At 38.1% G+C, this 63,677-nt stretch overlaps 2 non-coding genes across 2 annotated transcripts; one reads left to right on the top strand and one right to left on the bottom strand.

The window, feature by feature from the left end:
- Positions 1 to 7,731: 7,731 nt before the first annotated feature.
- On the bottom strand, positions 7,732 to 7,838 carry LOC121231688 (small nucleolar RNA R71). Its single transcript, XR_005929744.1, has one exon. It is a non-coding gene; the product is annotated as a small nucleolar RNA R71 (small nucleolar RNA).
- Positions 7,839 to 20,309: 12,471 nt separating this feature from the next.
- On the top strand, positions 20,310 to 20,416 carry LOC121231378 (small nucleolar RNA R71). The gene has a single exon (XR_005929438.1). It is a non-coding gene; the product is annotated as a small nucleolar RNA R71 (small nucleolar RNA).
- The last annotated feature ends 43,261 nt before the right edge of the window (positions 20,417 to 63,677 follow it).

The raw sequence follows: 63,677 nt of genomic DNA, 5'->3' as shown, positions 1-63,677 counted from the left end.
CATTTTGGTCATTTAGGGCTTAAATGAATTAAAAGACAAAATTTAAACTTCAAATGTGTCCCTTTCTTCTTGCTACAGCAGAATGTACCAAGAGCAGCCATGGTTAGGGTTTGGCCAAGCTTCCAAGCTTAATAGTCAAGGAAATCGAGATTTGGGCTTAAATCGGGAAAATACAAGATTATGGACTAGAATGGTAAATTGTCATTTCTGGATCCGAGGTAAGTTTGTACATAAATAATTTATCAATTCTTTTTATTTTATTATATCTTGTTATCATGTGAAATGTGGCTGCCTATAGAATGATTACTTGTTGTAAATTGCAAATTAAAAAAGGACTATGAATAAACCGGATGATTGATCGCATGTGTAGTACTAAGTGCAGGCTACTATGCATACCCGATAACTTCGATCACGTGTGTAGTACTAAGTGCAGGCTACTACGTGTATCAGATGGTTAGGTCACATGTGTAGTACTAAGAGCAGGCTACTACATGTACCGGATAGTTGGTCGCATGTGTAGTACTAAGTACAGGCTACTATGCATACCAGATAGCTTTGGCTACAAGTGTGAAAATATGTGTAGGCAACCGAGTATCAGTTATTATGCTGAAGAGTTCAACTGGAAAATCGATTAAGTAAAAATACATGTGAACATGACTATATGATGAATAAGTGCAGGTATATGTTTAAGAAAATTTTGAGCAATATGCTTGATATTTGAGTGAACTTCGATAAGACAAAATGGATTAAGTGAAATTATGTAAGAGTGAATTTTAGTAGTAAAATAGTGTTGGACAATAGCAGTTGTGTGACTTTAAAAATTCACCAAAAATTTTTTAAGCTGAATTAAATTCCAAATAAATTATAGAATTAAAGCTTGATGAGTCTAGTTTCATATAAAGGAAACATGGGCAACAAAAGAGTTGTATATTATGTGATATTCTAATTTTTGTAAGACAGTGTCAGAATGAATTCGATATCCCCTGTTCTGACTTGTAAAAATCATTAAAAATTTTAGAAAAATAATTATGGGTTATAATATATATTTTTCTAATATTTTATGAGTCTAATTTTAATAAAAACAAATGGAAATATTATCCAATTTTCGTACTATGAGATAAATAAATTTTAGTGAAGAAAGGTCGAAACTATTAAATAGCAAAACATGGGAGACTTTGAATAATAAACTGTACTTATTGGCTGGAAAACAAATTCTGAAAATTTTATGGTTAAAATATATATGAGTCTAGTTTCTGGAAAAAATTACAGATCTTAATTTGGAGTTCTGTAACTCCATATATAAATGATTTAGTGACTGTGACTCAAGAAAGCAGCTTAACCAGAACATGTGTAAATGTACAATTGGGTTGTTTTACTATGGAAAGCATGTTAGTAAATTGCTTATTATTATTTCATGCGAGTTTACTAAGCGTAAAGCTTACCCCCTCCTTTCCATTTCTTTTAGTGTTGTCAGGTTAGCTCAGGGTTGGAGATCGTCAGAGGAGCATCACACTATCAAGCCAACACCTTGACAGTATAAACACATATGCTAGAATTATCAAGTGAGTGGCATGTATAGGGACCTAATTTTATAACATGTGTTATTATAATTTGGCCAAATATATTGGTCTTTAGTGAGCTAATGATTCTAACTTATATATCTAGCTATTTATGTTATGTTTGATATTGGTGATGTGCATATGCTTGTTTGTCATGCATGGTTGGTAATATGTTATGTGTTGTTGTGAATGTTTAAGTCCGTTAACGCCTCGAACTCTATCCTGATGTTGGATACGGGTGAGGGGTGTTACACAGTCTCCACAATCTAACGCCTAAATTTAGTCATATGGACTACATCACGAGTGAACGTACGTTCATGTAGCGTCACCATTCACTTATTCCAACTTTTACTGATTTACGATTAGGGCAGTGTTTTTACACAGACCTTGCTTTTATCTGCCGAGAGAAGAAACTGTCCGCACCTTTGAACCCTACACTTAAACAATAATCCTTAATTACTCACTTAGTCCAATACTCAATTGAATATACATAACTACCCTAATCGTTAACCTCACAACAACATACCTTCGATCAAGCCACAATGGGAGTTCCGTCCACCCTAACGCCAACTAAAGATCTTTCCCCCTCCTTCAAAGAGCCCCTATGCACCAACCAAAAATAGGTAAACACTTAATCAACCAACATCAAGATAACACTATACTATTACACTTAGATCAGCCAATCAACAACCACTTACCTTGATTGAATGACCGAGGCCCTTTCCACCTTATCAGTCGATAGAGAATGATAACCTAAGCCTCGGTTACAACCTGGAATACAACCAACCTCCTGTTAACGACTGTTCGAAAGAACAGTTTGGACAAAAAATGAAAGCTAATCTTACCGAAATGCATTGAGCACTTGTAATTAACACCAAAATCGACAGAGAGCAATGAGGGAAGAGTCAGCACAGTGTAGTAAAAGAAAGGGTAGTATTTGGCCTAGCACAACCGATTAAGGGAGCAAAAGAAGAAACAATCCGTCAAAGAGAAATCAATTAAGAGAAAGGGAGAGGAAAAAGGGAAAGAATCAACAACAACAAAGAGATAAAAGCCGAAAGAGCTTGAGAAAGGGGAAGGGGAGTATTCAGTCAAAAATACAAGGGAACAAGGAAAAAACAATTGCTATAGGAGTAAGGGAGAAGAGAAATCGATCAGTAGGGCACTAAACTGACGAGCAAAACCAAAATAAACCTAAAATGAAAGGTACCCGAGTGATCCCTTAGCAAAATTTGGCCACCAAGAAGTGAAGTGAACAAAAACTGTCCCAAAAACCGAAAAAGAATGAAAAATACTAACTAAAGCTGAACCTGAGAAGCAGGAGTTCTAATTCGTCACACACTCTTCCACTTCCTTCAAATTATCCTAATGTTTCTCCCCAAATCACTCCTAAGATAACTCACCCAGACCCCTACTTATCTACATCCCTCAACAACCGAAATTCCCTCCAGCAACCTCTTAAAATTTGGCCACAACTCCCCACACTCCCCAAACACTTAAGTTTCGGTCAAACCAAAACAGTTCCACAACATCAGCAGCAAAATAAAACACTCCTTGCATCACCAAGACTCAAACTCCAGACTTCAGACATAGGTAACACACCACTTATCCCCTTGACCAGTAGGCCTTTCTCTGTCATATTATACTCACATTTATTTAAGAACCTACTAACTAGAGACAGAGCTTATTCAAATTTAAAAAAAAAACAAAACTTTTTCACAAGCCAAGGCTTGAACTTGGGACCTCTCAGACACTCCTAGAACACTTAACCACTGAAGCAGATACACAGTTGTGTGTATCACAACCATACAAAAATAAATACTTAGGATTTTGGGACGTTAAAACTCTACCCCCTAAAAGAAAATTTCGGCCTCGAAACTTACCTGATCAGAACAGATGAGGGTATTGTTGTCGCATTGCCTCATCAGGTTCCTATGTGGCCTCTTCAGAGTTGTGGTTACGCCAAAGTACCATAACCAGTGGAATAGACTTCTTCCTTAAAACCTTTGCATCGAGATCCAATATTTGACCCAGCTCCTCCTTAAAAGTCAGATCTAGCTTAACCTCAACCTCCTCAACAATAACATGTGTGGGATCAGAGTGATAGAGCCTCAGCATAGAGATGTGAAATACATTGTGAATTTGGTCTAACTCTGAAGGTAACTCCAACTGATATGCAACCGGCCCCACACATTTCAGTATGTGTTAAGGCCCAATAAACCTAGGGTTCAACTTGCCCTTCCATCCAAACCTTAGTACCTTTTTCCATGGCAAGACTTTGAGAAAAATGAAGCCTCTCACAGAATACTCGATCTTCTTACGCTTCAGATCCGCATATGACTTCTGTCTATCTGATGCCGCCTTCAGTCGATCCTGAATTAGCCAAACTTTCTCCTCGGTATCAGAAACTAGCTCAGGGCCCAGAACATGCCGCTCTCCCAACTCAATCTAGCAGGAGGGTGTGCAACACCTATGACCATACAATGCCTCGTAAGGTGCCATCTGTATGCTAGACTGATAACTATTATTCTATGCAAATTCTGCTAGCGGCAAGTAATCCTCCCAACTGCCTTGGAAATCAATCATACAACTCTTCAACATATCCTCCAGTATCTGAATCACCTTCTCTGACTGACCATCTGTCTAAGGATGGAATGCAGTATTGAAGTCCAACCTTGTACCCATAGCTTCGTACAACTTCTTCAAAAATTGAAATATGAAGCGAGGATCCCTATCAGATTTATGGAAACCAATATCCCATGTAGTCTTACTATCTCAGATACATACAGTTTAGCCAGCTTTTGCAATGAGTAATCAGTACGAACAGGTATGAAATAGGCAGATTTGGTCAATCGATCCACGATGATCCATACTGAATCCTTTTTAGCAGGCATTAAGGGAAGCCCACCAACGAAGTCCATAGTCACTCTCTCCCACTTCCAAAACGGAATCTTAACTGGCTGAAGCAACCCTGAAGGTAACTAATGTTTAACCTTAACTTGCTGGCTAGTTAGACATTTACCTACAAAGTTGGTAACTTCATGCTTAAGACCCGGCCACCAATACAACTCACGAAGTCACGGTACATCTTACTTCCACCAGGATGCATAGCATAAGGGCTACTATGCGCCTTTCACAGTATAGACTACCTCAAATCAGTATCCTTCAGTACGCAGGCTCTCAAAAAGAAACAGAGAACCCCTTCACTGTTCAGCCCCAAATCCACAGTATCGCCACACTCAACCTGACAAAAACGATGACCCAGTGACTCATCTTCCAACTTTTTACCTTAATCTGCTCAATCCATGATGGTTTAACTTGAAGCTCAGCTAACAAACTACCATCATCAAATAAATTGAGGCACGCAAACATCGCTCTCAGATCAGTCATAGCTCTACGACTCAGTGCATCAGCCACTACATTAGCTTTCCCAGGATGGTATTCGATCGTATAGTTATAATCTTTTAGTAGCTCAATCCATCTACGCTGCCTAAGATTTAGCTCCTTCTGAGTGAAGAGATATTTGAGTCTCTTTTGATTAGTGTAATGATACACTTCTCACTATACAGGTAATGCCTCCAAATCTTCAATGCGAATACCACCGTAGCCAACTCTAAATCATGCGTCAGATAATTTGCTTCATGAGTCTTAAGCTGATGTGACGCATATGCAACTACTTTACCCTCTTGCATCAACACACATCCCAACCCCACATGTGATGCATCACTATAGACAGTGAACTTTTTCCCAGACTCCGGCTAAATCAAGACAGGGCCTCAGTCAGAACTTTCTTGAGCTTCACGAAGATCTCTTGATGTGCATCAGTCCAATTAAACAACACCTCCTTACGCAATAACTTAGTCAGATGTGCTTTAATCAACGAAAAACCCTCAACAAATCGTCGATAATACCCTGCCAGTCCTAGAAAATTGCAGATCGCAAATACAATCTTAGGCGGTATCCAATCCAGAACAGCTTCAATTTTTCGGGGATCAACCCTAATCCCTTCAGCAGATACCACATGGCCTAGAAATGTTACCTCTCGTAACCAGAACTCACACTTACTGAACTTGGCATATGATAGACCGTAATTTATACATATTTCTATCCCATGCTTAGCACATTTTATGGATGATTTTTCCTTAAAATTGGTGAATTCGATGCCCCTAAAGCCTTAATTTCATGTTTTATACTTAGGTGAGCATAGGAGAGTGAAAGGAACGAGAAACGGGCCAAAAACGGAGAAAATGGGCCAATGTATGAAATCAACACGGCCTGGACTTCCTCACAGAGGCAGACCACACGGTCGTGTCCCTTTAGCAAGGTCAAAGCACAATTTACACGGGTAGATCACACACCCGTGAACATTTAACAGCCTTGACCATGGCCTTAAGCAATCACACACGGGTGTGTCCTTGCCGAGCCCAAGTTTAGTACAATTCAGGAAAGGCCAATTTTGAGGGCTCTTAGGCATTCCAAAGCCTATTTAAACACCTGGGGAGGCACTTAGACGGGGGGATGCACAGGAGGAAGCAAGGAATTGCTCAAGGAAAGTTGATAGATCCATCTCAGAAGCAGGATTCACCAACAAGACTGAAGATCTCCCCTCAGATTACCTCAGGAGTTTTGGGTTTTCTTATGTTTTGTTATTTTTATTCTTTTGAGATGTGTTCTTTCATTAGTATGAACTAAAACACCTAATACCTAAGGGGAATGAAACCTAAGACGGATCTTGTTATTATTATCTGAATTGTATGATAAATTTTGACTTGTTCTTAATTATGTGTTCTTAATTCTTCTTTTGATATTCCAGGATATTGATTCAAGTTAAACTCTTATTCAGAGGAGGAATCGACCCTGTCTAAGAGTAAATTTGTCATAATTAAGTGGAGTTGGTTGCGCGCCTAGGGATAAGGTGACAAGATTTTGCCAGATTAGGGTGAAACCTAATAAGCGGATCCATAGATCGAGTTAATGCAACACTAGGGCATTAATTTGAAAGAGATTTCAATTATTCAATATAGGGTTAGACGTTGTTACTCTCTCGAGAGATAATAATATAACTTAGGGATTTCTACGGAACAAGTTGAATAAATAAATCTTCTGATTTAGAGTCAAATAACAAGTGAAGTCTAGGTGGATTTTTCCTTAGGTATTGTCTTAATCAATCGAGTTTTCCAAAAAGTATTTTCCCAAATTTATTTCTGTGATTTCTTAGTTTAATTAATTAGTTAGATAAACAAAACCCTTTTACTTTTTAGGCTACATAATAAAAAGAAAGTTGATACTATTACTTTTAACTCGTTTGGGTTCGATAATTCGGTCTTGCTAAAGCTATACTACTGTTCGATAGGTACACTTGCCTTCATCGTGATAATAGTTAGTTTCAAGAATGATTCTTTATAAATATTTAAAACCTGTCACGAATATCATGTATCAAGTTTTTGGTGTCATTTCCGTGGAGCTAAGATATTAGAAACACTCGATTTTTCTTACTTTAGCCATTTACTTTTACTGCAATTTAAATTTTATTCTAATTTTATTACTAATTCTTTTTTTTTCCCTTTTTCTGGCAGGTTTTTATAGTTTATGACTAGAAGAAACCCATCAAGACCATTACTTTTTTATAGTGAGATTGATCGCACAGTTCGTAGAAACCAAAGAGAAATAAGGTGAAGCTTAAGATACATAGAGAACAAGCAAGAGGGCGATATTCAAACCACAACCAAGGAGATGGCTGAAAATCAGGAAAACCTGATACCTCTTGCGATTGCTGTTAATCCAGTAGATCAGAATTCTGCTCCACGTACTATGTATGATTATGCTAAACCTAATTTGACAGGAACTGAGTCAAGTATAGTTAGACTTGCTATTGCAGCAAATAATTTTGAACTGAAACCTAACACAATTCAAATGATACAACAGTTTGTTCAGTTTGATGATTTGCAGGACGAAGATCCCAATGGTCACTCGGTAAATTTTCTAGAATTTTTGTGATACCTTTAAAATTAATGGCGTTTCTAATAACGTCATCTGCCTTCGGTTGTTTCCTTTTTCGTTAAGGAAAAAGGCTAAGCAATGGTTGAACTCGTTACCACGAGGGTTAATCACTACTTGGGAACAAATGACCGAAAAGTTTTTATTAAAATATTTTCCGCTGGTTAAAATAGCTAAATTACGTAATGATATCTCTTCTTTTATGCAGATGAATTTAGAAACACTCTACGATGCATGGGAGAGATACAGGGACCTTTTGAGAAGGTGCCCTCACCATGGGTTACCGCTTTGGCTACACATTCAAATGTTTCATAATGGCCTGAATCCTTCGACTCGGTAGATGATTGATGCAGCCGCTGGAGGAACCATTAATAATAAGACACCTGAAGATGCCTATGAATTTATAGAGGAGATGTCACTAAATAACTATCAGTGGCAAGTTATGAGGACAAAGCCAATGAAAACAGTCAGCGTTTATAACGTCGATTCAGTCACCATGCTCTCTAATTAGGTAGAACTCTTGAATAAGAAAATTGATGGTTTTCTTAGTTCTTCACATGTTCACCCAGTAATGCAGTGCGAAGCAAATGGAAGTGGATCGAGCAATTCAGAATACCCACCTTATGGCCACAACATGGAGAATGAGCAGTTAAATTACATAGGTAATAATCCTCGATCTCAAAACAATCCTTATAGCAATACTTACAATGCAGGTTGGAGGAATCACCCAAATTTTTCATGGGGAGACCAAGGATATTAGAAACCACCACCCCCTCTAGGCTTTCAACAACCACCATACCAGCAGGACAAAAAGCTGAACCCTGAGGAGATACTAACCAAATTCATCTCAATGTCAGAGACTCATTTTTAGAATACCAAGACGGCACTCAAAAATCAATAAGCATCAATCTAGGGGCTCGAAACTCAGATTGGACAGCTCGCCAAGTTGATTTCCGAATGACCACAAGGTAGCCTGCCAAGCAACACTGAATTTAACCCAAGGGAGCAACTCAAGCAATTGCCACTCAAGATGAGGAAGGGTTAGTGGCAAAACCAGGGCCAGAACCGAAGGTAAGTAAAGGAAAGAATGAGGTAGGCCAAAATGAACAAAAATTAGTAAGTACAGAATATAAACCTCGTGTGCCATACCCCAATGCGATAAGGAAAGATCGTTCATACGAACAATTTGGTAAATTCCTTAAACTTTTAAAGAAACTACATATTAACCTACCGTTTATTGAAGCACTTTCACAGATGCCGGACACAGTCAAATTTTTAAAGGAGCTTCTACCAAATAAATGAAAGTTACATGAAAGGTCGCATGTGGAGCTGAATGCGGTTTGCTCAGCCATTCTTCAGTATAAGCTACCCAACAAACTAAAAGATCCAGGGAGTTTTACGATTCCTTGTTTAATTGGTAGTTTAAGTGTTAATAATGCATTGGCCGATCTAGGGGCTAGTATCAATGTTATACCTTAGAAATTGTTTAAGCAACTAGGTCTAGGGAAACTCAAACAAACTAGGATGAGCATACAATTAGTAGATAAAAATGTCAGATTTCCTAGGGGTATCATTGAAGACATACTCGTTAAAATTGAGAAATTTATATTCCCAGTTGATTTTGTTGTTTTAGACATAGAAGAGGACAGTAATGTTCCTTTAATTTTAGGAAGGCCTTTTTTAGCAACTGCTAAAACCATTATTGACGTTGGCACAGGTGAACTTACACTTCGTGTAGGAGATGAAACAATCAACCTTCAAGCTCGCAACCCGAACAACACATCGAAAATTGAAGCTGATTGTACAAATTGTTCTACTAAGTCTGATCATACAATGCAACCTATTTTGCAGGAAATAAGTTCGAAGGACACACATCAGCCATGTTCAATCAACAACAAAGAATCTACCCATGAAGAACGAAGGTTACGAATCGAGGAGTTAGATGAATGACTGACATTTAAACCGAGAAAACATGATAAACCAAAACTACGCTAGAACGAGCTCAATGTCTCACCAAATCAACTTCAAGTTGGAGACAAAGTACTACTAGATGCAGTAGATCCTCTAATCACCACTTCTGAACCGAATGAAGAAACCCCTCTTACAGTAACTAGCATTTTTCCATACGATACGGTCGAGGTAAATCACCCCAAATTCAGCACGTTCAAGGTAAATAGTACTCGTCTTAAACTTATGTTGATAAAATTTATAGCACGGATGAGGATTGTAAACACCTCGATCCACCATGATCACACACCAGAGAGATAAGTCAAGCTTAGACTATAAATAAGCACTTCTTGGGAGGCAACCCGAGCACTAACAATATTAATTTCTTTAAATTTTAATTTTAACATCTAACATACTAACCGACTCATTAAACGCAGGTTTCTAAAGCACACACGGCTAGACACACGGGCGTGCGATACAGCCATGTGAAAACAGGGCAAAATTTTCTTCCCCAACACGGGATGCGATAAGTAGCCACGGCCGTGCGACATGGCCGTGCACGAAATAGCCAAAGCACGCCCGTGTTTTGAAACCATGGGTAAACCTGTCAATTTAACACGGGCGTGTGCCTGCATACACGGGCATGTGAGAAGCAAACAGAGATCGACACCGCCGTGCAACATGGCCGTGTACATTAATGCGCCTAATTTCGAAAATTACGAAACGCACGGGCTTAGCTTAGAGCACACGGGCGTGCCTCACGGCCGTGTGCCCTAATTTCTCTATAAACACCTATTATTTATTTTATTTTATTTTTATCTCTATATTTTGAAATTATTTTTTAATACTATTTTATCCTGAGTTTTTACAAATTTTATTCTTCGGCTATTTCATTACGAGTAAGTATGCTTCAGTAAACCTCTTAAAGAGTTCCTAATTTTATCATAGTCAGAAAGAGCTCCAAAACTCATCCTCGCCTAGGAACTAAAAACTCCACTGAGAAAGGTTCTCCAGGACAGCCATATCCTGCTCGACCACGACCATAGCTACCACCAAATATAATATTCTTTTGGCGCAGAACTTATGGACTAATGAACCTCCACCACCACCAGAGTATCCTCCTCCACTCTCATGCCGGTTATCCTCCAAAACTCCAGTTCAAGGAATTCATTCATCATTCAGGAAGTTTCACTTCTCTCCCTATCTTAAAAATAATCCTCCGTTACTCTTATTGGCCAGATGTCCCCACAAGGCATATCGAGCATGGTTAGTATGATGATGATTGATAAGCGCCGAGGAACCCACCCTCCTCAGTATCGGCTCACCCAATCAATCGAGGAGGGAGATCCCGAGGACATTACTGATAATTTCCCTCCACGTCATGAGGACCCACCGGCTCAGCCACCACCTCCTTCTCATCCAGTTCATGCGGCGGCTTCATACGCTGACATCTCTGAGCGCCTAACTTGATTCGAGCAACAGTGTTTTTAGTGCTTCGATCAAATTGATGCTACACTACACCAGATTTATCAGCACTTCCACATATCATCGCCACCCCCACTTCGCGAACCATCTAGCGATGAAGATGTTTAAAAACTTTTATTTATTATTTTATGTTTGTACTTTTATTCTACTTTAAGACTACTTTTTATTTTACTTTAAGCTTATTTCTATCAGGTTTTATAATTTTTATTTAACAATTTTGAATTTCGGCTATATCATATCAAGTAATTATTCTTCCTTATATATTCCCTAAAAAGTTTCTGATTCTATCACAGTTATAAAGAGCTCCTAAGCTCATCATCAGGTAGGAACTAAAAACTCCACCGGGAAAGGTTCTCCACGACTGCCATGTCCTGCTCGACCACGACCATAGCTACCACCAGATATAATATTCTTTTGGTGCAGGACTTATGGACTAATGAACCTCTAACACAACCGGAGTATCCTCCTCCACTCTCACGTCGATTATTCTCCAAAACTCCAGTTCAAGGAATTCATTCATCATTCAGGAAGTTTCACTTCTCTCCCTATATTATGATAATAAATCTATCTTTTTCAATATATCTACCTTTGTACATTAAGGGCAATGTACATCTTAAGTGTGGGGGGTCTTTTATATCAGAAAAATCCCTGCTTTTTGTTTTATTCTCATGCGATCTTCTCATATCATTATTAGAATGAATTCCAATTAGTCTATAATGTTTATTGATATATCTTGAATTAAAACATAGGCATTTATGTATTGATTTTTGAAACTTTAAGACATTAGGGAATCAAGCATGATAAGTTGATTTTTGAAGAATTAAAAACTTTTAGGTTGTTTCCCCAATTTTAGGTATTACTTTGAGTTGGAATTCACAAGTTTAAAAATCAAAACGCCATAATTTTTGTGAGATCTTGAGCCTTTAGAGCATCTATTATTTCTTTCATGCTCACTTTCATTATGAGTGCGTCAGTATTGAATTGTTATTATAGAACTTGCTTGATTATGCATGTCAAGACCACACGATTTGATTTGATATGTCAAAATGATAAAGGCACTTAGGTTTAACCCACTCACTCCATAAAAGCCTACCTCCACAATTAACCCTTAGTTAACCCTCTTGAACCTAACAACCCATTCATTGATTTACCATCAATATTAACCCATAACTCATTATTGTTGAAACCCCCTAAATTAATTTGATCCCTTTTTTTATCGAGATCTGAGTTGGAATAGTTGCTTAGCTATGTTTTATTCTATTTTGTAATTTGACTTGTTCTTAAAAAAAATACATGTGTACATATTAGTAGTAGTGATCTTCCGAGCTAAAGAAATTAAATTCTATATTCTAAGAAAAAGCTCTATTGTACGCAATTGATGACTAGTCATTTTTCTAGTTAGGCAATTTTTCAATTCACTCTCGATTCTAACCCTTTCTTTCAATTTGTGACCACACCCTCTAACCAAAGTCACGTTACAACCCTCTAAAGACCTTTTGATTGATGTTTCATATCAATTTATAGTAGTGGAGATTTAATTTTCATGCAAGCCTATGGTAATGACTTTTCATTATTGACTATTGAGTGCTTCATTTATTGTACTTAAACACCTCGAGTGATTTGAGTGAATCTTTAGTGAGGATGTGAAACTCTGTGATATTTTAAATCAAAGGTAATTACTTAGATGAGGGAAGACACCTATGTTTTCATAATAAAATGCTTAACTTGGAATGTTTGAAACTTTGATGTTCTTTCATTGAATTCTCAATGTATGATTACCTATGGATTATTTTGAGATATTATCGATAGAAATTATAAGTTCAGAATAATTTATTTTGATTACGAGTTGAGGATTTTGCTTGAGGATAAGCAAATGCTTAAGTGTGGGAGTATTTGATAACCCGCAATTTATACATATTTCTATCCCATTCTTAGCACATTTTATGGATGATTTTTCCTTAAAATTGGTGAATTTGATGCTTCTAATGCCATAATTTCATATTTTATACTTAGGTGAGCATAGGAGAGTGAAAGGAACGAGAAAAGGGCCAAAAATAGAGAAAATGGGCCAACGTACGAAATCAATACGGGCTGGACTACCTCACATGGCAGACCACACGGTCGTGTCCCTTTGGCAAGGTCAAAGCACGATTTACACAGGTAGATCACACGCCTGTGCCCATTTAACAGCCTTGACCACGGCCTTAAGCAATCGCACACGGGCGGGTCCCTACGGAGCCCAACTTTAGTCCAATTCGGAAAAGGTCAATTTTGAGGGCTCTTAGGCATTCCAAAGCCTATTTAAACACCTGAGGAGGCACTTAGACGGGGGAGGCATAGGAGAAGTAAGGAATTGCTCAAGGAAAGTCGATCGATCCATCTCAGAAGCTGGATTCACCACCAAGACTGAAGATCTCCCTCCAAATTCCCTCAAGAGTTTTGGGTTTTCTTATGTTTTGTTATTTTTATTCTTTTGAGATGTTTTCTTTCATTAGTATGAACTAAAACCCCTAAATACCTAAGGAGAATGAAACCTAAGATAGATCTTCTTATTATTATCTAAATTGTATGATAAATATTTGACTTGTTCTTAATTATGCGTTCTTAATTCTTATTTTGATATTCTAGGATATTGATTCAAGTTAAGCTCTTATTCAAAGGAGAAATAGACCCTGTCTAAGAGAAAATTTATTATCATTAAGTGGAGTCGATTGCGCGCCTAGAGATAGAGTGACAAGATTTTGCTGGATTAAGGTGAAACCTAATAAGGGGATCTATAGATCGAGTTAATGCAACCCTAGGGCGTTAATTAGAAAGAGATTTCAATTATTCAATCTAGGGTTAGATGTTGTTAGTCTCGAGAGAGATAATAATATAACTTAGGTATTTCTACGGAACAAGTTGAATGAATAAATCGCCCGATTTAGAGTCGAATAACAAGTGAAGTCTAGGTGGATTTTCCTTATGTATTGTCTCCATCAATCGAGTTTTCCAAAAAGTATTTTCCCCAAAATTCTTATCTGTGATTTCTTAGTTTAATTAATTAATCGGCTTTCCTTGAGCAATTCTTTGCTTCCTCCTGTGTGTCCCCTTGTCTAAGTGCCTCCTCAGGTGTTTAAATAGGCTTTGGAATGCCTAAGAGCCCTCAAAATTGTCCTTTCCTGAATTGGACTAAACTTGGGCTCGGAAGGGACAAGCCCGTGTGACACGCCCGTGTATGATTGCTTAAGGCCGTGGTCAAGGCTGTTAAATGGGCACGGGCATATGATCTACCCGTGTAAATCGTGTTTTGACCTTGCCAAAAGGACACGGCTGTGTGGTCTGCCCGTGTGAGGAAGTCCATGCCGTGTTGATTTTGTACGTTGGGCCATTTTCTCCATTTTCTCGTTCCTTTAACTCTCTTATGCTCACCTAAGTATAAAACATGAAATTAAGGCATTAGGAGCATCGAATTCACCAATTTTAAGGAAAAATCATCCATAAAATGTGCTAAGCATAGGATAGAAATATGTATGAATTACGGTTTATCAAATACCCCCACACTTAAGCATTTTCTTATCCTCAAGCACAATCCTTAACTCAAAATCAAAATAAATTCTTCTCAACTTATAATTTCTATCGATAATATCTCAAAATAATCCATAGGTAATCATACATTAAAAATTCAACTGAAAGACCATCAAAGTTTCAAACATTCCAAGTTAAGCATTTTATTATGAAAACATAGGTGCCTTCCCTCGTCTAAGTAATTACCTTTGATTCAAAATATCACAGAGTTTCACATCCTCACTAAAGATTCACTCAAATCACTCAAGGTGTTTAAGTATAATAAATGAAGCACTCAATAGTCAATAATGAAAAGTCATTACCATAGGCTTGCATGAAAATCAAATCTCTACCACTATAAATTGAGATGAAAAAACAATCAAAAGGTCTTTAGAGGGTTGTAACGTGGCTTTGGTTAGAGGGTGTGGTCACAAGTTGAAAAAAAGGGTTAGAATCGAGATTAAATTGAAAAATTGCCTAACTAGAAAAATGACTAGCCATCAATTGCGTAAAACGGAGCTTTTTCTCAGAATATGGAATTTAACTTTTTTAGTTCAGAAGATCACTACTACTAATATGTATTTTTATGTATATATATTTAAGAACAAGTCAAATTACAAAATAGAATAAAACATAGCTAAGCAACTATTCCAACTCAAATCTCGACAAAAATAGGGATCAATTTAATTTAGGGGATTTCAACAATAATGAGTTACGGGTTAATATTGAGGGTAAATCAATGAATGGGTTGTTAGGCTCAAGGGAGTTCACTAAAGGTTAATTGTGAAGGTAGGCTTTTACGGAGTTAGTGGGTTAAACCTAAGTGCCTTTATCATTTTGACATATCAAATCAAATGGTGTGGTCTTGACATACATAATCAAGCAAATTCTAGAATAACAATTCAATACTGACGCACTCATAATGAAAGTGACCATGAAAGGAATAATAGATGCTCTAAAGGCTCAAAATCTCACAAAAATTATGACTTTTTGATGTTTAAACTTGTGAATTCCAACTCAAAATAATACCTAAAATTGGGGAAACAACTTAAAAGTTTTTAATTCTTCAAAAATCAACTTATCATGCTTGATTCCCTAATGTCTTAAAGTTTAAACAATCAATGCATAAATGCCTATGTTTTAATTCAAGATATATCAATAAACATTATAGACTAATTGGAATTCATCCTAATAATGATATGAGAATATCCATTAGAATAAAACAAAATTCAAGGATTTTTCTGATATAAACCACACTTAAGATGTACATTGCCCTCAATGTACAAAGTTAGATATATTGAAAAAAATAGATTTATAATCGTAAGATAGGGAGAGAAGTGAAACTTCCTGAATGATGAATGAATTCCTTGAACTGGAGATTTGGAGAATAATAGGCGTGAGAGTGGAGGAGGATACTCCGGTGGTGTTAAAGGTTCATTAGTCCATAAGTCCTACGCCAAAAGAATATTATATCTGGTGGTAGCTATGGTCGTGGTAGAGCAGGACATGGCAGTCATAGAGAACCTTTCCCGGTGGAGTTTTTAGTTCCTATGTGATGATGAGCTTGAGGAGCTCTTTATAACTGTGACAAAATCAAGAACATTTTAGGAAGTATAAGGAAGAATAATTACTCGTAATGGAATAGCCGAAATTGATAATTGTAAAATAAAAATTATAAAATCTATTAGAAATAAGCTTAAAGAAAAATAAAAAGTAGTCTTAAAATAGAAAAAAAACATAAAATAATAAATAAAAGTTTTTAAACATCTTCATTGCTAGGTGGTTCGCGAGGTGGGGGTGGTAATGAGATGTGGAAGTGCTGACAAATCTGCTGTAAAGTAGCATCAATGTTATCGAAGTGCTGAAAACACTATTGCTCGAATCCCGTAAGGCGCTCAGATATGTCAGCATATGAGGCCGCCGTATGAACTGGACGAAAGGGTGGTGGTGGCTGAGATGGTGGGTCCTCATGACATGGAGGGACATCATCAGTAATGTCCTCAGGGTCTCCCTCCTCGGCTGATTGGCCAATGCGATACTAAAGAGAGTGGGTTCCTCGGCACTTCTCTATCATCCTCATACTAAGCATTCTCGAGATGCCTTGTGGGGACATCTGGCCAATAAGAGTAAGGGAGGATGATTGGGCTGTTGTGTTGAAAAGCCCGAAGTGTCGTGCCAGTCAATTCACGTAGGGGCCAATGGAGATGACCCCCCTCCAATGCCGCTCCGTCTGGTGGCGAATGGCGAGGGTAATAAAGTAGGCGAGGTCGAGTACATGCCCATTCACCATGCTCCATAGAAAGTAGGCGTCGTGAGTGTTGACGATGCCGGTGCTCTCTCGACGTCCTGTTAAAGTGTGTGACAAGATGGCATGTAGGTACCTCAAGGAGGGAGAGAGAGTCGATGTCTTGGAGTGGCTCGGGTCATAGGTGGCTGAATCGAGGACCAAAGCGTACCAGCACTTCGAGGGAGAGTAGTGGATGTGGCGACGGAGAGTGTCGAGGTCGTTCTCATCTATGAATTCCTCTGTGTACAGGCCTAAAGCTATACCGAACTCGGGCACACTCAACTGGCAGACTAAACCGCTAAGATGGAACTGGACTGTTCAAGGATCATCAAAGTTGGTCATGATGTCTTGAACATGGAATGTCGAGCAAAGTTCAAGTGTGAGCTCAAGGTACGTCAGCTCGATGATCGCAAAGAAGAGGTCCCATAGATCGGTTTTTAGGAGTGCTCGTACATTGTTAGCCAACTGGACTTGTTCAAGCGTTGTCCAGTCAATGCAGCGGCCCACCCCTAAAGGTCGGGCCCGTAGGATTTGGAATAGTTCCTCCTGATTACCGGGTAGAAATTGGAGGTATGGGTGGAAAATTTCCGTGGTAGGGCCCGAGGAAGACTACTCTTTTTCACTTTTTCGAAGCGGGAATGAAAGTTTTTTTGCCACGTGAGCTTGACATGGTATACCTGGAAGAAGAACAAAGAATATAACATAACTAACTAACTCAAAAAGTAATCATGAAAATAGTTAAGCTAACGAGTCCAACCAACAATACTTAGTAGTTATATCTAAATGATAGAAGTTTATATAGCAATCGACATAATAAAACCATGATTATTTTCAACATAAAATGACTGAACTAGACTCTTATGGGAACACACAAAAAGGATGAATGTTTCAGAAAGTATTGACTAAAATGGCAAAGAATAAACGTATAAGCATGATATAGTGAGAACTATGAATATAAATAAAATATCTACCAAATAAAACCATAAGAATCATAAAATCAGTAAAAGTGATGAAAATAATAAACAGAAAATAGTAAACAAACGCTAAAAAGATGAGAATGGGTGTCGAAAATGGAGTTGGAGGCGGGCACGGGCGTGGCAGGGAGACCGTGTGGACTTGCAGCGGCTACGGTTAGGGATTTTGGGTGAAGAGGATGATGAATAGTGAAGGGTATTTATAGATTTTGGGACACATGGATAGGGACACGCTCGTGTTCCCCAATTTTTTCCCGTGTGATTACATTTGGCCCACCCCGTGTTCCTTGGGCATGTGGGTGCACACAGTCGTGTTGCACGGCCGCGTCTGTCTTCGTTCGCTTCTCCCACGCCCGTATATGTTGGCCCACACTCGTGTTAATCTGACAAGGTTGACCATGGGTTCTAGACATGGGTGTGACGAATGCCAGTGCTATTTTCTCAGGTTCAACCACGGTTCTAAGACACGGGCATGTCACACACCCGCGTTGTTTTGGCAGGTACGCCCACGGTCCTAACGTACGACCATGGCGACTTATTGCATCCCATGTTGGGGAAAATTTCGCCCTATTTTTACATAGCCTAAGGCACGCCCGTGTGCCTGGCCCTGTGTGCTTTAAAAAGCCTGCGTTCCATAAGTCGATTAGTATGTTAGATATTGAAACTAAACTTTAAAGAAATTAATATTGTTAGTGCTCGGGTTGCCTCCTGAGAAGCGCTTATTTATAGTCTAAGCTCAACTTACCTCTCTGGTGTGTGATCATGGTGGATCGAGGAGTTTACACTCCTCATCCCTGCTATAAATTTTATCAACATAAGGTTTAAGACGAGTACTATTTACCTTGAACGTGCCAAATTTGGGGTGATTTATCTCGACCGTACCGTATGGAAAAATGCTAGTTACCATAAGAGGGGTTTCTTCATTCAGTTCAGAAGTGGCGATTTGAGGATCTGCTGCATCTAGTAGTACTTTGTCTCCAATTTGAAGTTGATTTGGTAAAGCATTGAGCTCGTTCTGGAATAGTTTTGGTTTATCATGTTTTCTCGGTTTAAATGTCAGCCATTCATCTAACTTTTCGATTCATAACCTTCGTTCTTTATGGGTAGATTCTTTGTTATGGATTGAGCATGGCTGATATGTGTCCTTCAAACTTATTTCTTGCAAAATAGGTTGCACTGTATGATCAGTCTTAGTAGAACAATTTGTACAATCACCTTCAATTTTTGATGTGTTGTTCGGTTGCGAGCTTGAAGGTTGATTGTTTTGTCTCCTACACAAAGTGTGAGTTCACCTGTGCCAACATCAATAATTGTTCTAGCAGTTGCTAAAAAGGGTCTTCCCAAATTTAAAGGAACATTACTATCCTCTTCTATGTCTAAAACAACAAAATCAACTGGGAATATAAATTTGTCAATTTTAACGAGTACGTCTTCAATGATACCCCTAGGAAATCTGACAGTTTTATCTGCTAATTGAATGCTTATCCTAGTTTGTTTGGGTTTCCCTAGACCTAGTTGCTTAAACAATTTGTAAGGCATAACATTGATACTAGCCCCTAGATCAGCCAACGCATTATTAACATCTAAACTAACAATTAAAGGGCTTCAATAAAGTGTAAGTTAATATGTAGTTTCTTTAAAAGTTTAAGGAATTTATCAAATTGTTCGTATGAGCGGTCTTTCCTTGTCGCCTTAGGGTATGGCACACGAGGTTTATATTCTGTAATTACTGGCTTTGGCTCATTGTGGCCTACCACATCCTTACCTTTGCTTACCACCGTTTCTGGCCTTGGTTCTGCAACTAGCCCTTCCTCATCTTGAAGGGAAATCACGTTAAGTTGCTCCCTTGGGTTAGATTGAGTGTTGCTTGGCAAGCTACCTTGTGGTCATTCAGAAATCAATTTGGTGAGCTATCCAATCTGAGTTTCGAGCCTCTGGATTGATGCTTGTTGATTTTTTAGTACTGTCTCGGTATTCTGAAAATGAGTTTCTGACACTGAGATAAATTTTGTTAACATCTCCTCAAGGTTCAGCTTCTTTTCTTACTGGTAAGTTGGTTGTTGAAAATCGGAGGATGTTGTGGCCTTTGATTTCCTTGACCGCCCCATGAGAAATTGGGATGGTCCCTTCTACCTGCATTATAAGTGTTACTATATGGGCAAGTCATGAGGACAAAGCCAACGAAAACAGCCGGCATTTAGAACGTCGATTCTGTCACCATGCTCTCTAATCAGGTAGAACTCTTGAATAACAAAATTGATGGTTTTCTTAGTTCTTCACAGGTTCACCCAGTGATGAGGTGCGATTCAAATGGAGGAGGAGCATGCACAGAATATCAACCATTTAACCCAGGTGTCTTATTATTGATAGTTATTTAGTGACATCTCCTCTATAAATTCATAGGCATCTTCAGGTGTCTTATTATTGATGGTTCCTCCAACGTCTGCATCAATCATCTGCCGAGTCAAAGGATTCAGGCCATTATGAAACGTTTGAACCTGTAGCCAAAGCGGTAACCCATGGTGAGGGCACCTTCTCAAAAGGTCCTTGTATCTCTCCCATGCATCGTAGAGTGTTTCTAAATCCATCTGCACAAAAGAAGAGATATCATTACTTAATTTAGTTGTTTTAGCCGACAAAAAATATTTTAGTAAAAACTTTTCGGTCATTTGTTCTCAAGTAGTGATTGACCCCTGTGGTAATGAATTCAACCACTGTTTAGCTTTGTTTCTCAATGAAAAAGGGAATAATCGAAGGTGAATGGGGTCATCAGAAATGCCATTAATTTTAAATGTATCGCAGAATTCCAAAAATTTTGCCAAGTGAGCATTGGGATCTTCGTCCTGCAAACCATCAAACTAAACAAATTGCTGTATAATTTGAATTGTGTTAGGTTTCAGTTCAAAAGTATTTGCAGCTATAGCAGGTCTAACTATACTCGACTCAGTTCCTATTAAATTAGGTTTAGCATAATCATACATAGTGCGTGGAGCAAGATTCTGATTTACTGGATTAACAGCAATCGTAAGAGGTATCAGGTTTTCCTGATTTTTAGCCATTTCCTTGGTTATGAATCTATCTTCTTCATTATATCTATCTTTGTACATTGAGGGCAATGTACATCTTAAGTGTGGGGGGGTCTTTTATATCATCAATAGAAATCCCTGAATTGTGTCTTATTCACATGTAAATCATTTATATCACCATTAGAATGAATTTTAATTAATTTATGATTTTTATTGATATGTCTTGAATTAAAACATAGGCATTTATGCATTAAGTGTTTAAACTTTAAGACATTAGGGAATCAAGCATGATAAGTTGATTTTTGAAGAATTAAAAACTCTTAGGTTGTTTTTCCCAAGTTTAGGTATTATCTTGAGTTGAAATTAATAGATTTAAACATCACAAAGCCATAATTTTTGTGAGATTTTGAGCATCTATCATTTCTTTCATGCTCACTTTTATTATTGCTTTGAGTGCGTCAGTATTGAATTGTTATTCTAGAACTTGCTTGATTATCCTTGTCAAGACCACACCATTTGAGTTCATATGTCAAAATGATAAAGGCACTTAGGTTTAACCCACTCACTTTATAAAAGCCTACCTTCATAATTAACCCTTAGTGAACCCCTTTGAGCCTAACAAGCCATTAATTGATTTACCCTCAATATTAACCCATAAACCATTATTGTTGAAATCCCCTAATTTGATCCCTATTTTTGTCAAGATTTGATTTGAACTAATTGCTTAGCTATGTTTTGCTCTTCTATGTAGCTGACTTATTCTTAAAAAAAATTCATACTTACATATTAGTAATAATTCAGTATTGTTGAGCAGCAGTATCAAAATTCCATCTTCTGAGAAGGAGCTCACTTGTACTGAATTGATGTTTAATTACTTTTTCTAGTTAGGCAATTTTTCAATTCAATCTCGATTCTAACCTTTTCTTTCAGCTTGTGACCACACCCCCTAACCAAAGCCACGTTACAACCTTTTAAAGACCTTTTGACTGATGTTCATCTCAATTTATAGTGGTGGAGATTTGATTTTCATTCAAGCATATGGTAATGACTTTCATTATTGACTATTGAGTGCTTCATGTATTATCCTCAACCACCTCGAGTGATTTGAATGAATCTTTAGTAAGTATGTGAAAATCTGTGATATTTTGAGTCGAAGGTAATTACTTAGATGAGGGGAGATGATAAACGCCAAATTATACATATCTATACCACAAATACTTAGCATATTTATGAATGTTTATTACTAGATTTGTGGATTTTGGTGCTCTTAATCTGGTTATTTCATGTTTTGTACTCAGGAGAGCACCAAGAGTCAAAAGGAGCCAAAAACGAGCTAAAAAGGGACAAAACGGACCAAATCGAGAAGATGACACGGCCTAAGCCTTGCCACACGGGCATCTCACACTCCCGTGGCCTTTGGGGGTGTCGAACAAGGTTTTCACGATTCACACGGCCTGGCTATTGAGCCCACATGGCCATGTGCAATTTAATGGACCGAACACGGCCTGGTAATCACGTTACACGGCCGTGGCACACGGGCGTGTCCCTTTTTCAAAGAGTTGTATTTTACACGGAAAAAGGTACTTAGGGAGGAAGAAAGACAATCCAAAGCCTATATAAACACCCTAAGTGTGACCTAGAAGGAAGCCGCTCTTTCCAGAACTTTTCTGGAATACAGTACCACACGCCGGGAATTACTTTAAGGAAGCCAGACGATCCATCTCAAAAGCCGGAGCTACTCCAAGACTGAAGATCTCTCTCTGAATTCCTTCAGGGTTTTAGAGTTTTCTTTATGTTTTGTTATTTTCATACTTTTGAGATGTACTCTTATTTTATTATGAACTAAACCCCTTAGATACCTAAGGGTGATAAAACCTATGATGGATCTTGTTATTATTATCTGAACTGTATGATAAATACTTGATTTGTTCTTAATTATGTGTTCTTAATGCTTGAGTTAATATTCCAGGTATTAATTCATGATTTGATGTGCTTTTCCAGAGGAGGAATAGACCCTGCCTAAGAGTAGATTTGGCATAATTAAGTGGAGTTGATCGAACGCCTAGAAATAGTGTTACGAGATTTTTCCGGATTAGGGTGAAACCTCATAAGGGGATCCATAGATCGAGTTAATGCAACCCTAGAGTGTTAATTAGAGAAAAGTCTCGGTTATTCAATCTAGGAATTAGACGTTATTAGTCTTGAATAGGGATAATAACTTAACTTAGGGATCTCTACAAAACAAGTCAAGTAAATAAATCATCTGGTTCAGAGTCAGATAACAAGTGAAATCTAGGTGGATTCCTCCTTGGGTGTCATCTTTATCAATTGCTTTTCTTCAAGTCTTTTTCCAAATTTTCTCTTTGCTTTAATTAAATCAATTAATTAGTTTAAATAATTAGTTAATTAAAACAAACCCTTTTATTCTTGGCTAGATAATAAAAAGATAGTTATTACTAGTACTTTTGGTTCCCTTGGGTACGATATCCCGGTCTTGCCATTACTATACTATTGTTCGATAGGTGCGCTTGCCTTTTCGTCTTGATAATAGTTAGTCTAGGTTTGATCTTCATTATTTATATTTATTACTTGTTACGAATCAAGCGATCAAGTTTTTAGCGCCATTGTCGAGGATCTGAAATATTAGGAACACTAAACTTTTAGTACTTTAGCTATTTATTTTTCTTTCAATTTTATTTTATTTTATTACTTATTAATTTACTTTTTTTTCTTCTCTCTCTTGGCAGGTTTTTATAGTTTATGACTAGAAGAAACCCGTCAGGATCATTACTCTTTGACGAAGAAATCAATCGTACAATTCGTAAAAATCAAAGAGAAATAAGGCGTAGTTTACGCTACACGGAGAACAAGCGAGAAGACGATACTCAAACCCCAACTGAAGAGATGGCCGAAAACCCAGGCGATCTGCTGCCTCCTGCAATTGCAGCTAATCAAAATCCTGCTCCACGTACTATGTATGACTATGCTAAACCTTTTTTAACAGGAACTGAGTCTAGTATAGTTAGGCCTGCTATTGTTGTGAATAATTTCGAACTAAAACTTAACAAAATTCAGATGATACAGCAGTTTGTTCAGTTTGATTATTTTGCAGGATGAGGATCCCAACACGCATTTGGCGAATTTTCTTGAATTTTACGATACATTCAAAATCAATGGTGTTTCTGATGATGCCATTCATCTTCGGTTATTTCCCTTTTCACTGAGAAACTTACTAAAAAGGTACCCTCACCATGGGTTACCGCTTTGGCTGCAAGTTCAAACATTCTACAATGGTGTGAATTCCTCAACAAGACAAATGATTGACGCAGCTGCTGGCAGAACCATTAACAATAAAACATCGGAAGATGCCTATGAATTCATAGAAGAGATGTCACTAAACAACTATCAGTGGCAAGTTATGAGGACAAAGCCAACGAAAACAGCCAGCGTCTATAACATTGATTCAGTCACCATGCTCTCTAATCAAGTAGAACTTCTCAATAAAAGGATTGACGGTTTACTTGGTTCTACGTAGGTACATCCAGTAATGAGGTGTGACTCAAGCAGAGGAGGTGTACATACAGAATACCAATCCTTCAATCCTACAACTGAAGAGGAAGAAGTCAACTATATGGGAAACAATAACTTTAGATCTCAAAATAACCCATATAGTAATCCTTATAATGCAGGTTGGAGAAAGCACCCAAATTTTTCCTGTGGAGGTCAAGGAAATCAAAAGCCACAAAATCCTCAAGGTTTTCAACAACCACCGTATTATCAAGAGAAAAAAGCAAACCTTGAAAAGATGCTTTCCAAATTCATCTTGGTGTCAGAAACTCGTTTCTAAAATAACAAGACAGCACTTAAGAATTAACAAGCATCGATCCAAGGACTCGAAACTCAGATAGGCCAGCTATCTAAGCTAATCTCTGAATGACCACAAGGTAGCCTACCAAGTAATACTAAACCTAATCCGAGGGAACACCTCAATGCAATTAGCACTCAAGATAAGGAAGGATTCACTGTACCTGAGCCAGAAATACAGCAAGACAACGCGATGAACAAAGGACGAGAAGAGGTAAACAATAATGATCCCAAACAGGTAAGTATGAATCATGAACTTCGTGTGCCATATCCTAAAGCGATGACGAAAGACAAAACAGAAGAACAATTCAGTAAGTTTGTCAAACTCTTAAAGAAATTACATATTAACTTACCTTTTATTGAAGTTCTTTCGCAGATGCCCAACTCAGCAAAATTCTTAAAGGAACTACTGAGCAATAAAAGGAAATTAGACGCTACATCACATGTGGAACTCAATGCAGTCTGCTCAGCTATTCTAAAGAATGAGCTACCTAACAAATTGAAAGATCCAGGGAGTTTTACAATTCCTTGCTTAATTGGTAGTCTATCTGTGAATAATGCTTTAGCTGATTTAGGGGCAAGTATAAATGTTATGCCATATAAAATGTTTAAACGACTAGGTCTTAGTAAACCCAAACAGACTAGGATGAGCATACAATTGGCTGACAAAACATTTAGATTTCTTAAGGGTATTATTGAAGACGTTCTCGTTAAAATTGATAAATTTATTTACCCAGTAGACTTCGTTGTCTTAGATATGGATGAGGATAACGAGGTACCTCTAATTTTAGGAGGACCATTTTTAGCAACTGCCAGAACCATTATTAATATAGGCACAGGAGAGCTAACACTTCGTGCAGGTGACGACGCAGTAACACTCCAAGCACGCGACTCAGTCAAAACCTTTAAGACTCAAGATAATGCTATAAAAACTGTCGATGATAAAACTAATATTCAATCGTCCTTGCAGGAACTTCCTCGAACCAAGACAACAGAGACAGTCTGCTACTATCATGAAGAGAACAAAGACGTCTATGAAGAATGAAGACTACGGATAGAGGAGCTAGACGAATGGCGAGAACACAAACCAAGAACACATGATAAATCGAAACTACGCAAAAACAAGCCCGATACCTCTCCTAATAAACTTCAGGTCGGTGATACAGTCTTACTAGATGCTGTTGATCCTCACATTGTCACTACCACACCAAATGAGGAAATCCCTCTTACGGTACTCAATATTTTCCCATTCGGTACGGTTAAGGTGAGTCATCCCAAGTTCGGTACTTTTAAGGTAAACAACACCCGTTTAAAACCTTATTTCAAAATTGAAAGTAGGAACGAGGAGTATAAACTCCTCAAACCACCATGATAAATCAACAGAGAGGTAAGTCGAGCTTAGACTATAAATAAGCGTTTATTGAGAGGCAACCCGAGCACTAACGTATTTTGATTTCTTTATTTTTATTTTCTCACACATCGAATCAATTAACTTAATCTTTGAATTGAAAAGTTTTTCAGCATACAAGGCCAGGCACACGGGCGTGCCTAAAGCCGTGGCCAAACAGGGGAAGCGACACGGCCGTGAGATACGGCTGTGTTGAAGCAGGACATGATTTCCCCAAAACACAAGGTGCGCTAAATCCCCACGGTCGTGCGACATGGCAGTGGGTGAACTTGATAGGAACACACGGGCGAGGGAATGAAAACCCAAGGGTGTGCCAGGGACAAGGGTCGATTTTGTTTCTTCGACACGGGCGTGCGACATGCCCGTGCCATTCAGTTGTGTACAACAATACACGGGTGTGCTACCATAACACACAGGCGATGGAGAAGTGAATAAAGTTAGGCACGGCCGTGCGACATGGCCGTGTGCCGCACACACCCAAGACACAAGGACGTGGGACAGTAGCCAGGCACGACCTAAATTGAAAAATTCAAAAAACACGGGCGTAGCCCTAGGCCATGTGACCCTCCCCTATATAAACAAACCACTGTTCATCTTCTTCCCCCTCTCAAAACCCTAGCCGAAAACTTCTCCTCCCCACTCCCTAATCCTTATTCCGACCACCATTCCCATGATTCTCACTTCCCCAACCCTCAAACTAGCCTGAAATCCATTCCCCTTGCATTAATCCCTATTTTCCCCTCTCTATACCCTCCATTTTTCCTCCACACAACTATACCCCCGCGTCACACGCTCGTGCTCAACATCAACACGCCCGTGCGCCACCATACAACAGCCCTTGGTTCAGTTTCTCAACTTTATTTTTCCAATTTGTATTGCTACATTAGTATTCTACATGCTTTACATAGATATTGTACTATTTTGCTTTAGACAAGTTAGGAATTTACTTTAAATATTTCTATATTTGAATTATTTAAGCCACTAAATAGCATATACTAGTTTTGGGCCTCTTGCTTAACTACTGATGAATCGTGGATTCTATCACAGCTCATATATTTTCAGGTACATTATGTCGTCATCAAGAGGAAAGAAGGCTGCGGTCCCATCCTCAAAGAGACGTAGGGGACAGGGTTCTTCCTCGGTACGTCCTACAGTCGAAGTTTGGCACCCGTTCCTTGACTTTCCACAAGCTTCGCAGGAGGAGCTATTTCAATTACTACGCGCACGACCCATCACCACAGGTCGCTGCATCGACTGGGCTGTCGTAGAGCAAATCTAGCTCACTGATGCCATCCGCGCCCTCTTCTCCACAGACCCATGGGAACGGTTCTTCGCTATTACCGAGCCCACATATTTAGAGCTAACTTTAGAATTATGCTTTACTTTTCATTTATAGGTGGTGATGACGAACAATGACGACCCAGGCACCATTCACTTTCGATTAGGCGGTCTAGTTCGTTCGATGAGTGTCCTAGAGTTTGGAGTTGCTCTGGGACTTTACACCGATGAGTTTATAGAGGAGGAGGACATGAATGCACTACCACGCAATATCCACATCTCCCCCTCCTTGTGTTGGAAGGCTTTGGCCCCACTCTCTTCCACCTACGACCCCAGCCGCTCGCAGGCCTCAGCTCTTCCCTCTTCCCTACGATATCTCCATGCCATATTGGCACACACCTTGACCGGGAGGATGGAGAGCACCGGCATCGTCAACACCTACGACGCCTACTATTTATGGTGCATGGCGAATGTACACGTGACCGACTTAGCATACTTCATTGCTTTCGCCATTCGCCATTCGCCATCAGATCGAGCGGCATAGGAAGAGAGTGATCTCCATTGGCCCCTACGTGACACGCCTTGCCAGACACTTTGGCCTCCTCAACACTGCGGCCTAGTCATCAGCGCTTACCCTGATAGGTCAGATGTCCCCACAGGGCACCACGACTATGTTACACATGAGGATGATCGAGCCTCGACATGGGACCGATCCTGCTCAGTACCATCTCTCACATGCCATTGACGAGGAGGATCTTGATGACATCCCTGATAATGTTTCCCCACAACATGAGGAGCCTTCTACCGTGCCACCTAGGGAACGACCAGCTCATGCGGCTGCTTCATTGGCACACCTTTCCGACCGACTCGCCCATTTCAAACAGTATTGCACTACACATTCGAGATGATCCACGAGCGAGATCGGCAACGAGACTGAGAGATGGATGATATGCAGGCCATGATGCAGCAGCTGCGCCAACACTTCTACATCGACACTCCAGTAACACCACCTGAGGGCCCCACCAATGAGGATCATTGAATCCTCCTATTTTATTTTATTTATTCTTATTTTTATTTTATTTATTTTCTTTTTCTTTTTCTTTTGATTTTTATTTTCATTTCAATTTTATTTTTATTTTATTTTGAAAGACATATCTATATTAGTAAATTTTATTTTTATTTTTCCATTTTTTGGTATTTCTAACAAGTAATCCCACTACTCTCTCTTCCACACCAACTCTTAATAAACTCTTCATGATTCTATAGACTTCCAAGCAAAGCTGCTAGGAATATTTTACGAAATGAGGAAACAAAAAAGAAACAATACCTCATGAGTGCCATGTTCAATGACCCAATTTCTTCATCTAGCCAAGAACAATGGCAGCCACCACGTTCCCCGAACACTTCATCCTCAGAATCAACCTCGACATCGATATAACAGGGAGTTTCAGCTCCTTTCCTCTATGATTTTCTTTATTTTGAATAATATATCTTTGTACATTGAGGGCAATGTACATCTTAAGTGTGGAGGTGAACATGAAACCTAACTTTTTACATTATTCTCAAATCCCTGAAGTTGGTCTTGTGCTTAAGTGATTTTCTCATAATCTTGATCGAATAAATTATGATTGATCTATAATTGTTGTTGGTATGTCATGAATTAGACCATGGGAATTATGCATGATTATTTGATTATAGGACATTAAAGAATCGAGCATGATAAGTTGATATTTTGAGAACTAAAAATTTTAGATTATTTTCCTAAATTGAGGTATTATCTTGAAATCTTAAGTATACAAGAATGACATCAAAAACCCAAATTTTTGGTGAGATTTTTGAGCCTTTTGAGCATATAGCTTTATTTTTTGCTCACTTCTTTTGTGGTTTGAGTGTGTCAACATTGAACTGTTATTCTAGAACTTGCTTCGATTATACATATCGAGATCACACGTATGATTTGATATACTGAGATGATAAAGGCACTTAGGATTTAACCCATTTACTCCATAAAAAACCTTCCCACATAATTAAACTCTTAGTGAAACCCCTTGAACCTACTAACCCTTTTTCATTGATTAACCCTCATCACTGACCCATTAACCCATTATTGTTGAAATCCTCCTATTGATTTTGACCCTTTTTATCGAGATTGAATTTAATATTGTTACCTCGCTATGTTCACCATTTTTTGTTACTGAATCATGAAGTATGATTTCTATATTGTATCGACTTGATTTGTTCTTAAAAAAAAAAACTCAGTATTATATTGTAACTCTTAGCAAGCTAAAGTTGTCATGAACTCATGTAAACTAGTTCTAGATATTTGTTTGTGGTTCAGTAATTAAGTTTTTGATAGTGGGGTAATATATTGAAATTATCTCGATTCTAACCTTTGTCTCTTCAGCTTGTATCCATACCTATAACCTAAACCCCGTTACAACCATGCAAAGACCTTTTGGTTAGTGTATCATATCATTTACAAGTGGCGGAGATTTGATTTTCATGCAAGCCTATGGTAATAACTTTTCATGTTAGACAATCGAGTGCCTGATCTTGAACCTTAAACACTTTGAGTGATTTGAGTGAATCTTTAGTGAGGATGTCATCTCTTGTATATTTAGGACTAAACTTAATTACTTGAAGGAAGGAGATTACCTATAATTTTGTTGTCAAAGTATTCGATTTAGATTGTTTGAGGCTTTTAGTTGAATTCTCACTGTATGATTTTCTGTGGAATAACTTGTAACATTATCAGTAATGATTATGTGATTGAGATGAATGAATTCTAGCAATAAATGAGAATTTTGCTTGAGGACAAGCAAATGCTTAAGTCTGGGGGTATTTGATAAATGCCAAGTTATACATATCTATACCGCAAATACTTAGCATATTTATGGATGTTTATTACTAGATTTGTGGATTTTTGTGCTCTTAATTCGGTTATTTCATGTTTTGTACTCAGGAGAGCACCAAGAGTTGAAAGGAGCAAAAAATGAGCTAAAAAGGGACAAAATGGACCAAATTGAGAAGATGATACGTCCTAAGCCTTGCCACACGGGCATCTCACACACCCGTGGCCTTCGGAGATGTTGACCAAGGTTTTCACGATTCACACTGCCTGGCCATTAAGCCTACAAGGCCGTGTGCAATTTAATGGATCGAACACGGCCTAGTAATCATGTCACACGGTCGTGGCACACGGGCATGTCCCTTTTTCAAACCCTTTTATTCTTAGGCTAGATAGTAAAAAGATAGTTATTACCAGTACTTTTGGTTCCCTTGGGTACGATATCCCGGTCTTGCCATTACTATACTATTGTTCGATAGGTGCACTTGCCTTTTCATCATAATAATAGTTAGTCTAGGTTTGATCTTGATTATAAATATTTATTACTTGTTACGAATCAAGCAATCAGGAGACACATATGCTTTCATGATAAAATACTCAACTTGGAATGTTTGAAACTTTGATGTTCTTTCAGTTGAATTTTCAATGTATGATTACCTATGGATTATTTTGAGATATTATCGATAGGAATTATAAGTTGAGAAGAATTTATTTTGATTATGAGTTGAGGATTTTGCTTGAGGACAAGCAAATGCTTAAGTGTGGGGGTATTTGATAAACCGTAATTTATACATATTTCTATCCCATGCTTAGCACATTTTATGGATGATTTTTTCTTAAAATTGGTGAAGTCAATGCTCCTAAAGCCTTAATTTCATGTTTTATACTTAGGTAAGATAGAGGAGTGAAAGGAACGAGAAACGGGCCAAAAATGGAGAAAATGAGCCAATGTACGAAATCAACACGGCCGTGTCCCTTTGGCAAGGTCAAAGCACGATTTACACAGGTAGAGCACAAGCCCGTGCCCATTTAACAGCCTTGACCACAGCCTTAAGCAATCGCACACGAGCATGTCACACGGGCGGGTCCCTGCCGAGTCTAAGTTTAGCCTAATTCAGAAAAGGCCAATTTTGAGGGCTCTTAGGCATTCCAAAGCCTATTTAAACACCTGAGGAGGCACTTAGACGGGGGGACACACAGAAGGAAGCAAGGAATTGCTCAAGGAAAGCTTATCGATCCATCTCAGAAGCAGGATTCACCATCAAGACTGAAGATCTCCCTTCAGATTCCCTCAAGAGTTTTGGGTTTTCTTATGTTTTGTTATTTTTATTCTTTTGAGATGTGTTCTTTCATTAGTATGAACTAAAACCCCTAAATACCTAAGGGGAATGAAACCTAAGATGAATCTTGTTGTTATTACCTAAATTGTATGATAAATATTTGACTTGTTCTTAATTAAGTGTTCTTAATTCTTGTTTTGATATTCCAGGATATTGATTCAAGTTAAGCTCTTATTCAGACAAGGAATTGACCCTGTCTAAGAGTAAATTTGTCATAATTAAGTGGAGTTGGTTGCGCGCCTAGAGATAGGATGACAAGATTTTTTTGAATTAGGGTGAAACCTAATTAGGGGATCCATAGATCGAGTTAATGCAACCCTAGGGCATTAAATAGAAAGAGATTTCAATTATTCAATCTAGGGTTAGACGTTGTTAGTCTCGAGAGAGATAATAATATAACTTAGGGATCTCTACGAAACAAGTTGGATGAATAAATCGTCCGATCCAGAGTCAAATAACAAGTGAAGTCTAAGTGGATTTTTCCTTAGGTATTGTATTAATCAATCAAGTTTTCCAAAGTATTTTCCCCAAATTTCTTTATGTGATTTCTTAGTTTAATTAATTAGTTAGATAAACAAACCATTTTATTTTTTAGGCTAGATAATAAAAAGAAAGTTGATACTAGTACTTTTTGTTCCTTTGGGTTCAATAATGTGGTCTTGCTAAAGCTATACTACTGTTCGATAGGTACACTTGCCTTCATCGTGATAATAATTAGTTTCAAGAACGATTCTTTATAAATTTTTAAAACCTGTCACGAATATCACGTATCAGCATACAGTTGTTTCTCCCTTAGAATCTGCAGAACCACTCAGAGATATGCATCGTGTTCATCTTCAGTCCTCCAATACACCAGGATATCATCAATAAAAACCACCACAAAGATAGGGCTGGAACACTCGATTCATCAGATCCATAAAAGCCACTGATGCATTTGTCAATCCAAACGGCATCACAGGGAACTCGTAATGACCATAACGAGTCCTAAACATTGTCTTATAAACATCAGTCTCTTTAACCCTCAGTTGATGGTACCCTAATCGAAGATCCATTTTAGAGAAAACTAAAGCTCCACGAAACTGGTCGAATAGATCATTAATCCTCAGTAGGGGATACTTATTCTTAACGGTCAATTTATTCAACTGCCAGTAGTCAATGCACATACGCATGGATCCATTATTCTTTTTCACCACCAAAACTGGTGCTCCCCATGGAGATAGATTAGGTCGAATGAACCCACGATCCAATAACTTTTAAATCTGAGCCTTAAGCTCCACAAGCTCCTTCGGTGCCATTCTATAAGGGGCGATGGACACCGGAGCTATACTAGGCAGGAGCTTAATCCTAAACTCAACTTCACGATTTATAGGTAACCCAGGCAGCTCATCAAGAAAAACATCCAAAAAATCTTTAACTGTTCTGATATCCTTCACAGAAGAAACCACAGAATCTGGAACACTAACGTAGGCCAGGTACGCCTCACAACCCTTACGAACCAATTTCTCGACCCTTAATAGAGAAATTACATTTGACAAGTAGTTCCGATGCTTCCCAATTACAACTACCTTGACACCCTTCGCAGTTCTCAGTATCATCCACTTAATAGCACAATCCAAGATCGCTTGACGTTTAACCAGCCATTCTATTCCCAGAATCAAGTTAAATTCTCCAAAAGGGAGTTCCATCAAATCCGCCAAAAAGATAACTCCTTGCATCTCCAAAGGTACATCTCTGAATAGTTTATTTACCTTCACTGACTGCCCCAACAGACTCAACATAGTAACCTCACTTGTAGTACTCTCAACCAAAATACCCAAATTCTCAAACACATTACAAGCTATGTAAGAATGGGAAGATTCTATATCATCTATCAGTGCAGTATAAGGTACATTATAGATAAAGAACGTACCCGTGATAACATCTGGAGCATCTCCATCCTTTTAGTGACGTGCAGCATAAACCAGAGCTGGCAGCCTAGCCTCAGTATGACCAGCACCTCAGCCTGGTGCCCTCTAACCACGGCCCAAACCATTTCCACCTCTAGCTTGACCACAGCCTCTCGATGGCTGCTGAACACCCCTCGGCGGTTGTACAGTACCCATACCAGTAGCTTGTATCTGATCGGGCCTCCGTGGACAATCTTTGATAAGATGCTCCAGTGATTCGCCTCTCAAACATACCCCAATCCTTTTCCAGCATTCACCTTGATGGTATCTCCCACAATCAGCACTAGCAGCAACAGGGGCCCCAACTCTCACTGGCCCAACAACTCTGGCCTTTTTCTTAGGCCTCAAAAAGAAATTTGAGGGCTCCAAATCCCTCTTGTTCCTACCTCTCTCCTTCTCAAGATTCTGGCGCTAAGCGTACTTCACTTCCTCGGCGATTTTCACTTTATCAACCAAAACAGCAAAATCTCGCTCCCTCTGTGAAGCTATCAAAACCCGAAGACTATCCCTGAGGCTGTCCTCAAAACGAACACACCGCTCGTGCTCAGTTGCCACCATCCGTCGCGCATAGTGGCTTAATCGGAAAAATTCAGCCTCATATTCAGCCACTGATTTATCCCCCTAAGTCAGATTCAGAAACTCTCTCCTCTGAGCATCCACATAGCTAGCACCCACATATTTACTCTGGAAAGCAGACTTGAAAAATTCCCAGGTCAACCGATCGGGCTGAGTGCCCTCTTTAACTGTAAGCCACTACTGGTAAGCCTCATCTCTCAGCAGTGACACCGCTCCCTTTAGTTTCTGCTTAAGGGTGTAATCGAGATCATCCATGATCCTCCCTATGGCTTCAATCTAATATTTAGCCACATGAGGGGCAACTCCAGAAATACCCCTAAAAATCTCAGCCCCATTAGACGGGAGTCGTTCCGTAATCGACCCTGTAACGCCTCTCGTACCCGATACCATCACCGGAGTCGAGCACGAGGTGTTAACGGACTTAATTCATTAATTAAACATCTCAAACAATTTATTTTAGAATTTCCAGATAAGCTGGCAACTGCGTCACAGTTGCTAAAAAATCCATATCTTGAGTTACGAAACTGGAAATCCAATTCCGTAAATGTTTCCTAAAAATATACTCATATATCTACTTAAAAAAATTTTTCTAGAATTTTTGGTTGGGCCAATTAGTACAGTTTATTAGTTAAAGTCTCCCCTGTTTCAGGGTTCGGCTACTCTGACCCTGTGTATTACGGATCAGATATATCCCTGTCCAGAGTTTTAATGACTATGTCGTTTGTTTCTCAAAAACCTAGGCTCAATAAGTATTTCGTACATGTAAGGTACAACTCCTAATTGTTTTTTTAAAATTTATGGTAAATTTTTAAATTTAGAACAGGGGATTCAGAAATTGCTCTGACCCTATTTTACCAAAACGTAAATATTTCATAAAATACAACTCTTTTACCTATTTTGTTTCTTTCACATGAAAATAGATTCATTAAGATTCAATTAAATATTTTATTCATCATCTAATTCTATCTCTACTATTTTTAGTGATTTTTCAAACTCACGTCACTGCTGCTGTGTGATTCTGTTTTATAGCCAATTTCACCATGTTATGGATTTCCATAGATTAGTTAGCACATAAAGCATACGTGTTATCAAATATAATCTCGATTAGCCACTCCAATAGCTAATCATCCTCAAACATTTCCATGCCATCCATGAGCTATATCATAAGATTATATACACAAAAGGATTATAATGTTATATATGCCATATTCCCAAAATATGCAAGCCACCATACCGAGATGGTCCGTTGATAGTGTGAGCGTGCCTCCGACCATCCTGATCTCCAAACCGACTTGTCAAAACTACAAGGAATGGAAGGGAAGAAGTAAGCATAAATTCTTAGTAAGTTCACATGCAAATAACAAATAACTTAACAAAGCAATTATACCAACCAACATTAGCATAATATCACCAAAACATATATCACATTTCTATTCATCATTCATTGTCTTACTACATTATTGTTGTCGTATCAAGTCTCAACCCGAGGGTTTAGTACATACCTATCCAAAGTGCCCATTCCACAACACTTACCAATACGTCACTTGCATCTTAAGTATTCTTCCATTTCACTAGAATTTTACCCGTTGAACACATCGGAATATAACTCGGATACATGGAAAGTTTGCACATAAGCGCCACATATGTAGCCAAGCTACCATGTAACCCACCCGTAAGCGAACTCGGACTCAACTCAACGAGCTCGGGCGTTCGTATCCATAAGTGAACTCGAACTCAACTCAATGAGCTTGGATGCCTAGTTACATCTCATGAACTCGGACTCAACTCAACGTGTTCGGATGTTTGCATCCATAAGTGAACTCGGACTCAACTCAACAAGCTCGGATGCCTAGTTACATCTCACGAACTTGGACTCAATTCAATGAGTTTGGACGTTCGCATCCATAAGTGAACTCGGACTCAACTCAACGAGTTCGGATTCCCAAATATTCAAATCTATTCCTAAGGTTCAACGGGACTTTCCTCATTCGTACTCCTTTACCATTCTCCTTGAAATACCTATGACAATACTTCGGTAGTCTTTCACATTTTTCACATAATTCATAAAATTTTTGCATGTTGTCCAATAACGACCACAAAGCATAGAATTGCATGATAACAATCATAATATCGTATAAATAGAACTAAATGATTTAAAATAACAGTTATATTACAATATTTACATATGAACTTATCTCGTATGCGAAAATGGTCATTTTTACCATTTTGTCCACAACTTGGTATTTTGCTGATTTTAGCCCAAATTTTGATTTTCCTTGCTCTATCATTCCAAATATAGCCTAATTAGGACTCATATTATTCAAATCAACCCAAAATCATATTTAGGAAAAATTACAATTTTACCCCTAAACTTTCACATATTTACATTTTTTCCCAAATCTCGTAAGTTAAAATTCATCCTATTTTCTTATGTTTCATGATATGCTGATCATTTTTCCCTTCTACAACAACATCCAATTCTCACTCTAACATGTACTTATGAATATTAGGTATTTTTACCGATTATGTTATTTTACTCGTTTTACGAAAAATCACTTAGCAAAAGTTGTTCAACACAATCTCAAACTTCATATTCTACCATAAAACATCAAAATTCATACATATCATCCATGTGTAAAATTTTAAATATAAACCCTAGCTCAAAATATTGGTAGAAATAGTTAAACCGAGCTACAAGGATTTCAAAAATGTAAAGAACATTAAAAACATGCATGGAAATCACTTACAATCAAGGCTTAAAAGTGTTGAAACCCTAGCTATGGTGGAGAGCAAAATTTGGCAGCAACATATGGAGAAGATGATCATTTTTGTGTTATTTTTCCCATTTTATTTCATTTAATATCAAAATGACCAAAATGCCCTTCCTTATTAAACTTTCAAAAATTTCATCTATGTCCAATTTTTGTCCATAAACTTAGAAATTGGTCAAATTACTATTTAAGGCCTCCTAATTAATATTTCAAAGCAATTTCATACTAGAAACTTCTAGAATGCAAATTTTGTAACTTATTCAATTTAGTCCCTAACTTCAAATTAAGCACTTTATGCATAGAATTTCTTCACGAAATTTTGACACAATCATGAAATCATATCATAGACCTCAAAATAATCATAAAATAATTATTTCTATCTCAAATTTGTGGTCCCGAAACCACTATTTCGATTAGGCCCTAATTCAGGATATCACAGACCCACGGCCCAGAGCACCAGTATTGGGCCCAATGACGCTTTTCAGAATTCGTAGCATAGCTTGGGACAGTGCATCGTCCCCAGCCACACGATCGTGAGGCCCAGTCTCAGTCACAAGTGAAGAAGGTGCCTCTTTAGCTTCAACATTAGGCATGTGGCCAGATGACGAAGACCCAGCCCGAGCACCTCCACGACCTCCGCCCCAGCCCCTTGTACCCCTTCCACGAGTACCTTTGGTACTCATATCGAATTTTGCTTTATCTATATTAATAGTTTTATGCATCAGTTTTACAGTTCTAGTGTTTATTAATAGATATTTTATGAAAAACAGTATTAGTAATTCAGAGTACGTTTTTGCAGTTCGCAGTCTTACTACAGGTTTTAGTTTACCCTAAATAGAGTATCTCAATACAGTCTACTACCTACAGTAGTCTCAGTATTTCAATTAAACAAATCAACAGTTTCAGAAGACTTACAGAATCGGCGCCGGAAACTTGGTGTACCATACAGTCCGTAAAAACATTCCAAAATACCCTCAATTCATTTGGAACAGTTCTTTTTGAAAATTCAAAATTTTAGAAGAAACCCAAATCCACAGCTGAATTTTGTAACCTGGCTCTGATACCACTAAATTTAACACCTCAAACCCGGCCTAGACATTATGGCCGAATCTGGCGATGTCACATTGAAGTGTTTTTTGCAAAGTGTGATATCATTGAAAAGCCCTTTCTATTGTATTCTACGTTGTGTCATCTTAATGATGATTAGAAAACATGTCGTTCATTTTACATTTGCATCCCAATCAAAAGGTGTTACCTTAAAGTTTCTTTGAATGCCAAAATATCATTTATAGCGAAAGTTTTCTAAAATAATTGCATTTTTGTGTTTATTTTGTAAAAACGTTGTTTCTTTTTAAAACTCGAGTTCTTAATACTAGCAGTTATAACCAAAGCAAATTAAAAACCCAAATTAAAAATAAAATCCAAAGAGGACTTATTACAAATAAAATACCCAAGATAAAATTACTTATAAATTTTAAAATTAAATACGGAAGTACGTGCAGTTGTGTGGCCACCTTTGAGTCCCTCGCAGCACCGATCCGCCTAAGTCTGGGGATTACCTGTACAGATAAACAGATGGGTGAGTTATGAAAAACTCAATGTGAAAACCCATATCAAATAATCAAATAGTGAGTATATACAGGTTGGGCCTAAGCCCAATCCAGTGACAATTCAGTATCGGTTAGGGCCTTAACACATTACAGTATCAGTATTAGTATCAGTTGGGTCAAAGCCCATTTCAGAGACAGTACAGTACAGATATGCAATCAAAGATCCTACCCAACCAATCTCTACACTCTATCTCTGTCCAACCCTAAACTCCATGTGGGGATATAATCAATCCACCCATCCCCACACTCCAAAATAGTTTCGGTTGCGGCATTAAACAGTATTTGTAGTAGAGCTACCAGTACAGTACACTTCCTCCAATCATAATATAACCCATCCCCATACAGCATATCATGCAACATGTCATGTCGTGTCGTAACATCATACGTGTATTCAATATGTTTAAAATGATATGCTCAAATATAATTAGACATCACATAGGGGCATAATAGTCATTTTATCGATTAAGGGTCAAGGTACACTTACCGACCCAACAGTAGGTAAGACCCGTGCAACCTTAGCAGTCAAACAGTGAAAATGGGCTCAAGGCCCATAATGTGGGCCCATGTGGGCCCAAACATCCATGTGACCCACATAGCCCAAAAATGGCCTTGGCCGTGTGAATTACACAACCTGGCCCAATAACTTCCACACGTACATGCGGTTTACCCGTATGGGGCCTACACTGCCCATTTTGGCCCATCATCGCCCAATACGACCTCGGCCCAAGAAATTGCTCATGGCCGGTCTCCACTATCTCATGCCCAAATTTATTCATACGGACTACCACACGAGCGAACGTATGCTCGCGTAACGTCATCATTCACTTATTCCGGCTTTTGCTGATTTACGATTAGGGTAGTGTTTTTACACACATCTTGCTTCTATTTGCGGAGAGAAGAGACTGCCTGCACCTTTGAACCCCACACTTAAATAATAATCCTTAATTACTCACTTAGTCCAGTATTCAATTGAATACACACAACTACCCCAATCGTTAACCTCACAACAACATACCTTCGATCAAGCCATGAGGGGAGTTCCGTCTAACTTAACGCCAACTAAGGATCATTCCCCCTTCCTTCGAAGAGTCCCTATGCACCAACCAAAAATAGGTAAACACTTAATCAACCAACATCAAGATAACACTATACTATTACACTTAGATTAGCCAATCAATAACCACTGACCTTAAGTGAATAACCGAGGCCCTTTCCACCTTATCAGTCAACAGAGAATGATCACCTAAGCCCTCAGTTACAACCTGAAATACAGCCAACCTCCTGTTAACGACTGTTCAAAAGAACAGTTTCGACCAAAACCGAAAGCTAATCTTACCTAAACGTAAAATCGAGTACCTGTAATTGCCACCAAAATCGACAGAGAGCAATGAAGGAGGAGTCGACACAGTGTGGTAAAAGAAAGGGTAGTATTCGGCCAAGCACAACCGATTAAGGGAGTAAAAGAAGAAACAATTAGTCAAAGAGAAATCGATTGAGATAAAGGGAGAGGAAAAAGGGAAAGAATCAACAACAACCAAGATCTAAAAGTCGAAAAAGCTTGAGAAAGGGGAAGGGAAGTATTCGGCCAAAAACACAAGGGAACAAGGAAAAAAAATGATTGCTATAGGAGTAAGGGAGAAGAGAAATCGATCAGTAGGGCACTACACTGACGAGCAAAACCGTAACAGACCTAAAATGAAAGGTACCCGAGTGATCCCTTAGCAGAATCCGGCCACCAAGAAGTGAAGTGAATAAAAACTATCCCAGAAACGGAAAAAGAATGAAAAACACTAACTAAAGCCAAACTTGAGAAGTAGGAGCTCTAATTTGGTACACACTCTTCCACTCCCTTCAAATTCTCCTAATTTTTCTGCCCAAATCACTCCTAAGATCACTCTCCCAAATCCCCACTTATCCACATCCCTCAACAACAAAATTTCCCTCCAATAACCTCTTAAAATTCAGCCATAACTCCCCACACTCCTCAAACACTCAAGTTTCGATCAAACCACAACACTTCCACAGCATCAGCAGCAAAATAAAAAACTCCTTGCATCGCCAGGACTCGAACTCCAGACCTCAGACATAGGTAGCACGCCACTTATCCCCTAGACCAGCAAGCCTTTTTCTATCATATTATACTAACATTTATTTAAGAACCTATTGACTAGAGACAGGGCTTATTCAAATTAAAAAACAAATTTCACAAGCCAAGGCTTGAACTTGGGACGTCTAAGACACTTCCAGAACACTAAATCACTGTAGCAGATACACAGTTGTGTGTATCACAACCATACAAAAATAAATACTTAGGATTTTGGGGTGTTACACATACCCCGGTGTGGCCAGGCCGTGTGTCTTACATGGCCACTAGACACGCCCGTCTCACAGGCCGTGTGGACATTTGAAACGGGAGCACATGGCAGTGTCCTAGCCCGTGTCCAACCCTGTGTAACTCTCTGACTTGGGTCACAAGGCCAAAACACACGCCCGTATGGCTAGCCCGTGTGCCCTAAAAATGGCCACACACGCCCGTGTGCCAAGTTGTGTGATAGGCCGTGCCAAACCTGTAGGGTATACTGACTTATGCCACATAGCCAAGTCACACACCCATGTGTGAGGCTATGTGAAGCATACTGACTTGATTTCTAAAACCACATCAAGGGACACATGGCCGTATAACATAACCGTATGCCATACACGGCTGAGACACAAGCCTGTCTCTCTGTCCGTGTGGACAAAAATAGGCTATTTACCAAGCCTATTTGCCACCCAAATTTGAATGTACCTACAAAACATCAATTTGCACCATCTCAAAACATAAATAGGCATTTAAAACAGCCAATTCAAATATAAATCATGCATATTCTATACTATATTTCTCAATACACAGAAGTAGTCAAATAGACCAATTCATTTATACCAAAATCTCACAACCTTAAATCATCAATATAGCTACTCAAAAACATGCATTCTTTACTGTGGTTCACAAGCAGCTAACATTACCAATATCAACATTCAACCATTTAACAATTTCCATATCAACCCTATATGCACATAAATGCACATAACCAAATCCACCAGATTAAACCATCACTCATGGCCATATTTACAAACCAAAACATATTTTATTACAAGTCATTATAAATAACCAAAATCACTATCAACCCATAATCAAAATGACTCAAAACACCTATACATGCCATATACTTAAAATACCAAAGTTCAAAGGTACCAAGTGATGGTAGATAGTACGATGCGATCTCCGACGATCACCGAATCCAAGCTAGCTTGATAATACTATAAAACACGAGAAAAATAAACAAAGTAAGCTATAAAGCTTAGTAAGCTTGTATAAAATAAACTTAATACAATCTCACAAATATATATCAACAAATTGAATAAAACAACATAAAGTTTAATAACGAACAAACCTTTCTATGCTCATTCACAAATTATTTAATTTCACCCTCATATCTTTGATTCAATGCCAAAATGCTTTATACACATACCTATACCATTCCGTACAAATCTCATACATATTCTCATCTATATTTACCCATTGAACCCTTCGGAATAGAATTCGGATACTCAAGGATCTCTCACAATAAGTACCTATACCATGGCCCATAGCCAAATCAAGGTCACTTATCTCTGAAGTTCTGATATCATGGCTCGAAGCCAAAATCAGCCGGTATGCATGGCCCGAAGCCAAATCCATTTATCTTGCACTCGAAGTGCTATATCATGGCCTGAAGCTAATTCAAAGTATCCCTAATGACATGCCACTAGAATCCTAAACTATTCCTAAGGTTGAATCGGGCTTCCAACTGTTGAATCATCATTTTCAAACTTGTCCGAAGTCACATAGTCATAATTTATGCTATATCAAAGCATATAAAATACATTTGAAATGAAATTATAACATATGAACTTACCTCGGATGATAAAACGACGACTCAAGTTGATTAGTCGATAACTTTATCTTTTCCCCGATCCAAGTTCGTATTTCCCCCTTCTTAATCTAAATATATTTAGAATTAACTTATTTAATCATCTATTCATTCAATTTTGTCCAAAACATACTTTAAAACACATTTACACTTTTGCCCCACATATTTCACATTTTTCACAATTTAGTCATTATTTTATAAAATCACAATTTAATAAAATTCACAATAGACCCATACTAGCCGATTTACTATTATACCCCTAGCAGCCCATATTTTTCATTTATTTCACATTTTAACCACTAACTTTACACATTTCACAATTTAATCCCTATTTTGCATTTTCATTAAAAATCACTTACCAAAACTTGTTTAACTATCAACAACTATTCAAAATCTATCATAAAACATCAAAACACTCATGTATTCATCAATGGCATCATTCAAAATCTTTAACAGTTTTGCAAATTAGTCCCTGGGCTAGTTAGACCTAGCTGCAACGATGTCAAAAATGTAGAAATCATTAAAAATGAGACAAAAATCATACCTTAATTGAAGAGATTAAGGTTGTCAAATGCTGAAGAAAAAAATGGCTTCTTTCTCTCTATGTTTCAATTGAATATGGTGAAAAGATGATGATAAATTGATTTTTTTATTTTAATTTAACTTAAATTAACCAATTTACTAAATTAACCCTTAATACTTTAATAATCACATAAATACCAAGCCACCAACATCAACTAACTCCATATTGGACTAATTAATACGTAAGGAACTTTACTTTAAGGTTGTATAGCTATAAAACACCTTCAGCTAATAAAACAACACTTTTACACTTTACACGATTTAGTCCTTTTTCTCAAATTGACCATTTAAATGATAAAATTTCTTAACGAAATTTTCACACAATCATCATGCCATGTTACAAACATTAAAATAATTATAATAAAATAAATATTTGGATTTTGGATTTTTGGTTCCGAAACCACTGTTCCGATTTCACCAAAAATGGGTTGTTACAACTCTCCCCCTTAGGGAGTTTCGGCCTCGAAAGTCTTACCAGTGAATAGGTTAGATACTGTTTTTTTATAGCTTCCTTGGGCTCCCACATAGCCTCTTCAACACTATGACATTGCCATAAGACTTTTATTAAAGCTATGTGTTTATTTCTCAGTTTTCTTATCTCTCGAGCTAGAATTTTGATCGGTTCTTCGCTGTACGTCATATCGGTTGAATTTCAATCTCAGCCAGAGAAATCACATGTGATGGATCTGATCTATATCGACGCAACATCAATACATGAAACACATTTTGGATCTTCTCTAATTCAATCAGTAATGATAACCGATATGCTACTGGCCCTATTCGTTCAATAATTTCATACGGCCTGATGAATCGCAAACTCAATTCGCCTTTGCGACCGAATCGAAGTATTTTCTTCCACGGAGATACTTTTAAGAACACTTTATCACCTATTTGAAATTCAATGTCTTTTCATTTCAAATCCGCATACAATTTGTGCTGATCTAAAGTTACTCTCAAACAATCATGAATTACTTTCACTTTATCTTCAGTTTCTCTAACCAAATTAACCCCGTGAATCTGTTTCTCGCTAAGCTCGGTCCAGTACAATAGAGTTTAGCATTTGTAACCAAATCAACCCTGTGAATCTGTTATTATACGCAAATTCAACCAGCGGCAAATATTTCTCCTAATTACGTTCGAACTCTAGAGCACAACATCTGAGCATATCTTCGAGAATCTGAATTACTCTCTTAGATTGATCGTCGGTCTGCGAATGAAAAGCTGTATTGAAATTCAACTTCGTACCCAAAGCTTCTTGTAATTTCTTCTAAAACCGTGACGTAAACCTCCAATCTCTATCCGAGATAATCGAAATTGGCACCCCGTGCAATCTAACGATCTTAGAAATATACAACTCAACAATTTATCAATCGAAAAATTAGTACGTATCAGAATGAAATGTTCAGATTTCGTCATTCGATCAACGACAACCCAAATTGTAATTTTCTTTTTAGGAGATAGGGGTAATCTCGATACGAAATCCATAGTCACTCTATCCTATTTCCACTTCGGTATCATCACAGGCTGAAGCAAACCTAAAGGCACTTGATGCTCGGCTTTCACTTGCTAACAAATCAAACACTTCGATACAAACTCAGAAATGTCTCGTTTCATACCTAACCACCAATACGACTTCTTCAAATCATTGTACATTTTGGTACTTCTCAAATGAACAGATAAGCAATCACTATGTGCCTCGTACCAAATTTTCTAAATGAACTCTAGATTTTTTGGTACGCAAATTCTATCTCGGAACATCAAACAATCATTGGATCCGATTTGGTACTCTAAACCATTAATCGACTCGCATTACACTCTTTTAGCTTGCAATTCATTATCACATTTCTGAACTTTGCAAATTTGTTGAAGAAAAACCAGTTTAGCGTTTAATTCAGCTAATATCGAACCATCATCAGATAATGTCAACTGTGTATTCATTGCTCTCAAGGCAAACAAATGATTTTCTACTCAAGGCGTCTGCGACTACATTCTCTTTTCCCGGGTGATAATCAATCGCTAACTCATAATCTTTCAATAACTCAAGCCATCTCCGTTGTCTCAAATTCAAATCTTTCTGAGTCATAATAAATTTTAAGCTTTTATGATCAGTAAAGATGTGACATTTTTCACCGTACAAATGATGATGCCAAATTTTCTATGCGAAAACTACAGCAGCCAACTCTAAATCATGTGTCAGATAGTTCTTTTCATGCAGCTTCAATTTTCTAGAGGCATAAGCTACAACTTTTCCCTCTTGCATCAATACACAACCCAAACCGTTCAATCACGCGCCACTGTAAATCACAAATTCTTTTCCTGATTCAGTTGAGCCAACACTGGAGCCTCAGTTAACAACTCTTTCAATTGATCAAAACTTTGATAACATTATCGGACCATTCAAACTTTACATCTTTCTATAGTAGTCTGGTCATCGGTGTCGCAACCATTAAGAACCCTTTAACAAAACATCGGTAATAACTAGCTAATCCCAGAAAGCTTCTGACCTCGGATACATTTCTAGGAGGTTTCCAGTCAATAACTACAGAAATCTTGCTCAGGTCAACTCGAATGCCATCTGCCGAGACAATATGTCCCAAAAATCCTACTTTTCGGAGCCAAAATTCACACTTACTAAATTTAGCATACAGTTGCTTATCTCTCAATGTTTGCAACACAATCCTCAAGTTCTCGGCATGCTCAGACTCATCCCGTGAATAGATCAGAATGTCGTCAATGAACACAACAACAAATCTACCTAAATATGGTCTAAATATCTGATTCATCAAATCCATAAAAATAACAGGAGCATTAGTTAATCCGAAAGGCATAACAAGGAATTCATAATGTCCGTACCTCGTTTTGAACGCAGTTTTCAGCACATCTGAGTCTTTAACTCACAACTAATAATAACTAGATCTCAAATCAATATTTGAAAACACTATTGCACCTTTCAACTAATCAAACAAATCGTCTATTCTTGGCAATGAATACTTGTTCTTTATTGTAACCTTGTTGAGCTGTCTATAATCAATACAAATTCTCATTGACCTATCTTCCTTTACAAATAAGACTGGAGCACCCCAAGGAAAAAAACTCAGTTGTGCAAAACCTCTATTTGTTAACTCTTGCAACTGAGCATTCAACTCTTTTAACTCTATCGGAGCCATTCTGTACAGAGCTATAGATATCGCTGAAGTGCCCGGTACTAACTCAATAGCAAACTCAACCTCTCTAGCTGGTGGCAACCCAAGCAATACTTCTGGAAATACATCCGGGTATTCACAAACTACAGGCACCGATTCATTCTTCTTTTCAGACACTTTAGTATCTAAAACATATGCTAGGTATGCATTACAACCCTTTCTTACATATCTCTGAGCCAACATCGACGAAATCACTATAGATAATCCACCTAACTCTTCAGATTCAATCTGAAGAATTTCATTATTCTGACATTTTAATTCTATAATCTTTCATCTACAGTTCACAACAGCATCATGTAGAGTCAACCAATCCATACCCAAAATCACTTCGAACTTATCAAATGGTAAAAGCATCAAGTCAGCCAGAAAACAGTAACCCTGAGTCATTAAAGGACAATTATTGCATACTTTGTTAACTAGAATATACTTTCCTAAGGGATTTGATACTTTGATTACAAATTTTGTAGACTCAACAGGCAATTTCTTACTAGACACTAAATTCTCACAAACATATGAATGTGTCGATCCAGGATACATTAAAGCAATCACATTAGTGTTGTAAAGAGAAAATGTACCGGTCATCATATCTGGCGACAACCCTTCTTCGTGAGCGCAAATAGCGTAAGCTCTGGCTGGTGCTCTAGCTTCGGATCTCATAGTTGAATCCCTAGTCACACCTCTACCACTGGACACATACCCCGTATTTCTCGGTGGTCTACCTCTCGCAGTCGTATTGCTCGATCTAACATTTTGAAATTTATCTTTCTCGGATAACTCTGCGCAATCTCTAATAAAGTGATCTGGTGAGCCACATTTGAAACAAGCTTTAACACTCTTATTCCAGAACTCTCCAAAATGATGTTTCCTACATTGTTGAAACTCGGGTTTGCTGTTTCTTACACTATCAATGTAACACCCCTTACTCGTATTTGAAGCTAGAATAAGGTACGAGGCATTACTGGATTAAACACATGTATTCATACAAAATCGAGACATGAATTTCTGTCCAAATTTAAAACTTTTCATTTATGTTTATATCGTCTTTATTATGGGCCTACGAGGCCTAAAACATACATCAGAAGTGATGCGGGGCTAAACTGAGAACTTTCAAAACTTTCACAACAGTTAGAAAATTTTCATGTTTTGGAGAGTCACACGCCTGTGTAGTAGGCCGTGTGATCACACATGCCCTTGTGGCTTGGGACACCCCCGTGTCTTCTGCCCTGTGTAACTCTCTATTTATATATCATTAGGAAAATGAGGTCATACGGCCACAGCACACACTCGTGTGCTTAGGTCGTGTGGTGAATTAAATTCTCGAAATTAAGTGTAGGCTTCACAAGGCCAGGGAACACGCCCATGCCCTAAGGCCATGTCCTCCATACGGATGAGATACACGGCCGTGTCTCTGCCCGTGTGTTTACTACTGGGCATTCTATTTTGCATTAATTAGGGTGCAGGGGACACACGGTCGGACCAATGCCCATAGGGCAGACTGTGTGTCACACATGGCCTAGACACATACTTGTGTGTCTACCCGTTTGGACAATTATTGAGGCTATTTTCCAAGCACATACACAAACATGACTTCAATGGCACCTCACATGACTTAATTTTATATACTTAAACCTTCATAAACATAGCTCATGCATTGTACTTGTTTAAGACTCCTTATCATGAAAAGACCAATTTTACCAATGCATACATATATACAAATAAACAATATTCCCTAGATTGCATGCATGCATTATCATATTAACTTACTCACACACCAAACTACCATCATTATTCAACCATGAATAACCATGAGCCATTTCATAATGGCATTGACACATACATGCATAAATGAAGTGGTTTATAACCCGATATTCATTATGAGCCACATCACATGGCCTTATACAAAATGAATCAAATATCATCATAAGCCAACACATTTGGCTAAATCAATATGACATATAACAAAAAGACCAAGTCCCTATACATGCCATACTTAAAATACTTAAATTCACTATACCCAAAGGATTAGTTTGATAGTGTAAATCGAGCTCTAACGTCCTTCAATCCCTGAGTTAGTTTGGCGATACTATAAGAAAAATGGAAAGGAAAGGGGAGTAAGCATAAAGCTTAGTAAGTTGCATGTAAATAATTAACAACATTAACCAAGCATTATTATACACATAAACATAATATAACTTCTCACAATGTCATCAAGTATCATAAATACATTTTAAAACATGTCATTTACATAGTGTACAATTAAACCCATTATCATAATTCATTCATCCACTTCTTACCGAGGTCTCATCGTTTTATAATCTCAATGTTTATGAGCTTGGTGTACGTACTTGTACCCTTTCAATGATCATACCTTGTCATCTCGTTGACTTAACCATGGGATTACCCGTTGAACCACTTGGAATACTAAAGGATACTCAGGAAATTACATTCACATAGTAGGATGCCAATGCCATATCCCATATATGGTCTTATATAAGGTCACATACCGATGCCAATGACATGTCCTAGACATGGTCTTACATGGGATCATGCATATCAAATCCGGTAGCCCAGTTATGTTCTTACACGATGTCTCATATTGATGCCAATGCCATGTCCCAGACATGGTCTTATATGGGATCACATTTTGATGCCAATGCCATGTCCCAGACATGGTCTTATATGGGATCAAGCAAATCCCTAATGTTATGAAATTTGTATCCCAAATATTCCTAAGGTTCAACCGGGATATCATGGTACCAATTTTTCGTCAAATCATCATTAATCAATCCATAGAAACAATCATAGAATTCATGCAATATTAAAGCAATTAAATACATAATAACATAATGTTGAATTATTTACACACGAAGTCACCTCGGTACAAAATATGGACAACTAATTCTATTTAGTCCAAGATCTTACTCTTTCCCCGGTCTAGGCCCAAACTCTGTTTTTCTTGATCTATAATAGAAAATTTCACTTATTTAATTATCACATTGTTCAAAATGGTCCATAAATCATACTTTAGTAAAATTACAAATTTACCCTTAAACTTTTAAATATTTACACTTTTGCCCTTAAGCTCGTAAAATGAAATGTGTCCACTTTCTTTGTTACCAAGCTTAGCCGATTCATATTCCCTCTTATAATAGCCCATATTTTTCATCAAATCACATTTTTAACACCTATTTTTACATGTTTTACAAACAAGTCCTTTTAGGTGTTTTCATGAAAAATCACTTAGTAAAAGATGTTTATCATGCATCAAACTTTCATACTCCTCCATTAAACATCAAAAAACATGCATGTAACACATAGGTAAGTTTTTAAACATGAACTCTAGCTCAAAATAATGGTAGAAATAGCTAAATCATGCTTCAAGGATCTCAAAAATATAATGAACATAAAAAATGGGGTTAGAATGTACTTACAATCAAGCTTGAAAGTTGAAGAAAAACCCTAGCTATGGTCCTTAGAAATTTTGGCACACCTTTGAAGAAGATGGACAAGTGTTTCACTTTATTTTCCCTTTTAATTCTTTTATTTACCAAATGACAAAAATACCCTTAAAGCCTTTCTTTCAAATTTTATCCATGCATGCCCATTTTTGTCCATAAAAATAAAAATTGGCAAAATTACTATTTAAGGACCTCTAATTAATAATCCAAAGTTATTTCATACTTAAATCTTCTAGAACTCACATTTTGAAGTGGTGACAGCCCTAAATTGACCCTAGTTGGAAAGTGGTTTCGGGACCACTAAACCGAGTCATAAAAATAATTAACCGTCATAGTTGATGCTTATTATATGTATATATGCATGTGTGAAAATTTCATGTTTGAATTTTGTTAATTGTAAGTGAATTTTATTAAATAGGACTTATGTGAGAAAATTTAGAAATGTGCTAGGCAAATGTAAAGTGGCCTATTAATGCATGTTATGAAAATGATGGGTTTGCATGTCAAATTACCCAAAATTTGAGCTAGTGGCCGGCCATGCTATGGGGTGAAACATGTTGTGAACATGTTGTGTTAGTGTGTTATGTTAGAAAGAATAAAATAAAGGGGTTAGTAATTAAGTAATGAAAAGGGAGGGGTGATGAAACCAAAAGTTGTCTCCCCCTTACCCCCCCATTGCCGTGACTTGAAGAAAAAAAAGAGAAAAAGCTCTCATGTTGTTCAAGTTGGCCGAATAGAAGAAAGAAAGGAAGGGAAAGAGCTTGGAGAAAATCGGCTATGGTGGTTCACTAGATTAAGGTATGTTTAATGTTGCTTTGAAAGTTCATATATCCCTTGGATGATTAGTCTAAATTCTAACTATCTCATGGAGGGATTTGGGGTTATTAGAGAGTTAGTATTCGACTAAGAGGCTTCAAAAGTTTTAGTTGAAGCCTTGATACTATTAGCATGTTGGCTATATGGATGTGTTATGATGCTTGAGGTGTTAGATAAATTTTAACTCATCACCAAGTTCTTTAAACAACCCAAGTTAAAAGTTTCGGTATTGAGGTATCTTGAGCATTCAGCCATGGTAGGAGGTAGAAGAGAAATATGATTGTTGTTAGATGAAGTAGAGTCTAACAAATGAGCACATATGTGCATTAGTTGCTAGATGGAGAAGAATCGGCTAGCAAGTTGTGTGCTAAGGCCGAATATAAGTTTGAACATTATTGAGTAATGTATGTGTTTTGGAATTGATGGAATGGAGAGTATGCTTAAATTGTGTTATGAAACAATTATGTGTTAAATCAAGGTTTGCTAAGCTAGCTATTAAGGTGAAGTGCAAATGTTAGTATTTGATTTCTAGTGTATATATGTGTATTAGCCGAGTTTTGAACTTGAAACAAAATGGAATTTAGTCAATACAAGTGACCATATTTGTAGAATGTATTAAGTATACAATCGGCCTCAACATAGACATGCATATTCGGCCACATGAATGAGTACATAGGTTGATGTGTATGTTCGGCCATAGGTAAGCATATTGATGGCTTTATCTTGCCTTAGAAAATTCGGCTAAGGAGAATATTGGCTAATATGTTGAATTTGATTCGTGATTTCATACATATATGAGTCTAATGCCTAATATATAAGGGCTAAATACCTTAAATTCCTCTTTGATGTTCAAAATGATTAAATCAATTTATTTGTTAATATTAAGCTCAAGAGCAAAGGGGAACTAAATCCGATAAAGGGAAGGAAAAAGTGATCGAATAGCCATCGAAATCGTTCGACAACATCCGAGGTAAGTTTTCGAGTAATGAGACTTAGTTTATGATTTGATTAAGTCATGACGTATGAGCATAACAAATATATGGTGATATAATGATTCTACTTGAACTATGTGTTGAGTTAATTAGTCTATACGTATGACGGGTAGCCGTATGTGCATAGAGATCATGTCATAAAGCAAACCAAACCATGCTGTTTGTAAGTGGCTATTGAGCCGAAAATGGGAATGCTTAATAAGTGACTTGTGTTTGAATTCTAGTTATGAAAATGAAATAGAGATGTGTCATGATTTATTGATATGTGCATGAATACTCGGATGATAACCGAGCTAAGTCCCGAAGGCATTTGTACGAGTTACTATTTTCGGGCTAAGTCCCGAAGGCATTTGTGCGAGTTACTATTTCCGGGCTAAGTCCCGAAGGCATTTGTGCGAGTTACTATTTCCGGGCTAAGTCCCGAAGGCATTTAAGCGAGTAGCTATATCCGGCAAAACCCGAAGGTACTTGGTTTGGGAATGAGCGATCTTGCTGTAATAATTTTCAATTAATACACTCGTAAAATCCCAACGATGAGGTACGTTTCGTATATGCATTGGAGTAGTGATTTCGTTTAAATATTATTCGCTCAGTCGATTAATGAGCTTCCGGCTTTTGGTTAAGTTGATCCCTTATGTATGAATATAAGGATTGGAAATGTGAAGTAGGACTGATTGTTGAGAATATGTGTATATGAAATTATCCGTTTAGTTATATGAATGCTATACTTCAGTTGTGTCCAATTTCATTGCTCAAAACTTACTAAGCATTAAATGCTTACTCCGTTCTTTGATTCTCTATTTTATAGATTTTTGGTTCGTCAGCTATCGGACTCGGGATTGTCGAAGTCGAAGTCGTCCACACTATCAAAGCCCTTTTGGTACACTTTTGGTTGAACTCTGAAAATGGCATGTATAGGACTACCCTTTTTGTTGTTGGTCATGTACCCTTTGGTTTTGTATAAATTTGGATATCCATGCGAAAATGGCTTATACACACTTTGAGCATAGTATTATAATCATTTTGTATGTTGTTCATTAAGAGGTATGGAAATGTTTGGAAACGATTGGCCATTGGAATGGTTAATCATGATCATACTTTGTGCTATATATGCTAAAGGGCTAGTTGAATCATGGAAACTATGAAATAGGTAAAGTCTACCTTAAAGGCAGATGCTGACAGCAGCAGTGATGTAAATTTGAAAAATCACTAAAAATAGTAGGAGTAGAATTAAATAGTGAATAAATTATGTAATCTAACATTGATGAATCTACTTTCATAAGGAAGATACGAAATGATCATATGAGTCGTATGTTAAGAGATATTTAAGTTTTCGCAAAACAGGGGCAGAATAGTTTCTAGATTCCCTATTCTGACTTTGGAAATTTATTATAAATTAACAAGAGATAATTAGAAGCCATGACATATATGTATAGATTCCTTTTCGAGTCTAGTTTCTATAGAAACAAACGGCATCAGTATTGAAGCCCTGTACAGAGAGATATCGAAGTCGTAATGCATGAAGGTCAGAGTAGTCGAACCCTGAAATAGGGGAGATTTTAACTAATAAACTGTACTAATTGGCCCGACCAAAAATTCTAGAAAACAATTTGTAGATAGAAATATGAGCCTAGTTTCAGGAAAAATTTATGGAACTGGTTTTCGAGTTTTGGAACTCGAGATATGATTTTTAAGGTGACAATGACGCAGTTAGCCAGCTTGTCTGAAAAATTTTTTTGGACTGTGAGAATCAATGAATTAAGTCTGTTAGCACCTCGTGTTCGATTCCAGAAATGGTCTCGGGTACGGGGTGTTACAATTTTATTGGTATCAGAGCTACGGTTTAGTCGATTCTAGGACTACCGTAATACGTTTGGGTCTAGCTATACATGCCATTTTGTGATTATTTGATAGTGTGGTGATTTCTGACATTTGCAAATGTGTTTATTTATAGTAATGGATCCGATCCCGACCGAGCGGTAGCTGATGATCTTGAGAGTGTAGCGCCTGCTCCCGCACAAGGGACAGCGCTGGCGGACTCTCAACCTATTGCTAGTAATCCGAATGATGAAGCTAGATAAGCCTTTTATAGCGTGATGAATGATTGGTTTAACCAATACATTCGAACTAATACGGCTGTTCCACAACCTCCATTCCCGACTAATACCGCCCCCGCACCTACAATACCTCCGGTAACTGACCAAATAAGGTCAAATAAGCCCCCAGTTGACAGAATCCGAAAACACGGGGCTACTGAATTTAAAGCTACTGACAGCGATGATGCTGAGCAAGCTGAATTTTGGTTGGATAACACTATTCGGGTACTCGATGAGCTATCTTGCACACCCGATGAGTGCCTAAAGTGTACTATCTCCTTGCTACGTGATTCTGCCTACTATTGGTGGAATACGTTGATTTCTGTTGTGCCCCGAGAGCAAGTAACTTGGGAGTTTTTCCAAACCGAGTTTCGGAAAAAGTATATCAGTCAGAGATTCATGGATCAAAAACGGAAGGAATTTCTTGAACTTAAACAAGGTTCCATGTCGGTTACCGACTATGAACAAAAGTTTGTAAGGCTTAGCCGGTACGCTCGAGAATGCATTTCTTCAGAAGCCGTAATGTGTAAACGTTTCGAGGATGGACTAAATGATGATATAAAGCTGTATGTTGGCATTTTGGAAATTTGAGAATTTGTGGTACTTGTCGAGCGAGCTTGCAAAGCCGAGGAGCTCAGTATGGAGAAAAGAAAAGCTGATATGGGAGCAAAGGAGTTTCGTAAGAGGTCTTCGGGGAGGCCCTTTCAACAGTCATCGAAGAAATTTAGAGATGATTTGGGCCGATCTAGAGACACTTCGGGTTTTTCTAGACGAGATCGTGATCGACCCCCTATGAATGCACGAGTCACTTCGGCCGCCAGTGTTGGAAATGATCATCGAGACAGAACGGAGTGTCAGTATTGTGGTAAATGGCATTCGGGGAGTTGTAGATTCCATGACCGCTCCTGTTACAAGTGTGGATCAGTTGACCACTTTATTAAAGATTGCCCGAGGTTGTCTGAACAGAATGTAAATCAGAGTGGGAAACCTAGTGCTACTGCTGCTCGGGGTAGACCATCTAGGAATACGGGCAATGCTAGTGGCGGTCAGAGAGGATCTAGAGATGCTACAACCAGATCTGAGGCTCGTGCTCCTGCTAGAGCTTATGCCATACGCGCATGCGAGGATGCTTCTTCGCCAGATGTTATTACCGGTACTTTTACTCTCTTTGATACTAATGTGATTGCTTTGATTGACCCTGGTTCTACTCATTCTTATATATGTGAAACCTTAGCATCCAGTAAGACTCTACCTGTTGAGTCTACTGAGTTTGTAATTCGGGTGTCAAATCCTTTGGGTCATTACGTGCTTGTCGACAAAGTGTGTAAGAAATGTCCCTTAGAAACCAGAGGTTCCTGTTTTCCGGCCGATTTGATGCTTTTACCGTTTGACGAATTTGATGTTATCCTCGGTATGGATTGGTTGACCGTACATGATGCAATTGTAAATTGGAAAAGAAAAACCATCGATTTAAGGTGTGTAAATAACAAGGTAATCCGAGTTGAATCTACTGACTTGAATAGGTTGCCAATTGTAATATCATCGATGTTGGCTCAGAAATATGTAAGAAAGGGGTGTGAAGCATACCTTGTGTATATACTTGATAATAAAGAGCCAGAAAGGAAACTTGAATCTGTGCCGGTGGTTTGTGAATACCCGGATGTTTTTCCCAAAGAATTACCGGGTTTACCACCTATTCGGGAGGTAGAGTTTGGTATCGAGCTTGTACCTGGGACTACACCGATTTCGATAGCTTCGTATCGTATGGCACCAACCGAGTTAAAAGAGTTGAAAGCCCAGTTACAAGAGTTGACGGATAGGGGTTTCGCTCGACCAAGTTTCTCACCTTGGGGTGCACCAGTATTGTTTGTGAAAAAGAAGGACGGAACCATGAGGTTGTGCATCGACTATCGTCAGCTGAACAGAGTGACAATAAAGAATAAATATCCGTTACCGCGTATTGATGATTTGTTTGATCAACTAAAGGGAGCCTCAATGTTTTCAAAGATAGATTTGAGATCGGGTTATTATCAGTTGCGAATTCGAGATTCGGATATACCCAAAACTGCTTTCAGAACGAGATACGGTCACTATGAGTTCTTAGTGATGCCGTTGGGCTCACTAATGCCCCTGCGGTATTTATGGATTTGATGAATCGGATCTTTAGACCGTATTTGGATCAGTTTGTAGTTGTGTTTATCGATGACATCTTGGTCTACTCAAGAGATGAAACCAAGCATGCTGAGCACCTGAGATTAGTGTTGCAGATTTTATGAGATAAGCAGTTATATGCTAAGTTCAGTAAGTGTGAGTTCTGGTTAAGAGAGGTGAGCTCCTTGGGCCATGTGGTATCCGCATCGGGTATTCGAGTTGATCCGAGCAAAATTTCAGCCATACTTAACTGGAAGCCTCCGAGAAATATTACTGAGGTTCGGAGCTTTTTGGGACTTGCCGGTTACTACCGACGGTTTGTAAAAGGTTTCTCGATGATATCCACACCAATGACGAAGCTACTTCAAAAAGATGTTAAGTTCGAATGGACGGAAAAATGTCAGAAAAGTTTTGATCAACTGAAAACTTATTTGACTGAAGCTCCAATTCTAGTGCAGCCCGAATCAGGCAAAGTGTTTGTCATTTATAGTGATGCCTCCCTACTTGGGTTGGGTTGCGTATTGATGCAAGAAGGTCGAGTTGTAGCTTATGCGTCGAGGCAACTGAAGCCACATGAGAAAAATTATCCAACCCATGATCTCGAACTAGCTGCCATCGTATTCGCTTTGAAAATATGGCGACATTACTTATTTGGTGAGAAGTGCCATGTATATTCGGATCACAAAAGTCTCAAATATTGATGACTAAAAGAGACTTGAATCTGCGACAAAGACGTTGGCTCGAGTTGTTGAAAGATTATGAGCTTGTCATTGACTATCACCCGGGAAAGGGTAATGTAGTTGCGGATGCCTTAAGTCGTAAAACACTGTTTGCTTTACGAGCGATGAATGTACACTTGTCTGTTCTATCCGACAATGTGTTAGTGGCAGAATTAAAGGCCAAACCATTGTTGATTCATCAAATTCGTGAAGCTCAGAAAGTCGATGATGGACTGGTTGCAAAACGGGCTGAATGTGTTTCGAATATGGAATCAGAGTTTCAAATTGATGATGACGATTGTTTAAGGTTTAGAAGTCGTTTGTGTGTTCCAAGAAATTCAGAACTTATTTCGATGATTCTGAACGAAGCTCATTGTAGCCGAATGTCAATTCACCCAGGGAGTACGAAAATGTACAATGATCTGAGACGTCAGTTTTGGTGGCATGGGATGAAACGAGACATTTTCGATTTTGTTTCGAAGTGTTTAATATGTCAGCAAGTAAAGGCGGAACATCAAGTGCCTACGGGTTTACTCCAGCCGATCATAATACCCTAATGGAAATGGGATTGAGTCACGATGGATTTTGTGTCTGGGTTACAATTGTCGACAAGTAAGAAAGATGCGATTTGGGTTGTTGTTGATAGACTGACCAAGTCGGCCCATTTTATTCCCGTACGTATGGATTATTCACTGGATAAACTAGCTGAACTGTATGTTTCTCAGATTGTGAGATTACACGGGTACCTATTTCTATTGTGTCGGATAGAGATCCGAGATTCACGTCACGATTTTGGAAGAAATTGCAAGAAGCTTTGGGTACCAAGTTGCATTTTAGCACCGCTTTTCACCCCCAAACCGATGGTCAATCCGAGCAGATAATTCAGATACTTGAGGATATGTTGAGATGTTGCATCCTCGAGTTTAGTGGTTCATGGGAGCGGTATCTACCTTTGATTGAGTTCGCTTACAACAATAGTTTTCAGTCAAGCATTAAGATGGCGCCTTATGAGGCTTTGTACGGTCAAAAATGCCGTACACCATTGATTTGGACCGAGCTTGGTGAAACTAAAATTTTCGGAGTTGATTTGATTAAAGATGCTGAGCAGAAAGTAAAAATAATTCGTGAAAGTCTGAATGCAGCATCAGATCGTCAGAAGTCGTACACGGATTTGAAACGAAAGGACATTGAGTATCAGGCGGGAGATAAAGTGTTTCTTAAAGTTTCACCTTGGAAAAAGATACTCAGATTTGGGCGTAAGGGCAAACTGAGTTCGAGGTTCATAGGGCCGTATGAAATATCCGAACGAGTTGGTCCGGTGGCATATAGATTGATGTTACCCCCTGATCTTGAGAAGATTCATGACGTCTTTCATGTTTCGATGCTTCGACGTTATAGATCTGATCCATCGCACATAATAAATCCATCAGAGGTTGAAATTCGACCCAATATGAGTTATGAAGAAGAACCGATTCGTATCCTAGCTCGTGAAGTGAAAGAGTTGCGAAACAAAAAGGTTCCTTTAGTGAAAGTGTTATGGCTCAAACATGGGATGGAAGAAGCTACTTGGGAACCCGAGAACTCTATGAAAGAACGATACCCAAACCTATTTACCGATAAGATTTTCGGGGATGAAAATTTCTGAAAGTGGGGGAGAGTTGTGACAGCCCTAAATTGACCCTAGTCGGAAAGTGGTTTTGGGACCACTAAACCGAGTCATAAAAATAATTAACCGTCATAGTTGATGCTTATTATATGTATATATGCATGTGTGAAAATTTCATGTTTGAATTTTGTTAATTGTAAGTGAATTTTATTAAATAGGACTTATGTGAGAAAATTTAGAAATGTGCTAGGCAAATGTAAAGTGGCCTATTAATGCATGTTATGAAAATGATGGGTTTGCATGTCAAATTACCCAAAATTTGAGCTAGTGGCCGGCCATGCTATGGGGTGAAACATGTTGTGAACATGTTGTGTTAGTGTGTTATGTTAGAAAGAATAAAATAAAGGGGTTAGTAATTAAGTAATGAAAAGGGAGGGGTGATGAAACCAAAAGTTGTCTCCCCCTTACCCCCCCTCCCCCATTTCCGTGACTTGAAGAAAAAAAAAGAGAAAAAGCTCTCATGTTGTTCAAGTTGGCCGAATAGAAGAAAGAAAGGAAGGGAAAGAGCTTGGAGAAAATCGGCTATGGTGGTTCACTAGATTAAGGTATGTTTAATGTTGCTTTGAAAGTTCATACATCCCTTGGATGATTAGTCTAAATTCTAACTATCTCATGGAGGGATTTGGGGTTATTAGAGAGTTAGTATTTGACTAAGAGGCTTCAAAAGTTTTAGTTGAAGCCTTGATACTATTAGCATGTTGGCTATATGGATGTCTTATGATGCTTGAGGTGTTAGATAAATTTTAACTCATCACCAAGTTCTTTAAACAACCCAAGTTAAAAGTTTCGGTATTGAGGTATCTTGAGCATTCGGCCATGGTAGGAGGTAGAAGAGAAATATGGTTGTTGTTAGATGAAGTAGAGTCTAACAAATGAGCACATATGTGCATTAGTTTCTAGATGGAGAAGAATCGGCTAGCAAGTTGTGTGCTAAGGCCGAATATAAGTTTGAACATTATTGAGTAATGTATGTGTTTTGGAATTGATGGAATGGAGAGTATGCTTAAATTGTGTTATGAACAATTATGTGTTAAATCAAGGTTTGCTAAGCTAGCTATTAAGGTGAAGTGCAAATGTTAGTATTTGATTTCTAGTGTATATATGTGTATTAGCCGAGTTTTGAACTTGAAACAAAATGGTATTTAGTCAATATAAGTGACCATATTTGTAGAATGTATTAAGTATACAATCGGCCTCAACATAGACATGCATATTCGGCCACATGAATGAGTACATAGGTTGATGTGTATGTTCGACCATAGGTAAGCATATTGATGGCTTTATCTTGACTTAAAAAATTCGGCTAAGGAGAATATTGGCTAATATGTTGAATTTGATTCGTGATTTCATACATATATGACTCTAATGCCTAATATATAAGGGCTAAGTACCTTAAATTCCTCTTTGATGTTCAAAATGATTAAATCAATTTATTTGTTAATATTAAGCTCAAGAGCAAAGGGGAACTAAATCCGATAAAGGGAAGGAAAAAGTGATCGAATAGCCATCGAAATCGTTCGACAACATCCAAGGTAAGTTTTCGAGTAATGAGACTTAGTTTATGATTTGATTAAGTCATGACGTATGAGCATAACAAATATACGGTGATATAATGATTCTACTTGAACTATGTGTTGAGTTAATTAGTCTATACGTATGACGGGTAGCCGTATGTGCATAGAGATCATGTCATAATGCAAACCAAACCATGCTGTTTGTAAGTGGCTATTGAGCCGAAAATGGGAATGCTTAATAAGTGACTTGTGTTTGAATTCTAGTTATGAAAATGAAATAGAGATGTGTCATGATTTATTGATATGTGCATGAATACTCGGATGATAACCGGGCTAAGTCCCGAAGGCATTTGTACGAGTTACTATTTTCGGGCTAAGTCCCGAAGGCATTTGTGCGAGTTACTATTTCCGGGCTAAGTCCCGAAGGCATTTGTGCGAGTTACTATTTCCGGGCTAAGTCCCGAAGGCATTTAAGCGAGTAGCTATATCCGGAAAAACCCGAAGGTACTTGGTTTGGGAATGAGCGATCTTGCTGTAATAATTTTCAATTAATACGCTCGTAAAATCCCAACGATGAGGTACGTTTCGTATATGCATTGGAGTAGTGATTTCGTTTAAATATTATTCGCTCAGTCGATTAATGAGCTTCCGGCTTTTGGTTAAGTTGATCCCTTATGTATGAATATAAGGGTTGGAAATGTGAAGTAGGACTGATTGTTGAGAATATGTGTATATGAAATTATCCGTTTAGTTATATGAATGCTATACTTCAGTTGTGCCTAATTTCATTGCTCAAAACTTACTAAGCATTAAATGCTTACTCCGTTCTTTGATTCTCTGTTTTATAGATTTTTGGTTCGTCAGCTATCGGACTCGGGATTGTCGAAGTTGAAGTCGTCCACACTATCAAAGCCCTTTCGGTACACTTTTGGTTGAACTCTGAAAATGGCATGTATAGGACTACCCTTTTTGTTGTTGGTCATGTACCCTTTGGTTTTGTATAAATTTGGATAGCCATGCGAAAATGGCTTATACACACTTTGAACATAGTATTATAATCGTTTTGTATGTTGTTCATTAAGAGGTATGGAAATGTTTGGAAACGATTGGCCATTGGAATGGTTAATCATGATCATACTTTGTGCTATATATGCTAAAGGGCTAGTTGAATCATGGAAACTATGAAATAGGTAAAGTCTACCTTAAAGGCAGATGCTGACAGCAGCAGTGATGTAAATTTAAAAATCACTAAAAATAGTAGGAGTGGAATTAAATAGTGAATAAATTATTTAATCGAACCTTGATGAATCTACTTTCATATGGAAGATACGAAACGATCATATGAGTCGTATGTTAAGAGATATTTAAGTTTTCGCGAATCAGGGCCAGAACAGTTTCTGGATTCCCTATTTCGACTTTGGAAATTAATTATAAATTAAAAAGAGATAATTAGAAGCCATGACATATATGTATAGATTCCTTTTCGAGTCTAGTTTCTATAGAAACAAACGGCATCAGTATTGAAGCCCTGTACAGAGAGATATCGAAGTCGTAATGCATGAAGGTCAGAGTAGTCGAACCCTGAAATAGGGGAGATTTTAACTAATAAACTGTACTAATTGGCCCGACCAAAAATTCTAGAAAACAATTTGTAGATGGAAATATGAGTCTAGTTTCAGGAAAAATTTATGGAACTGGTTTTCGAGTTTTGGAACCCGAGATATGATTTTTAAGGTGACAGTGATGCAGTTAGCCAGCTTGTCTGAAAAAAATTTTTTGGACTGTGAGAATCAATGAATTAAGTCTGTTAGCACCTCGTGTTCGATTCCGGCAACGGTCTCGGGTACGGGGTGTTACAGAAATTTTTGAAATTTAGTCCCAAGTGTCAAATTGGACACTTTATCCATAAAATTTCTTCATGAAATTTTCACATAAGCATGCAATCATGTTTTAGATCTCATAATAATCATAAAATAATTATTTTTACTTCAGATTTGTGGTCTCAAAACCACTATTCTTACTAGACCCTAATTCGGGATGATACAGCCAACGCTCGAGACAGAAGTTGCTTGAGCTTTAGAACTCACATGTTGATTTCCACATCTCTATTATGATATCCCAATGATGCATTTGATCGACTATATGAATCTCGAGATTTCTGAGATGAAGAATGATGAGGTTTATTCACTGGTCTTTTTCTCAAATCTCTAGCCTCTGAATCAGCTTTCTTCTTTTCTCAGCTAAAATCTTCAGCTTTGCAAGCCCGGTCAACTAGTACAACAAATTCTTTCAAATCTAGAATCCCGAGCAGAAGTTTAATGTCTTCGTTTAGCTTGTCAACAAACCGCTTACACATAATTTCTTCAGTAGAAACATACTCTTGAGCATATTTACTCAACAGCACAAATTCTGTCTCGTACTCTGTTACGGTCATACGTCCCTGTTTCAGTTCTAGAAACTCTTTATGCTTTTGTTCCAGAAACAGTTGGCTTATACATTTCTTCTTGAACTACGTTTGAAAGAACTCCTAAGAGACTCTTTCTCTCTCTCGGCACCACTGATACTAGCGTATTCCACCACTGATATGCGGTGTTCCTCAACAGTGATATAGCACATTTTAAACATTCAGCCGATGTGCAAGAAAGCTCATCAAACAGTCAAATTGTATTTTCAAGCCAAAACTCTACTCTCTCAGGATCATCATCAACATTAGCTCTGAACTCTTCAGCCTCATGTTTAGAGATCTAGTCAACTGGAGGCTTATTCAATCTTCAAAGCTCGACACCTTGAAGAGCTACGGGAACTAGTTGAGGATTAAGAAGGGTGAAGGTTGTTGAGCAGCCATGTTCGTTCAAAAATATTGTGTAAACCACTCGTCCATCATTTGGAAGAAGGCTTCTCTAGCCTCTCCTCCCTGGCTACCCGACACGGGTCTAGAATCAGACGGCGCTGTCCCTTGAGCGAGAGCAGGTGTATTACTCTCAACCTCATCAGCTATAGCTTGATTGGGATCCATTTAGTATATGAAAACACATTTCAAAATGTCAGGAGTCATCACACTATCATAGTTTATATATGGCATGTATAGCTAGACTCTCACATACACTACATTAGTCCTAGAATCGACTAAAATGTAGCTCTGATACCAATAAATGTAACACCCCTCACCCATATTCAATGTTAGAATAGAGTTACAAAGCATTACCAAACTTACAACACATTTAAACATACTCTTCACATACATTTCATCCAATCATACAATTGTCATTCAATCTCAATCAATTTATCCCTAATACAAGCTTATACGGCTCTAAACATACATTGGGAGTGGTTCGAGACTAAACCGATAACTTAAGAAACTTCCACGAACTTTGAAAATTTTTCTCAATACAAGGGACACACGCTCGTGTGGCCAGGCCGTGTGTCTCACACGACCACCAGACATGCCAGTGTCACAGGTCGTGTGGACATTTGAAATGGAAGCACATGGCCGTCTCCCAGCTCGTGTCCAACCCCGTGTAACTCTCTAACTTGGGTCACACGGCCAACTCACATGCCCATGTGGCTAGCCCGTTTGCCCTGAAAATAGCCACACACGCCCGTGTGCCAGGCCGTGTGCTAGGCCGTGCCAAACCTGTAGGGTATACTGACTTATGTCACACGGCCAAGTCACACGCTTGTGTGTAAAGCTGTGTGAAGTATACTGACTTGATTTCTAAAACCATACCAGGGGACACACGACCGTGTAACACAACCGTATACAAACACGGTTGGGACACACGCCCATCTCTCTGCCTGTTTGGACAAAAATAAGCTATTTACCAAACCTATTTGCCACCCACATTTGAATATACCTACAAGACATCAATTTGCACCATCTCAAAACATAAATAGGCATTTAAACCCCCCAATTTAAAAATGAATCATGCATATTCTATACTACATTTCTCAATACACACAAGTAGTCAAATAGACCAATTCATTTATACCAAAATCTCACAACCTTAAATCATCAATATAACTACTCAAAAACATGCATTCTTTACTTTGGTTCACTAGCAACTA

The sequence above is a fragment of the Gossypium hirsutum genome, chromosome A06, assembly GCF_007990345.1.
Source record: "Gossypium hirsutum isolate 1008001.06 chromosome A06, Gossypium_hirsutum_v2.1, whole genome shotgun sequence".
Classification (NCBI taxonomy): domain Eukaryota; kingdom Viridiplantae; phylum Streptophyta; class Magnoliopsida; order Malvales; family Malvaceae; genus Gossypium; species Gossypium hirsutum.
Note: the sequence above shows the minus strand (reverse complement) of the source record. Positions and strands in the feature narration are given on the sequence as shown.